At 41.1% G+C, this 68,196-nt stretch overlaps 1 protein-coding gene across 1 annotated transcript; it reads left to right on the top strand.

The window, feature by feature from the left end:
- Window positions 1-22,435: 22,435 nt before the first annotated feature.
- LOC121441887 (desmoglein-4) lies at window positions 22,436-44,691 on the top strand. Its single transcript, XM_041643228.1, has 15 exons — window positions 22,436-22,498; window positions 23,882-24,013; window positions 27,298-27,453; window positions 27,776-27,920; window positions 29,577-29,743; window positions 30,001-30,135; window positions 30,327-30,512; window positions 32,396-32,667; window positions 33,904-34,043; window positions 36,366-36,584; window positions 37,312-37,617; window positions 39,517-39,656; window positions 39,797-39,860; window positions 41,146-41,354; window positions 43,921-44,691. The coding sequence occupies exons 1-15, from the start codon at window positions 22,436-22,438 to the stop codon at window positions 44,689-44,691; spliced, it is 3,105 nt and encodes a 1,034-aa protein (XP_041499162.1).
- The last annotated feature ends 23,505 nt before the right edge of the window (window positions 44,692-68,196 follow it).

Raw genomic sequence — 68,196 nt, 5'->3', positions numbered from 1 at the left:
CAAGAACTACAACTCCCAACATTTCAGGAAGTTACCTGGTCCTTGGCAGGTGGGCTTACAGGTTAGCTTAGGGGTATCACAACATCACCCTGAAATCCATCCTTGCTCTGACGTATGTGTGAGAACTGAGCCATGGACCACATCACACTATCCCTCAAATGCCCATTCAAAGACGTCCCTTCAGAGACGGCTGCTTACTCTGAACTGCTTCTTGGTGTGATTAGGTCTCTGTGAGTTGAGTAACAAAACGTCTTAACTTTGTCAGAATGCAGATGAGTTTTGGTCAGGTGTTTTAAATATTTCAGGGAAAAGATGGTATTCAGAAATATTCAACCTAACTAGTGTCTTTTCAAACCATAAGGCAACTGAAAAAATAATAATAAAATTTTTTTTAAAAAAGCATTTATTTTCTAAATATTTGAAAAAGACTTTCTTCTCTAAAACAAAACCCTCAAAAATGGAGTAAAGGATGTGATTTTGTTCAAACCAAAGTCACAGTAAAATAGAAGTACGTCCCAAGTTCAGTGAGTGCCATAGATAGATAAAGAACAAGGTTCTGGTCACTTCCCGTTGTAAGGACAAGGTGCCTGAGAGAGTAAGCTTAGGAGAGAAAGGGTGCTTAGCCTCAGAGGCTTCAGCCACGGTCGCTCGGCCGGGCTGTTTCTGAACTGTGGCATGACCAAACATCATGGCAGACAGAGTAGCAGAACCTGCTCACCTCACGGCACTGTGGTCTGAAAACACAGAGAGAGGCAGAAGACACAGGTACCCAGCACGCCCTCCCAAGCCCCTCCTTACAGTAGCTACACCTAACTCCTACAGGCTGTATCACCTGCCAATCATACTACTATCTGGGAGCTAATACTTTAACATACAAACTTTGGAGAACATTTAGATACAATGTAACAAACAATCTATTAAAAACTGCCTGATTGGTGACATGAAATCCATAAAAACTTCTAAAGTTTTCCACGTGCTGACCATTGCAAAAAAAAAAAAAAAAAGAGAGAGAAGTATTTCCTCTGTAAGGGAAAAATGATACAATTGCTCAGTCCCTTTGCAATGACGTATGTCAAAATATCCCTTCATCTGTGCTCTGCTCTTGACCACCAAGCAACATTCAGACTATTCACTTGATCACTAGGGCAGGCAGAGGTCATTCTTTGCAGAGAAGACAGGAGCGGCATGGTTCTCATCCACAGGCAGCCTTATTCCACACTAATTAACAGAGTAACCCCTTCTTTGTGCAGCATCTTCTGTCAGCAGGAGCTGAGACTTCATTGCCAACTTCGGAGATGAATAAAAGGACAAACGTGAGCCTGCAGGAACCTTTCACAGGGAGAGCGCAAGCCTTGCTCTCTGAAGCAAGGGAGAAGGATCAGAATATATGTTAGATATATTCAGGATATATGATAGATATATGATGTGCTTGAAAAGTCAGTACAGACAAGAACACATTAAAACAGAATAAAATTTCCAATAACAGGAGAAAATTATCAGGAAGGAAATGCTAATGAATGGGAATAATGAATAAAAAATAAAACCTATATTTAGTTATTAACATTAAAAAGATATTAATATGTAAAAAACAGCTTATATCTATGCCTAGTGCCGTAAATCTTAACAGATATCAAATATGTTAAAGATTAGATATGTTAGAAAGTTTAAAAGAATTACTGCTTAAAAAGAAACTAATATAAACTAATTTGTTGCATAATTATACCTACTTTAACTACCAAAGGAAATAGAAGGAGAAATTTATAATTAAGAGAAATTAATTAAGGCACAGGGGAAGCAGGGGAAACAGCAAGTGAATAGCACTGGCGGAAACAGATCTAAATGCCCCGTGTTTCCTGCTTTCACACGGGCATGACATATTTAACCTCGGATAAGGATCTAAGTTGACCACCATCCGAAAACTGGAATCCACAGTTTGGGATAGACTTTAAATATGGAAGCCATTGTAACTCCTGTGCAATGAGGCCAGATAATAATGATAAATGAAGGAATAGGGCTTTTCAGTAAAAAATGGCAGTCCATACCAGGCTTCAGGAAGCCAGATATAAATAAGAATGGGAAATCATCCCTCTCCTAGATGAATTTGAAAGTGGTAACTAATCCCTGAATCCAATGCACATATAACACAAATAACATCAGATAAATCTGGTAAGATCTACATCCAAACTAGGAAGGTCTCCCAGGTTTGTTCACCCTTTTTGTTTGATTGTTTTAAGTCAAATTCTTGGTTTTTAAATTTCTATTTTTATATATGTGAGTCTGTGTGGGTATATATGCACAGATTACCTAGGTAGGGCAAGTTAGCTGAGGTGGGAAAAGCCACCTCGACTATGGGCTCCACCATTCCATGGACTGCAGTCCAGGACCGAAGAAAAAGGAGAAAGGGAACTGAGCACCAGAGTTCGTCTCTCTCTGCTTCTTGATTGTGGACGAGATGTAATGAGCCACATCAAGCACCTCTGGAGTGATAATGGACGGTATCCCCCACTGCAAGCTGAACTAAATTTTTCTTTCACCCCTAACTGAAGCTGCTTCTTGCCAGGTGTTTTGTAATGGCAACAAGAAAAGTGATTCAGATAATCCTAGACCTGAGGCGATAATATTAGGAGTGGGACCTTCAAGAAATGATTAAGGCATAGTACAGAGCCTTAATGGATGGGATTATCACTCTGATAAAAACAGACGCAAAGAAGCTCATCACTTCTTCTACCAAGAAAGCGAACAGCAAGGTGTCACTGATGAGGCAGAATCAAGTCCTTGACATGCACGGGACCTGCTGGTGCTTTGGTCTTGGCCTTCTAAGCCTTTGGAGCTATAAGAAGCAAATGTGCATAAGCTCCCCAGTCTCTGACTTTTTGTTTTAGCAACATTAATGAGCTAAGACAGGAGTATAGTGTTCTCCAATGGTGACATAATCTGTCATAATGTAGGGACATCCAGCAACTATAAAATTACCTGATAATAGAAACCTGGGTCCACATCATTGATTGACAGGGTAGGGAACATGGAAGGTCAGACTTCCTAAAGATGTCACTTGCACTTTTTTTCTAAATAAGTTGACATATTTATAAATTAGCAGTAATTATATCATTAACAAGATAGAATGAAGGGGAAAGGAAGCAACATTGCTATATAAAATAAATAATAGATAATCTTCCCTACCTCCATGTAAAGATAATAAAATAGACTAAATTACATTACAAAAACTGTCCTCAGACTAGCAAGATGGCTCAGTGGGTAAAGACACTAATCCGCCAGGCCTAATGACATACGTTCAATTCAGTAGAATCCACACAGTAGAAAGAAAGCCAGAATCAACTCTGACAAGTTATCCTGTGTTCTACATGTACACTGTGGCACATAAAGATGCTACCACACATAGGCATGCACGTACAAACACACACACACACACACACAAACACACTGTGCACACACATACACACACTAAATAAACAAGTAATAGTTTTAAGCAGAAGACAATAAGGTTCTTATTTCCACGCTGCCCTTCCTCCGAGCCATCCAAAGAATAAGAGAATGACTCTGAATCAAGAGTTCTTTAAAATGCTCTGATCGCAGGCTGTTTACTTTGTGTGTAGGTATGTAGGAATGGGCACACATACGCATGGTGTATTTGAGGGGGTCAAAGACAACGTCGAGAATGAGTTCTCTCCTTCCACCATGTGGATTCTGAAGATGTATTCCAGCTGCTATCCCACGATCAAGCATCTTATGAAGGAAAAGTTTACCTGGGCTTACACTTACAAAGGTAGTCGACAGTGGCGAGAGAAGCATGGCAGGAAGCAGTCAGAGCAAGAATCTGAGCGAATACATTCTTAACACCAAACGTGACGCAGACGGAGCAAAGTGGAAATGGGATAAAGCTATAAACTCTCAAAGCCCACCCAGTGACATTCTTCCTCCAGCAAACTACACCATCTCCCCAAAGAGTTCCAACAGCTGAGGACCAAGTTTTCAAACACCTGGTCTTATGGGGGACATTCTCATTCAACCCACCACAGCAAGAAACTCGAGTTGTCAAGCTTGGGGGCAGGCACATTTACCCACTTAAACTATCTCACTGACCCATGAGTCAACAGTTCTTAACTCCAGCCAGCAAACCCCAAATTACCTTGGGAGTATGTAACAACTAAGTAACTCTTTGACTCGCCCCATATTCTAATCCAGTAGACCAGAGGCCAAGAAATCTTCAATTTTCCCCACATCATCTAAGAAATACATTTCAAAAGCCACACCTACTTCTAAATCTTCTTCCTGAATTTCTTTCTCAAACTGAGTTGCCCAGATCCTATATTTAAGTTGGCGAGATACAGAGCTAACATATCAAAGGTGAACAATATACCCAGTATAGCTTTGCCACAGGAAGGGCACAGTCAGTGGCCTGGAGCAAGTCAGAGTAACATCTAAGTGATAATAACACAGCTACGGGTGCCTATGTCAAAACCGGAATTCGGAAGCCAATGAAGAGGCCATTGTCAGTCTAGTATGTAGTGAGTGTGTAAGCGACACACTTTAATTAATACAGAAGAAGCCAAGCTAGTCTGTGTCTATGTGTTTGGAATACACCCTGACACAGAGAAAATCAGCGGTGCACCTCAGTTAGGGAGCATGTATGATTTAAGGGTGCAAACTAGCATCACCCTTATGGTATTAACATGACTCCTCAGGAAACTAACATTTAACCTGCATGATCTCTAACACTTACTAAATAACCTGGTGGCTGATCCTTCATCACCATACCAATATTAGCTGTAATGAGGGCACAGAATGTTTATCTTCGGTGCTGTAGGTGACCCATCAGACACATCGTCACAGCAACCACTCTAGGTCAACACAAAAATAAAGCTGCTTATGATTGTCCATCTCCCCAGCACAGGCTAATAAAAACTTCCCTACCTGCAATCAGTTCTAAAACTATTGTATTATGATTGACAAACTATTTCACGACCATAAACATTTCTGAATGGTTTTTTCTCTAACATCAGCTTTCAGGAGAAAAGTAGTCTGTAGATGGCTAAATAGCACTTTCTGGGAGCCCTATACTGTCATGATGTGAGGAAAAATATTCACTCTAGGTTCTTTCCATAGTCTCTGGCCTGTGTATGTTATTGGTACTTTTTATATCTCAAAGAGAAGTTGTCCTGGGGAAAATCACATTTAAAAATTTCTGTATCATTATTTTAAAAATCACAAGTGTTAGATGTTCTCACTGTGTTTCCCATGGATGTGTGACAGAGGGTGCTCAGCTGTTTTGGAAACATGACGATAAAACATGAACGATGATGAACTAGCTAGAGCATCCTCAAAATTCAAGGATCACGTTTCTGGAAAATACACTAGTGGGATGTCAGATATGCATATAGTAAAGGGCTATCATTCTGCTCTTAAGAACAACTACCAAACTCAAGAGTTTAGTAAAGTATGGGAAAGTCATTTTTTGGCTGTAGCACTTAGCTATCAACTACTGTTACCTTCACATAAGCCACTAACACTGAAAAGTTGCTGGTGTCTAGAAAATCTGCGTTGGCTCTGAAGCAGGAAATGGGATCGTTGCCTATCTTTGACCTGTCTGAGCTGCCAATGAAATGAAGTTCTCAGAGGAAGAAAAGAGAGACTGGATTCTAAGGTCTGCATTGGACCTCAGCCACTAATATTTCTTGCTCTGCGTCTACTGTGCCTGGAAGTCCCCAGGAGAAAGAGAATAGTTGCTCTTTGTCTGTCTGTGCTGAGACCCATGGCCAAACTTCATCTTTCAAGACTGTCACTGGGGATCTGAGCTCAGAAACTGTTACGGCAGTTCTTAAGGGTTCTGGTCAGTTCCCAAGTGAGTGTGTTGTTATAAAATGAGCGAGACTGAACTCTGACTCTTATTTGTTTTGTAACTTTCTATATGACGCATGCCCCCTTCCCAATGATGCCATTGGCCATGTTGTGATATCACCAGAGACCCTCATCAGAAACCACATCAATGAATTCATCCAATCTTGTGCTTTTCAATTTCCAAAAAAAGTAATATAAATAAATAAATAAATAAATAAATAAATAAATAGATAATCTCTTCAGTTTTTACAGTGTTTAGCCCTTGGCATTTTGTCATAGCAACAACAACAAAAGAGTGATACATGGTCATAAGTAAAAACCTCTAGGCTTGGGTTTTAGGAGACACTAAACTCAAGAGTTACAAATACAGGAACACAATCAACCAATCTGGCACTTCTGTTGCTTGATTAAAAAAAAAATACTTGTTCTATTAATTGTGTGTGTGAAGATAGTAAGCTTTATGTTTCTATCTTTCAGAAAAAGAAAACACATAAAATGCATCTGTCCATTAGACATGTAGATAGTAATAACAAAACAATTATTAAAAACCAATGTGGCACAAAGATATAAACTGGTAACATTACTCTTTCAGAAAAATGAAATTATCTTAATTCCATACTGCATTGGTGAAAAAAACAAAACTACCACATTAGCTGGCTGAACAATGGAAATTTGGATGATGCAGGTTAGTGAGACACGGCTCAGACTACCTCAGGGTCTTCTTGAGACCATCACAAAGAGAAAACCATCACTGAAGCCCTGGGTGCTGCCTTCTCCCCGTTTTCTTAGTTCCCTTCTGTTCTGGCTGGCCCATGGGCTCTAGCCATGAGTTCACTACAGAATTCTTCTTGGTGCCTTGCATTCTGTAGTGGCATGGGCCTTCTGCAGAACCACAGCAGTTTCTATGGCAATCAAATCTTTCACAGCCTGGCAAGCAGGTAAAAGCGCTTACAGCCACACATCGTGACCTAAGTTTCAATCCTGGGACCTACAAGGCAGACCTGACTCCCTCAGGTTGACCTCTGATATCCATATGGGTGCCGTGGCACACACATATGTACACACACACACACACACACACACACACATTAATTAATTAACTTAAAATCTTAAGTCTCTTATATTTATTTTCGGTTGCTATTCCCAGAGAACAGCAATTGAATACTGAAATTTCTAAATATACCCCAACAACCTCTAATATTCCCTTTCTGTTGGAGATCAAAAAAGGCTTTATATTAGGAGCTACAACGGACTAGCTAGAAAATAAGAGAAAGGTGGCTGCCGTATTGTATCTAGATGTTCATTAACTTGAGACACTTCACATTCTGCCGTGCTTCTATGATACAAATTTTAATCAGCTTCGCATGTAAGATTTCTGAGACACAAATCATCTGCTTATGTGTTAACAATGTGTCTCTAAGACTCGAAACATATCAGACTGTTAGCCAAGGGTTATCCCACACACGCTACATAAATCCTCACTGTCTTTCTTATTTCAAACTAAACCAACTGCTTTGTGAACTAATAATTTTCAAAAATGCCACAATGAAGCTACAGCCAATGTAAAGGTTGACAGAGTGGAAAGAATCGTTTCTTCTGTTGCTTGCAATGGTCTCCTAGCAGCATCGTGTGGACTTCTTACACACTGGGACTCAAGGGACACTTCCTTCCTCTATGTCCCAAGCGTCCACAGTTCACTGTCATCAGTAACAACCACACATACTGTTAGTGGAAAGTGGGCACTGCTCTACCCTAGATATAACAATGAAAGCCCATTTCCACATAAAACTATTATAAAAGAATATCTTGGGGAAATTGCCTTGGACACCTGTGAACCACTCTAGAGCCAAGACTCTAGCCAACCCTAAAACAACTCCCTTGGTTAGGATACCTTCTTCCCTGCTCCCATATCCACCCTTCCTCCATCTAAATTATCCCATTCCCCCAAGCTCTCCCCAATCCTCCCCTTCTCCCTTTTCTCTCCCCATCTCTCCTTCCCCCCAATCCACCCCCACCTCCTTGCTCCAAACTTTTGCCTGACAATCTTGTCAACTTCCAATATCCAGGAGGATAAATATATGTTTTTCTTTGGGTTCACCTTCCTATTTAGCTTCTCTAGCATCCCAAACTAGTTCCGTGAGCAGCAGAAAAGAGGGTACCTGTACTAACCTTATCCTATAGCCACAGTGATGAATATCTTGCGTATCACCATAGAACTTTCATCCGGCAATGAATGGAGATAGAGACAGAGACCCACAATGGAGCACTGGACTGAGCTTCCAAGGTCCAAATGAGGAGCAGAAGGACAGAGAACATGAGCAGGAAAGTCAGGAACGTGAGGGATGCGTCCACCCACTGAGACAATGGGACTGATGTAATGGGAGCTCACCAAGGCCAGCTGGACTGGGACTGATGGAGCATGTGATCAAACCGGACTCTCTGAATGTGGCTGACAATGAGGGCTGATAGAGAAGCCAAGGACAATGGCACTGAGTTTTGATTCTACTGCATGGATTGGCCTTGTGGGAGACTAGTCTGTTTGGATGTTCACCTTCCTAGACCTGGATGGAGCGGGGAGGACCTTGGAATTCCCACAGGGCAGGAAACCCTGACTGCTCTTAGAACTGGAGAGGGAGGGGTAGAGGGAGTAGGTGGAGTGGAAGGGAAATGGGAGGAGGTGGAAATTTTTAATAAATAAATAAATAGAATATCTTTAAATGGTTACTTGAGTACAGCTTATTCCTCAGTGTTTTGGTTTAAGAACCTATAAAAATACATAACCGTGAGTTAATAAATTTTTGGTAAATGTTTATTGCGTTGCTATTCTAAACACTATACCCCAAACACCATGCCAATCCAAATGCATGCTCTGCTATCAAAACACACTGAAATAAGTTATAAATTAATGCTGATTTCAAACCAAATTCTTTTGTCCTTTCAACTATTTGTTGAGGCAAAGCAATTTGTGCTCTAATTAGAAATTTATTTTTAAAGGTTTTATTCTCCATAGCACCTACCATCAAATAACTTTGAGGCTACCAGGTATTTTAAAACTGATATCTGATTTACTTGTACATATTACATAACTTTGAACTAGGTAGATACTCTAAAAATTAAAGCTTCACTTTGATAGACATCTTCCAGTATTGACTCTTTGTAGCTACTTACTTTTTCCCACTATGTGAACAAAACTAAAATTCCCTTCTATCTTTCTCATAATCATTTCAAACTTATAATTCATTTCTCTTCTTTTGGACACAACACACCAGCCTTCTTATTGCCTGTACTCTGTCCTATGCCTCCAAAAATGTTAAACTAAGTTTCTCAAGAGGTCAAGCACTTTTCGAAATACTCCATTAATGTGGTCTGCCTAACAATCTATGAGTTACAGTGAAGGGGAATCTGAGTGCAATTTGCCTGTGAAACTCTCCAATCAGTGTGGATTAGCAGTCAGAGAACATTTAACTGCATTTTCTTTTTATGTTGGTGTGGTTAGTAAACTGTACCTTTTCCTATTCATTAGATACTCTCACTCCATTCAAGATGTATCCTCACAAAGAGGAAGAGAGGAATTGAAATAGGGAAATGACAATAAGATATTAGGATACTACTTTGGGATTTGTTTTCTCCTAAGTAATCTAATTTCTAAGTTCAGCTTCTTAACAAATCTGTGTGATGATTTAAAACACGTTTCTCATCTGTGTTATTTTACTTAATTAGTTGTCTTGAAATTGGCACCAGTTTATCATGCAAACTCCACGAGCAGTAAGAAAGCTAAATTTCACGAACGTTGTATCCCAGAGGCTCATGTTTGGAAAGGAGCATGCTGGTGCCAGAGTTTCTTCAACTTAACTGCCTATTCCATGAAATCTTTAAAATTGAGACTGTCTTTCAATCACAGAACTTCTTAAGCAGAAAAGAGAACCCCCCAGAATGCCAAGAATTTTATTACTCTTTCTCCCTGTCAGAGTCTCCAGCTAAAGGTTTCTCACAGTGCCCTCTGCTAAGCTGCTAAGCCCTCTGTTGCTTGAAGCTGATTGTGTAGTGGACATGACGTGTGTGCGCGCGCATGTGTGTCTGTGTGTACCTGTGTGTGTGTTGTTGGTCTATGTAATTTTGCTTTTACAATGTTGGCAGTCAGAAGGAACCTTCTAATTTTATTCACCATGATGATAGGCCCTAGCGTTTTAATTATTTTTCATGTTGTGAGTAATTTATTATTCATTGGGTATCTTCCCCGTAAATCTTGCCCTTGCTCTGTAAGATTTTTCTTTGGTGTCCAACAAAGGGTTTCATTGCAATAAGAATCAAGGTGTGTCTAAGTTCTTACCCAGAACCCAAACAATGCCAGCCTCCCAGACCAGCCCAGGAGTTTGGGGTGGAGAAACAGGGTCATTATAGAATATCTTCATCCCTCTGCCCAGAGAGCATCACAGTTATCACCGATGTCCTCCTGACAGAGCAGCTCCAAGCACGCCCTGCTGCAAGACCAGGACTAAACTGACTCTCACTGGGGTTCAAGGGCAAGAGAGACTCAAGGAAATGGACTGGCTTCTCTTCAGAAACATTTGTCTTCTGATGCTACTCATGGTAAGTGAAAACTGAGGTCTGGAAGAAAGGTTCAGCTCCTGTCTCATCTGTTCACCTCCAGCTTTCTACATGGACTTTCTCATTTTTAACCTGCTTTCTGCAAAGACAGAGCAAGGAGCTCAGTCTCTGTAGGTCCCCAAGACCTCTCTGTGACGGGGGGACTGGATGGGATGAGAAACAGGGTGAAGACTGGGTTGAATTAGACTAACCTCAAACACCATTTCTAAAGTCCATGAGTGGACATAAAACATTTCCACTCTCTTTTATTTCTACTGAAATTAGACAGAGGGCTATAAAAATTCCAAGGGCTTGAAATGAAGGAGCTAAAGTTCATCAAGCCCAATTATTTCCCTGTGAATTCCTTTTTGTTCTGAAACAGGATATTATATATATATATATATAATTTTTCTATTTATACATGTTTATTTATATTTATATTTTTATTTATTTATATAATTAATTATTTATATATAATTTGTTCTTATTTTATGTGCATTGGTGCTTTGCCTGTATGTAAGTCTTTGTGAGGGTGTCAGATACCCTGGAACTGGAATTACAGACAGTAGTGAGCTGCCATGTGGGTGCTGGAAATTAAACCTAGGTCCTCTGAAAGAGTGGTTTGTGCTCTTAACTGCTGAGCCCTCTCTCCAGCCCCTTCCCTGTGAGTTTATTACAAAGTAGAGGATTACCAATTATGTCAAAATTATGTTGCAACTTCTTATGAAATATTTTAAGTTAAACTATAAAAGCATTCCCACAGGGAATGCTAACAAAACATTTAATAGGTCTGTTTATTTAAAGTAGACTGTGCTTTGAGTATAGACTGACCTCCATCCCACTCTGCGGGGGCTCAGGTGTGGAACACTTCCCACCATGTAAACAGAACCAGCATTTGAACCTTGACAGAGGATGACAGCTACTTCTAATCCCATTCCTGTAAGAAAGCCAAGATTGGGATGGACAAGGTATCAAGCTATTGCCAATTAGAAAGTTTTGTTTGAAGAATCAATTAAGACAATTTAGACTGGATCAGATTTCAGATTTAAGTCAACTGGTGATCAAGTGACAGATAACGATGGGGCAGAAAGCTCTTTCTTCAAAGGCCACCAAATGCCTGGCTGTCTATCAGTCTCTCAAAAACGTCCACATGTGCGCGCTACAGAAGCTTGCAGAGTGGTACCCATGCTGTTCTCAGGCGAGCGGCGTTATCCAGTTCAAGAGAGCATGTTTTCAGCAGTCAGGGCATCCGGGCAGGGCCGGGAGTGAAGCAAACACATCACTGGCCAGGCGGCACTGTAAGTCGTTCTAGAGTTTGCCTTGCAGTGGTCTGCCAAGGCAGCACAGGTGCCAACACTGCCCAAGGGCACAGCCCAAACTTGAATGAGGATGGTAACAGTGGTAGAACATCCCAGCCTCCATTTAGGGGACAGATTATTAAGACATTTCTTTAAAAAAATTATTCTAGAAAATGCCAGGTATTAGTGCAATGCCTTGTTGGAATGGCCAGTAAGAAGAGATTACTAAAAAGATAAAAGGGGGACTGAAAGAAGATTCCAGAGGCTGCTTCGTGCTTCCTAGCTAGTCAGAGTGTCGGAACGTCGCTCTGGCTGCAGTTCTGTGGGCTGATTTCCTGCTTTCACTGGAGAACACTTTTTTTTGGCATGAGAAACTGCACCTGTCAAGATTTTAAAAGTAACGAATAAGCATTCAATCCAGCTTATTGCTTTCTGCACAGGCATGTTTAATGGTAAAATTGTTTAATTGAAGAGTTCATTCATTTCTTTGATCTGAAATGAACATCATAACTCAGGTTCTCAGGATCTCACCTAGACAGTGCTAACTCATTTTTCCCTGGTAATCTTCGTGGTCACTGATGCTCCATTCTTCTTCAGTTGTCACTAAGACTGAAGCTTTTGTTTGACTTTCATGGTAACTGTGGATGACATAAGCTCTTAAGTATTTGCTACAGCTCCTTAAGATACCAGTTGCTAGTTTCTGCAACTGGGGAGTAGATCTCTACATGTGTCAAGACAGACAAGTGTGAACAACTGACTAGAATCTGTATGGGATTATATGAAAGCAGGCGTTCTTCCTACGTGTCCTTAGTTTCTTCCCTTAAGCTCTGTCCCTTTTCTCATTAAGTAAATCAAAGACTGTCCAGAGCATCACTGTAGCTTACACTTAGGAGGGCGTGACAACCTCTCAGAGTTACTGGCACTTTGTGCCAGCTACTTCTCAACCACAAGAGGTCCTTATGACGAGGTTTTGATGGACAGCCAATTAAAGGTACTCAGGAGGTTCCAGTGGGATGTTTCACTTCAGTACCAGGGTGCGTTGCTGTTTTCCTCCTAAGGATATTCATCATGTCCTTCTGCCCTAAACCGGATGGGGAGGTGAGGAACAATTGACACTGATGGAGACCTGACTGCCTGAGTCATGGTTCCCTTCAAGGAGACTGGGGAGCTTTGGCAAAGGATTCTGCTCTTCCAGGGCCTCATTGTGCCCCATGGAGACTGTGCACTTAGACATGATGTCACTAAGTTGCTTCCACAATAGAAACTCTGAAACTCACTAATTGCTGCTACTGGTGACTTATACAGTAGAAGTTCATGCCCTGCTATGGAATTTGGTTTTTCCAGATATCCTGGAGAATCGAAAGAAGTGGGCAATGTTATCGGTTGTATACATTTTACTAGGAAGGAATCACCAGAAGATGTACAGTTATTAGCCAAATGAGGTCTATACTTTATAGAGTTAATAAGAAAATAAAAACATAGCCATTGATCAGATAAGAATTTTACCCCCACAGGATGACCAATCATGCTGCAAATGAGATGTAAACATTCCAATCAAACACCCTGGTTCTTGGAAAGTCAAACATGCAGGTGATGACACAGATGATGCTATCTTACCTGAAGCTGAAAACAGCCATTAAAATGCAAAGGCATCGTTAGAACTAACTCAGCCTCGTTAATTTAGTCCTCACAGGGAACAACTTTATTTTGATACACAGAACCCAATTTGTCTTTTAAAAAAAAATGGCAAGCAAACTTTCAGAAATACAATAATAGGTGGAAAAACTCATTGTCTGAATCTTCCTTTGTACTAAATAGCCAACCCTAGAAAGTATTAAATGATTGGCTTCATCCTGGCTATTACAGTGGCTATTAATCTCCTCATCAAGCCATCTGGAATGAAATCTGATCTCCTACTTCGGCGATGATGGCAACAATGATGGTGTAAAGGTCTAAAGACTTGTATATAGTACATATGTTTTATAAACCATCTGAACAATTTCATGTTTTCACCTTCAAATTGCTGCATTGTTCATGGCAGGAATTTTACATAAGAATATTTTTTTATATCCTAAAAGATACCCAGTGTTACTATCATACTGTAATCTCTAACTCGAGCACAGCTTTTTCAATAATATCTATCTAGAGATGGAGCTGCAGGATAAAAATCTTCCCCTATCCCCTTGGGCACACTGGCCGGCCAGTCAATCTGAATGAGTGAGGCCCAGGCTACCTGAAAGACTCAGAAAGCAAGGGACGGCACAAGCGAGGAACAAAACCCAAGGTTGACCTCTGGCCTCTGTGCACATGCACTCACAGCCCCATCAATATTCTGTGTGCACACACACATAAAGACACGGTACACACAGAGAGAGGTGCGCACTCTCACACACATAAACACAGGATACACACAGAGAGAGATACACACACACATAAACACAGGATACACACAGATACACACACACACAGGATACACACAGATGCACACACACATAAACACAGGATACACACAGATACACACACACAGATGCACACACACATAAACACAGGATATACACAGATACACACACACACACACACACACACACACACACACCACACACCACACACCACATAATCCAGCTCCAAAAATATTTCATGACTTTTTAGACTAAGATGCTTTTTATTTTTAAAAGATACTCACTCCTCTTTCTTTAAGAACATCCTGCATACTAAATACCTAGTTTTATGGATCCTTCCTAAAGCCTAGTATCCAGGGAAAAGTACTTCATAACCGTTGACTGGGGTGTGTCATGTTTCCTTCCTGTTCCCAGGTGCTATTGCATCTGGAATTCCCCCACTGACACAGACCAGTTCTGATGAGAGGCTTTGCGACGGGAGTGACCAGCATAAAGCCTTGGAACATTACTTGCATGAGAAATGTTTGCCCTTCCTTCCTTTCTACATAGAAAATTACATGGCTTACAAACGAAAAGGCCAGTACTTGATAATACCTTCAATTACAAACAAAAGTCGTATAATTAGGCTTGAACTTGGCATCTGGAACATACGCCTAGGAAGAGGGTAACTGCTTTACTCAATAATTTTTATGAGCATTATTTGAGGAAGAAGTACTCATTAATAGGTTGGTTCTGGATGTACCAATGACTCCAAAACTGACTTCAAAAAGACAAGTCATAGAGAAGGGGGAAAATCCTTACTCTGTAGCTATTACTTTCAATAAAATATTAAATACAGAATATAAGGGAATAGCATATTTGAATATTGCAGTGAGCCCAGGTAATAATGCTGATGTAAAATCACCAGGTAGTCTGGGAACAAGCATTAAAAGAAAACATAACACCAAGAAAAGTTTATGGTATTTGCTAAAACTAGGTAAGAATGACATATTTTATATTGTACTATTCTTTTGGAGTTTACATTAGAACTTATGATGCCTACAAAAGACATTGCCTGTCATTTATTTTTGTCAACAAAATGACTGGATTCAGTGAATGACTAGATTCAATTTCTAGCATGCATTTTAGCACATAACATTAGCACATTTCCCACCCACTCGCTGAGAGGTGGCTTTTACACAGACAATGGGCTTTGTAAGGGAGTTTGGATGCCTTAAACTGAGACAAAGAGGAGCTGGTTTCTGGGGCAATGTCTGCCATGGTGTTGCCATTCTGTCACGTCACAGCAACACAGCAGTGTGCAATTAATAAAGTGAATCTAATGTAATCTGAAAAGAAAATGCACGTTTCCCCATATTGGGAATAAAGTAAGACTTGGGAAAAAAAATAAGCCAGAACTTATAATTCAGACTGTCTAAGGTTGAATCCGATACTACAAGACTAAAACTCTTTCAGTTGCACTAAAGTCCACTCCTGTGGGTACATTTCTGACCACGACCACGCTTATTATGGTATCTAATACAGTCCAGGAGCTGCTCTTTCCCCATTGCTCCCTTGGCCTGACTCTTCACTGGAACCACCATCACATTGTGTGAAATCTTTCCTTTCATAAATACGATTTAGTATAAAATAAGGACACCCAGGAAAGAGGAGCAAATGAAAACCTGTCTCCTGGCTGGGGCCCACAGAAACTAACTCAGTTAGAAAATCCACATTTCTCTGGGTTATTTTGCTCCCTCAACAGCAGGTGCCTCTAATCCCATTTTCCAGTGTTCTACTGTCGTCCTGACAACTGGTTCAGCCAGTTCCCTTGTTAAGTGGGAGTCTCTGAGGCGAGCCGCCAGCCAAGCCACATCAGAAGAGAATGCCTGGCCCACATATGCTCTGAAAAGGTGACTTTCCCAGGCAAGGGATTTCTCCAGCTCTCTGGGAGCCAGAGCTGTTCTTGCCAGCTTTGACCATGCAGCCATGCTACTTGATAGAACTTGACAAGCTGTGTCATTTAGCACTTCTTCCAAAGCACCCATTCACAGGCGTTTCCCTGGACAGCGAGGTGACAAGGCTTAGGCTCACAGTCACACATGCTGAGATCTTTCAGGGAGACCTAAACCTCAGTGATGGGATCCAGACCGAGGGTTTGGCTACTGTGGCTATCGTCAATAATGCTACCTGGACAGAGAGCCAGAGGGTACCACAGAGGCATCCATCAGGCATTGCGTGAGTATTGCTAGATAACACATCTACCCAGAGATCTGACTCTAAAACGCAAAGGTCAGTGGGAGAACAGGGATGTGAAGGTTATGGGCAAAGATTTCTGGGACATTTATTAGTTGAGCTGAGATCTGTGAAGAGGACAAGAAACACTTTGAAATCTCTTTGAAATAAATTCCATGTCTGACTAATGCGGGAAATTTCAGCTCTTTGGAAATGATTAACCAACACTTCTGCATATCAGGAACACCACAGCCACACTCTCCAAGAAGAAGGCTTCTTTAGCTCTCCCTTCCTCTTCACAGATGTGCCTAACATCCACTGTATCTGTGCTTTCCACATCTTGACTCTATTTAGATGAGAGGCTAAAGACACCTTGAAACAGAACAAAACTAAGACTCAGATTCTGTTGTTCTGTCTCCAAGTTTCAGGAATTTGACTCTAGCTATAGCGCTTTGTATCAGGCTGAACTACAATTTAAGGTGCATCACCCATGTGGGATACCAATTCTTTAAATCTATACTGATCTAAGAGACTGGATAGTCACTTGTTTGCAGTCATAATAACAGTTGTCAGCTCAAGAAGGTGTTTTGATGAAGTGCAGAATCATGTTGGATGTTCTAAAGGCAGAATTATTTTTAAAGAAATTGTTTTTAGAACCTCAGCTTTCCTGCATGTGTAGATATACACATGCATTAGGAGAACATATATGCACACACATCCTTTCCGCAAGTCAACATGCCTGAGCATGCCTTTGAACTTGAGCTACCGAGATAGTTCTTCTACCCAAAATTCCTTCTTAAAAACCATTTCTACCATTCAAGCACACAGTTCACATCAATCTTTCACCCTTAGCAGAAAGAACTAAGATGCATTACAATACTTTGTAAAATGAGAAAAGAGACTGGGAGATAATCCCAGATATGGTGGTGGCATTGACCCGCTAGCTCGTGCAGAACCCTTTAGAAATGAAGTGGTTTTGAACAGGTCAACTAAACTAGGCAGTCTATAAGACTCATCAGCTAATTAACCACTGTGAGATGATTTCAAGGATAGATTACTTTGAAGATTTAGTTCATATAAAACAGATATGTTTAAAGAATTATCTAGGCATGGTGGCACAAGCCTGTACTCCTAGCTACTCAGGAAACCGAGGCTTGAGCATAAATAGAAGGACCATCTAAGCAACTTAGTGGGACGCTGTCTCAAAAGAAAAAGTAAACAGATCTGGAGATACTGCTCTGGGCTGAACACTTGTCTAGCGGGCACAAGGCCCAGGTGTCCATCTTCAGTGATGAGAAGAGAATCTAATGACCCTTCCAAGAGAAAGTTCCAGGGATGCTGTCCACACCCTAATGCAAATTAGTTCTTAGAACACATACAGGAAAGGGATGAAGCCAAATAAAGCACAGTGCAAACCTTGTTCATTCTAGTAGGCTGATCCAAAATGAGTTTCGGAAAACTCCAGCCATCTTTAGCAACACATTTCTGGTCAACTTTTGCTTTCTACACTTGCTTCTTTCACGTTCACATCTCTATATTTGGATATTGTCTGCTAATTGTGCTGCTCTTTATAATTATGAAGCTAATCCAATCAGCTGGTTCATCAGTAGAAACAGGATACTAGAGTTCAGGGAAAGACAGAATGCGAACAAATTCCAACTCGTAAAGCATTTAGTCCGCTGGTGTTTTTCTAATGAAGGACGGTGAGCATCAAGTGACAGAGACATTCAGATTCCAGTTGCCCACCCTTAAAATGATATACTTTCATTTGAAGTTTTCAGCATTTATAATATGTGAGAGTTTGCCCTTTGCAACCGTGTGATCGCACATGGAGATTTTAGCTGTTAGTCACTTTAGAAAGAACGGAGGAAGCACATCTTTCATTTCAAATACTGTTAGGATTCCATGACTAAAAACTGTGATGGACAGCTGCAAGGGAACGCAGGCAATCAGCACATGCACTGAGAGACGGCTGGGGTGCAGATAGATGTTACCAAACTCAGGAGAATTAAAGTAACTTCCTAAAATGATACTAGATGTTTAGGTGTTGAAGAAAAGCCAGCAGCGGCAGAACAGGACCGCGTTCACTTGCTGTCCTAACACTGCCTAGATATTGCAATGTTAGCCTTGCAGGCTTGGAGGCAGGCAGAAACCAGGATGAGGGTGTCTTCACTGCGGAGTGAAAATTACCTGGCAAATCTCTACTTGATTTATAAGCAGGACCCAGCTAAGACTCACTCTCACTGCTTTCAAGTTCAATTAGACGACTGGTTGATTATAGCTCTGAAGCGCCCAACTCTGCTTGTCTTCACCAAAGGTGGGTGGGGACGCGGGGCAATGATGCTACTGTGGCTGTCAGGCCTGAGCCCGTGTCAGGAAGGGAAGAGGGTAACGTCCAAGGGAAGAGCAAAGGGAGAAGGGAGAAGACAAGAGACGAGTGTGCGGCTCAAGATGAGAACAGAAGCTTTCAAGTGTTGGGAGTGATTACATGTGTGGTGATGTGTTTATGTGTTCATGTGTGTGTGTGAGGACTACATGTGTGTGTGTTTGCAGGGATACATGTGTACATGTGTGTGTTCACATGTATGTGTTTGTGTGAGAGGTTACAGTGTGCATGTGTGTGTGCAGAGATAGTACATGTGAGAGTTTATGGGGGTTACATGTGTACATGTGTGTGATCACATGTATGTGTTTGTGTGCAGGGATAGCACATGTGTGGGTTTGTGAGGGTTACATTGTATACATGTGTGTTCACATGTATGTGTTTGTATGAAAGGTTACAGTGTGTGTGTGTGTGTGTGTGTGTGTGTGTGTGAACACGGAAGTTAGAGGACAACTCCAGGTGCTGTTTCTTTGATGCCTGCCACTTTTTAAGAGACAAAATCTTTCCCTGGCCTGGAATCCACACGTAGCTAGACTAGCTGACCAATAAGCTTCTAGGGCTCCATCTGTCTCTAGTACCCATGCCACCACCCACAGGATCACAAACCTACATCACCACACCTGACTTGTAACACTGACTTTGACATGGAATTGAGCACAGATTCTCATACTTGGGAGGCAAGAGACTTAGACACAGCCATCTCCCCCAAAATTTCTAGGTAATAATCTCACATACTGAGGTCACTAATCTAATATTACCAAGGTGGGAATTGGGTGAGATATGGTGTACAGTCCTCACAGTGGGGAGTGGTTCATAGATATCCTAATTCCCCAGCCACCAAAATGAACAAATAGCTACTGTGAGCTCTAAGGCAGCCACCAGACAGATGCCTACAGTATTCACTGACACAGGCCCTTACCCATGGGCCCTTACCACAGTAGTCACTGAGTACAAAAAGCAAATTGTGTGTATACTTTCTTCTGATGGAAACAACTATGATTGTATAATTATGTGTTTGGAAAAAAACCAAAGGGAAATTGTTGCTCTCTGAATAGTAAGATTCTGCTTGATTTTCCTTATACCTTCCAGAATGATCTGCCTTGCTAACAAAAAGCTCTAACCTTGAGTCAAGATCATGTGACAAAATAGAGGATTCTCTGCAGCTAAACCATGGCATCTTCCACTAAATCCTGTCTTCCGCCACAGGCCTGGACTCTCCCTAGTGTCTAACGAGCCCCGTGAGCAGGAGAACGGGCGTGAAGAGGACACCCAGTGCCCCCACTGGCAGATTTCCAACCTCTGCTGCTGCCGTTCTGGACTCTGCCATCCCAAGTCCCACTGTGCTCTCTTCCGCCTGCACGCTCTCCTGCCTGTCAGAATCTGCTCTGTGTCCATGTCAGCTTCCCCCTCTCCCAGTTCCTGAGTTCCTCTTCTAGCTGGAGTTGACAGCAGCTTACCACACCCCAAAGCCTCCATAGCCCCTCATAGATTGCCGAGTTCTGGACAAAACACCAAAGAACTCCTCATTCTGTTCATTCTGTTCTTCCTTGTGCCCGCGTGTCCATGGACTCTTCATCAGCTATGGATAGTGGTTGTCTTACTCTTTCCCCTGCGTGTGTGTGTGTGTGTGTGTGTGTGTGTGTGTGTGTTTACTAGAAACCCAAACCTGTGGTCCTGAAGATATTAGACAAATACTCTAACACTAGGATATAGCCCCATTCTTAATTCTAAGTTGTTGAACTCAAATGTTTTCCAATTCAAGAATGCCAAAAAAAAGCCTACCTCTTTCTTTTAGTTTCATGTCTCCTTATATAGCACAGACCTCTAGAGACTGCTGCAGTCTGCTTAGAACTTCTATGCCCTGCTCACCACAAAAGCTGGGGCATAGTGAGGTGTGAAACTAAGCCAATTATTCTCCATAATGTTTTCCTATTTTTACTGTATTCTTTCATTGTTTTATAAATGTATTTGTTGATACAGTCCTCATTTACTTGTATCATAAGAAGTTGGCCTCCAACTCACTATGTAGGCTGGGTGAACTTGAACTTCCAATTCTCCTGTATCCATCGCCTGAGCATTTGGATTACAAGTGTGACCAGCACACTCAGTTTCCTATGGTGCTAGGCTAGCACTCAAATGACTGAGTTATATCCCCAAAACAATAGCATATTTTCTATGAAATGTATGTATGCATCATTGTAACATAGTATGCCATATATACACCGTGTATATTGATTTTTCCAGTCAGAAAGATGTTGGCTCTCATAATTGAGTATCTCTTTTATCTGCACATTTCACACTGGTGTTGGTTTTCTTTATGATGTCACAGACAGAAACCAGGGCATCAAAAGCACACAGAGTAGGCACTGTTCCCTTGAGCTGCCTCCCCAGACTGCCTGCCCTTCCAATTCGTCCATCTCCACTTTCTTTCTTGTATCTCTAGCTACTCTTCTGTTTATTTCCCTCCACCCCTCCTCCTCTTCCTACCATTCTCTCTCCACAATACCCTTCTCCTGTCCTTATTGACTGTATATTTGGTCTTGGTTTTACAACAACAACAACAACAACAAAATCTCCCATCTAATTAACCTGTGAACTGCCCAAGTCTTGTTTACCTGACAACTTGTTGAAACTCTAATCCACCATTGCAACTTCCCCTCCTCAGTAACATTTTGCTGACTCTTGCAAACTGACACACACCGTGTACAGAAGTCAACAAGGACCTCCTGCCTCAAGAGCCCAAGATCTTCCCAGTTCCCATTCTTCTTGACTTCCATCCAACCCAAGGTCATTAAACATCTCTGCTTTGTCTAGCTTCTCCTCACCCTGCTTCCTTTCTGTTCCTGCATCAGCCCCTCCTCTCCTCCCTCTGCTCTCATCACTGCCTTTGTATTCCTTGCACCAAAATAAAAAAAGATGCATTCATCACAGGTTCTGATCTCTGCCTTCCTTCCTTTATCTTCTTTTCTGACACAGGACTTCACGTAGCCCTGCTAGCCTCCCACCATCTGGAACAATCGCTCACAGTTACAACTGTGCCCTTCTGTTTTCTTAAACCATGTCATTTTACATTTCATATTTCCTTCAACTCTGAATAATAATACTCTTTGTACAAATCGCAGTTTCCTAATTTTTATTTGTCTTTGTTAGGGTTTCTGATGAAGCTGGTTTCTTAACTCATCATGTTGGAGACATAAGTGTGTGTGAGTGTGTGTTTGACTGAGTGTGTGTGTGTGTGTGTGTGTGCGTATACATTCACCCATGCAAGCATATATAGAAATCAGGTGTCAACATACTTATTTTTCAAGATAGCGTCTCTCACGGTAGCTGTAGTTCTCCCTTTTGGCTAGACTAGATAGATGGTCTACAAACCCAGGAATCTACTCCCACCTCCCTAGGACTGGTGTTACAAGTCTCTGTTACTGTATCTAGCTTTTACAGAAAGTACGGGGACTATGAACTTAGGGCCTCCTCCTTGCACAGAAAGCATTTTACCTACTGAGTCACCTCCTCAGCTCAGGAGCTTTCTTTTTGTGCTCTTGTAAAGCTCAGAAGACTTTTAAAAATAAGAAAGCAGCTCTGCATTGCTTATCTTCTACTGTTAATTATATTTTACATTATTGATTGCATATACATTTTTAAATGATGAAAGAATATCATAATCTTATAATTCTGTTTCTTATAAATTATTCAAATGTATGCTAATGCCTTGCCCTCTATTACAGGTGGTACTGGGAGTGAACAGTGAATTTATCGTTGAGGTAATGTATGCATGTACTTAAGTGAAAAGAAAATTGGATGTTAAGATGCACCATGTATTAAAATATTAGCAACTATAGTTATCTTGACAAAAGGTAGAAGATAGAACCTGAGTTGACCTGAAATAACAGTAGGAAGGCCCTAGATCCTGACGTCTATGCGCATCAGACATGGTTTCCAGAGCTTGAGGTCATTGCACCTCCACTCATCCAACTATATTAGCAGCTTATTTGTAGACTTCTCAACCTACATCAAACAAGTGAAGCCCTTGAAGAAGGAAGAGGGATGTCAGTGAGAAGGTACCACTAATGCCCTGTAAATGAAAGAAAGTTGCAAAGTTAAAAATTCCTAAATTGCAACTCAACAGACTGGCAGAGAATCTAGTTCCATTCAGAGTGGGGCTGAAGTCAGCCTAAGGGCCTGTACCTCCTGAACCAATCACCATCGGGAAATCTTCACCGGGATTATCTCAAGTCACTGGAGAAAGTAAAGTCATGTCTAAGGGACATTGACAAAAAATAGATACATGGGACATTCCAGACAATGGAATTAAAATGAGAAAGGTACAAACTCATTTGTTCTTGAAATGATAAACTACACTCCATTCTTGTGGGCATCTGCTTTCTCCAAGAGCAGCATTCAAAGTCTTAAAGAAACACAATCATCTATGATCCAATAAGGACATTAAGACTTATAGAAATAAATACACATTTCATGCTTTTACACATGGTTATATGTGTGTTCATGATTGATGTAGAATTGTTGGACTCTTTGGCACTGTCAAATTCTTGGTGAATCTATAGACAACAGCAACATAAATTCATGAAAGGCCAAACATCCAGCAAGATACAGCCAACATATTCAGGAAATGACAGAGCTGCACATAGGATGGTTACCAGAGCTGTGCATGCTGCTTAGAAGCTTTCTAATGTGCAATAGCACCCACGGATCTCAACTACAGCAAACTGCTTATCAGCAGAAGAGAAGAATCCCTTCCTTTGTTTTATATGAAACACATTCACGTGGAGCAGTGACAGGGATGAAAAAACCCAGTCAGAGATCAAGGAAGGGTGGAGCGGGCAAGGTCTTTACCTAGGGAGGGAGATGCACTGAAGAAGAGAGGCGCCGCATGGCACAGCACAGCTGCAGAGCACCAAGCACAGCTAAGGAGACCTGTTCCCATAGGATCTTCTAGAAACATGAGACCGTTCTATGTCTAACACCGGCAGGGGTGGGAAGGTTTATGTCCAGAATTATCCATGAGAAAATCGGTTCCTTTGATCCTCAATTTAGCATTTCCTCTGGACACATCTTACAATGTCAATAAGTTGTCTAAGCGCAAGGTACCCAAACACTATGAGAAACATCCATTGTTTTTGTTTTAGGTAAAAGAATTAGACGTTGAAAACGGCACGACAACCTGGCAGACCGTCAGAAGACAAAAGCGGGAGTGGATCAAGTTTGCCGCTGCCTGTCGGGAGGGAGAGGACAACTCCAAGAGGAACCCAATTGCCAGAGTGAGTGATGGAGCAAGGAGGGGTAGCCAGAGCTCCTAGAGGAAGCGTGGCTCTGCTTCTTCCTTGGGATTGTTGGCTGCACTGGTCGGCAAGGGTGGAGGGAGCAGAAGCTGGAAACAGGGCTCAGACAGCTTTGGGTAGGAGACAGCTCTCGAGAAGACAGCTTCAGGGAATCTGCTCAGCTTTATTCCAGAGTATAAGGAATATAGGTTAGGGAGTCCTTGGGATAAACACTAATTTGCATCAAGTGGCAAGCTCCTAAGGGAAGACTTTCTATGTGACAGCAGGGTCCTAAAGCAAAGCTCAGAGCACAAGTCTTAGTTACAGGAATACAGCGGGGGAGGCTTCTAGCAGGGAACTGTGCCAAGGGTCACTCTAGAGATAATTCAGGCATCCAGGCTTAGAAACAGCTTTCAGATAAGGTCAGTCCTCCCTGCCCTGGGACATTTTCCAGATAAGAGCAGGTAGAGAGCCGGAAGTTTCACCGAGGGTCAAGAGGGGGGAGTCCCCAAGTCCCCAAGCTTTGAAAAAAGCTGCCAGGCCATCCACTGCAATCGGTGACCAGCCAGAGGGGCCTCCTAACACGGAAGCATTTGTATTTAGTTCAAAAGCTCTGGAAAGTTTCAAGGATTTGCAGCTTCGGCCACCCAAAGAGATTTAAAGGAATGGTATACTGTCGTTGACTTATGTTGCTCAGATGTTATTTTTTAATGTGTGTGGAATGCGGAATGCTTGCAGATGCACTCATGTGTATGGGTACACATGCATAGGTATGAATGTGTTTATGGAGGCCATTAGATGACCTCAGCTGTATCCTCAGTGATCTTCAGCTTGTTGTCAATGACCTGGAGCTCACCAATTAGGCTAGGCGGGGTGGCCAGTGAACCTCGGAAATCTACCTGTCTCCAGTTGCTGTGCTCCAGAATTACAAGTACATGTCACTATGCCCAAACTTCTTCAATGTGGGTTCTGGGGATCAAACGCTAGTCCTCATGCTTAACAGGAAAGCACTTACTGACTGGGACATATTCCCAAACCAGAACACTCTTAACTATCCCAAGATGGGGACTGACACACAACAGAAGGTCCGTGGTAAGCCAGTCTGAAAGATAGACGTGGCTCTCCACCATGAGTGGATAGAGTCCATCTATTGGGTTCTGTGTTCCCTCTATATGTCACAGGTTTATCACAGTGGGAGACCTACTCCCAATGTCAAGGGTTTTTCATACTGGTTAGTTTTAGAAATAAAAAAGGCAAATTTGATGCAACTCAAATCTCTAAGCCCTAATCTCTTTTTACAGAGAAATTTTAATTACATTTGTGTATATGAGAGAGAGAGAGAGAGAGAGAGAGAGAGAAATTGAGTATGTGTGTGTGTGAGAGAGAGTGTGTGTTAGAAAAGGGTATTCATTCCTGAGGATGCCTATGTGTTTGTCTTTGGATTCACCTTATTTAGCTTCTCTAGGAACATGAATTATAGGCTCAATGTCCTTTATTTATGGCTAGAAACCAAATATGAGTGAGTACATCCCATGTTCCTCTTTTTGGGTCTGGCTTACCTCACTCAGGATAGTGTTTTCTATTTCCATCCATTTGTATGCAAAATTCAAGAAGTCCTTGTTTTTTACTGCTGAGTAATACTCTAATATGTATATATTCCATTCGAGCAGATGAGGGGGGGGACTTGATCGGGGGAGGGGGAGGGAAATGGGAAGCGGTTGTGGGGACGAGGCAGAAATCCTTAATAAATAAATAAATTAAAAAAAAAGGGTATTCATGAGAGAAAGTGTAGATGAGTATGTGTGAAAGTAGGTGTGTATTTGGGAAAGTGTGTGAGGGAGAGAGAGAGAGAGAGAGAGAGAGCGCTGTAGGAAGATGTGTGCCTTCTCAGTCCATGAAAGCTGGAGACCTCTTACTTCTGGGTGTCTTGACCCTGGACCTTCACCGAATTCAAGGAGGAGGGTCCGCCAAATCCCTTCGTTATAGCATTAGAACACAGAGCAAGTGTTAGCAAGGGTATTTTGCACTGTGTTCAAAAGAGAGGCATTTTCTCCCTGACGTCCAGAACTGAGGAAAACTTTCCTGATATTGCTCCCATTTGATTCATTGCTAGTTACAGAGTTGTTATGTAACTCATATTTAAAAATTCAGCTTTCTTTGCTTTGGGGGAATTCCTAGGTCTCCTCCTATTAAACAAGATCTTTAGAGTTAAACTAACCAAAGATATATTCCCAGTAGACTTGAGTCATAGTGTTTTGGCAACAAATCTTAGTATTCTCATCTGCGGTATACAGGTAAGATTCCAAAACATAAAGAGTCTAAATTTATAATCAATAGAAATTAAACTAGCAAAGCAAAATCCATATGGCATATTATTAGCTATGCTATCTATTGGCATAAAAGTGACAAAGTAGATTTATGGATATGATATTTTTGTTGCCTCCAAACACCACATTTTTTTCTCCCAGTGTTCCTCATTTACGTATCATTTTAAGTCTCAAACTCAAATATAACCAAAGTAATATTAATATAAACCAATTTTTAAAAATTATCAAAGATATGCTGGGGATGTTGGTCACTTGGTAGAGTACCTGCCTAGCATACATAAAATTCCCAGAACCACATAACACAGCCTCATGCCTGTGATTCCAGCTCTGGAAGGTGTGGAGGCAGAAGCATCAGAATTCAAGATTATCCTCAACAAGACTGAGGCTCACCTAGGCTATATCAGACCCTGTTTCAAATATAAAAGCAGGAGAAGCAGGCTGGAGGGATGATTCAGGGATTACTTGTGTGTATTTCTCTTGCAGTACAGAGGACCTGGTTTCAATTCTCAACACCCATTTCCAGTGGCTTGCACTTACCTCTAATTCCAGCTCCAAGAAGTTCTGATGCATATCGCTTCCATGGGCATCTGCACTTGTACACACACACACACACACACACACACACACACGCACATGCACACTTGCTCACATGCGCACACACTTATTTAAAAAATAAAACAAACCCACTAGAGATTCGCTTACTTTTGTCAGACTCTCTAATGCAAACAAATTTAGATCATTGACAGTAAACGTCAACTATGTATGTACTTCATGCACATCATCACCAGACAGGAATTGTACACAAACACACACACACTGTATAATTCTGTAATGAGCCTATGAGCTAATGTCATCATGCTCCCATAGTATAGAGCCTGGAGAAGATTAGTTACAATGGCCCATCCCAAACTACACTGCACCCAAATTAGATCCCAATCATTGCCATTTCTCTTCCAGATTAGATCAGACTGTGAAGTGAACCAGAGGATAACATACCGAATCTCTGGAGCAGGGATTGATCGGCCGCCTTATGGAGTGTTCACCATCAACCCTCGGACTGGGGAAATTAACATTACCTCAGTGGTGGACAGAGAGATAACCCCACTGTTCCTGGTGAGTCCCGGAAGCTTTTATTTGTTTGTGCTGTTTTTTCTCCTTTAAAAAAAGAAAGAAAGTAAATCAAGTCAGTGGATAAAAAGAAAATAGAATGAAACAAGTGAAGAACTTAAAGGAATGAGAAATCTGAGAGCCGGCTTGGTATGCCATGTATTTATTGTACCTGTTTATGAACAAGTGATATTTCAATTGCTAGGATCAACTATACTCTGAATTGGGGGAGAAATGTTATTTCTTGGCACATTTCTTAATGTGTTTGCAAGCATGTTGCTAAATTTGTCTTGGTAGAAAAGGACAATTTTTCTTTGACCTTGCACAGATCCATTGTCGCGCTCTGAACTCACGAGGGGAAGACTTAGAGAGGCCCCTGGAGCTGAGAGTCAAAGTCATGGATGTGAACGATAACCCGCCAGTCTTCACTCAGAACGTGTACACAGCCACCATTGAGGAAAACAGCGACGCCAGTGAGTGGAGCGCCACCTCTCTACCTCACTGCAGCTGCTCACTTCCTCTATGCAAGGGCTTTGAGAGATGGAAATGCCAGCTTACTCACAAATCAAAAAGCCAACCCCAGACTCCATTCTGATCTATGCTTGGAGCGGGCATAGCTGAACCACACTAGAGAGCTAGGATGCAGGTGCTGTCTCCATCAGAGCCACAATGGAGAGTATTTATGTCTTCAGGCAGCAAGTGACATTCTGCTCTCTCTCTCTCTCTCTCTCTCTCTCTCTCTCTCTCTCTCCCTCCCTCTCTTTCTCTCCCTCTCCCTCTTCCTCCCTTTCTACCTTTTCTCCCATGTCTTTTCATACTGTGTAATTCCAAGTCTAGCGCCTCCCCTAGCTTTCTTTGTCTTTCCTTCTTACTTTTATGTTTTTCTGATGTTGCTACTTCCTCTCCTCCCACGCTACCTACTTCCACCTCTTCCCAACCCTCTAATATTCCTTGACCTTTCAATTCTGCACCTGACTTATACCTCAGAACACTTTCCAGAGGATGTATTAGCAAAGCTGGGGAGAAAGGCAGATAAACACAAGAGTTTTGAACATACAGAATAAGAAGGCATGGAAAGGCAGAAAGATTTCACTAAGGGGCACAAGAGGGAGCAGGAGGGACTCTGGCTTTAGCTTCCTTATTAACTTCCTCAGAGCAGCCTTGGTGAAGGAAGAGGAGAAAACCACAGCCAGTCCAGTGTTACTACCACCTCATCCTCCTGTGAGCCCAGCTTCTAAACAATAACATACAAGACCAGACACACCTTCATAAACTCTGAAGTCCTGGTGCCCTGCCTTTCCTGTTCAAGGGCACCAAGATTTTCTGCAGTGGGGTCTTCACTTTGAGGTCTGGGAGGCAAACTATCTGCCAATCCTGGAAAAATCAATCCTGTGGATGATAACAGTGGGAATTGGCCACAAGTCCCATTCTTTCTCTACACGAGTAATTAAGAACTTCTTATATTTTCTCTGATCAATTATTCACTTTCACAACTGTATAGCTTTTATTTTGATAAATTATCTTCAAGTGCAAACAGTCATAATTTTGTTACAAGTGACAATTAACACTATACATATTTGCTAGGTGTCGTGGTACATGTACCTTTGCTCCCAGCACTCAAGAGGCAAAGGTAGGCAGATCTGTAAGTAGGAGGTCAGGCTGGTCTATATAGTGAGTTCCAGGACAACCAGGATTCTGTAGAGAGACCATGTCTCAAAAAAAATTCATGCATATAAGTAATAAATGGTTAGTTACAATATTGAATTTAACTAAGTCATCAACTTCTTAATTAAACAATATAAAATAATTTCTTCATAAGGCCATGGTAAAAGCAAATCTTATAAAATCACTTTCTTTGGCTTTATGATAGTCTGCTGAACTTTTTCAAAAATTAAAGACCGCTAGTTTGCTACTCACTTACCATTAAGAGAGAAAGAATAAACAGTCAAGAGTTTCATATGTGAACTACTGTTATTTCTGTAACCACCAGTGTGGGTGATTGGATTCCCTGGTGTAAGCTACAATAACATACTTAGGGAAAGCCAAGGAAAGACCTACCCCTCTTTTCATACCTAATGACTTGATGGATTAGAATCCCAACCATTCTCCACCTCCACCCTTACTCGCAGATGCGCTGGTGGTAAAATTAAGCGCCACAGATGCAGACGAAGACAATCACTTGAATTCTAAAATCGCCTACAAGATCATCTCCCAGGAGCCTGCTGGCGCACCCATGTTCATGGTGAACAGGTACACCGGAGAAGTCCGCACGATGTCCAATTTCCTTGACAGAGAGGTAAAGCCCTCTTTGAAGGACTGATAACAGAGGGTTTGGTTTCGAATAAACAAAGTTAAAATGATTTGTGCATGACCTTAGTCCAGTGCACAGGAGGGAAGGAAAAAAATGTTTGAGTCAATTTTAATAAAAATTAAATGATTAGTGATAAATATTTCATTTTATGCATCTACTAAAAAACAAATAATTGCATTGGATTGTGTTGTGGTCACAGTCCCAGTAACTAAGCCTTATAGCTGTCTTTCATTCTGATTAAGCAACACAGTATGTACAATCTGCTCGTGAGGGGCTCAGATCGGGATGGAGCCACAGATGGGCTGTCCTCCGAGTGTGACTGCAGAATCAAGATTTTGGATGTCAATGATAATTTCCCCATCTTGGAGAAAACTTCAGTAAGTCATTATTTTAATGATCTTTTTTTCTTGACAGTAGTTTGCCTTCATGTTTATTCAGAAGTCTGGCTGCTACAATATAGAGAGACGCAGCACTATTACACAAGCCTTAGTATTTCTTTATGATAGCATAAAGAAATATCTTTATTCTTTTAAAAATTCATGTCATAGACTTGACCCCTTTATTCCAGTACTCAGCAAGTATTGAAGAAAATTGTTTGAGCTCAGAACTGATACGATTACAAGCAATTGATCTTGATGAAGAAGGCACTGATAACTGGTTGGCAGAATACTCAATCCTCTCTGGCAACGATGGGAACTGGTTTGAAATCCAAACAGATCCACGAACCAATGAAGGCATTTTGAAAGTGGTCAAGGTAAGCATGGGATTCCTACGGTTTCCTTCCAAAGAAGCTCAAAGTGATTCTTAGACCGATTATGCTTTCAAAAAGCTCAGAATCTGAATGCTGTCCATATCCATGAATTTCCTGACTGTGATGGAGGAGGCTTCCAGGCTAGCAACACAATATCTGTTAGTAAGAAGAACAAGGCTACCTTGTTCTCATAGCACTCAGTGACAGTGAGGAAATAAGAAAGTGCTCTCTAAGTAAACAGCATGTCCATTCGTAGAACGAAAGGGACACTTGAGTGGGATATAAGGCCCAGTCGGGGTGGGATAAACACGAGGTGCTGGTGAGAGATGAAAAGGTGAGGTTCTTCTCAACCAGTTTAGTCTGAAAAGGTTTCATGCAGCCAGCAGGGCCACTGAGGTTCTCTCAGTGGGATTTCTGTGCTATAATGGAAATAGCAAACCCTAGTCTTTATTAAGCATTACAATATTCTACTCCAGATATAATGATATAATCTAACCCACACCACTCTGGGCAGAAAATCTGTAACTTATTTTTATAAAAGAATTGAAAGAAAGTCAAAGATCAAATTGTCTCATTTCTCCTGGGTGGCACTTGATAAGGGCAGAATCCAAACAGATCTGTAGGATCGCAGCCTGGAGACAGTAAACCAGGATTCAAGAAAGAGCCCAAGCTGCTTATTTTAGCTTCTAGAACAGTCTTCACAAATACTGCCCAGCACACCCTGCTTCTACAACAGCTTCTTCTCTTGTAAACTTTTATGTTCCCACATCAGTCAGTCTGGATCAAAAGACTACATTCACCTTTCATGCAGAAAACTCGCTCAAAGGTGGCTTTTCTCAGGGTGTGGCATTTACTGATTTCAGTGTGCCTAATAAAGGAGCCATCTGGTCTACCAGACCCAGTGCAACTAAGTTATAGCATCAGGCTGATTGTAATAGCATGATATTTTTGGAATTATTTACATCATCTAAACTCATAACCATATGTTTGCTTAGATCATACATACTGTCTCCTCTATTCTTCCATTGCTACTTTAAAGAGAGTCTCAGATGTGAATTCTACAAAGGAGGTCTGGGACCTAATTGCTCAGTCAGTAATTGTGGATGAATTTTGATCCACTCCAGATTTACTTTTTAATTTTTATAAAAAGAGGTATAATTTTTCGTTTTAGATTTTTTTATGTAAAAAGTTGAAAGCTTCAAACTATAATCTCAATTTCAAACCACAGACATAAGGGTGGAGATTCAGCTCAGTGGTAGCACACCCATCTAGCATGTTTGAGGCCCTGGGTTCTATTCCCAGCATCATAGAGAACAAAGAGAAACAAATAACAAATGACCCTATAAACTTAGCTGACCTACACATATGCAAAAGTCTTAAGTGATCACATGCAAAAACACACTATGTAACTAAGATTATTTCAACGTAAGGGTCAGAATTGCATGGTTACAGGACTTTGTTCTAGTCTATAGCCTCTTCATCATATTTCTTATTCTAGCTTAAGGGAGCACTGGGCTAAGGATATGGAACAGCTGGTAAAGCACTTGCCATTAAAACATGAGGACCAGAGTTTAAATCCCCAGCACTCATAAAAGAGTCATTTGGGCATGGATGACCACCTGTATCCAAAACCACAGATCACAGAGACTGGGGGTTCTCAAGGCAAGCTAAAGTTTCAAGCTCAGAGAGAAACCCTGCCTCAGTATATAAGGTGGATAGCCACAGAGGAAGACATCCAATATCACCTCAGGCACGCATGCATACCTAAGCCACCCACGAAAATAGCACTTAAAAGCACTTAAAGCATCTATGTCCACTATAATACATCCTCCTCCAATAGAGAGAGCCCTTTGCTAGTTCAAAACTGTTTCTGTCCATCATTTCAGATGCTGGATTATGAAGAAGTACCGAATATTTACCTCAGCATTGGAGTAAGAAACAAAGCTGAATTTCACCACTCAGTGGTGTCTCAATTCCAAATGCACTCCACCCCCGTGAGAATCCAGGTTCTCAATGTGCGCGAAGGACCCACCTTTCGCCCGAGTTCCATGACGTTTAGTCTCCGAGAAGGAACCCGGGGAGACTCCTTAATGAACTATGTACTTGGCACATACACAGCCATAGATACGGACACAGGGAACACTGCAACAAACGTCAGGTATGACAAGTACTTTCCTCCCGCTTGTGTGGCCATTGTTCGTTCATGTGGAGTGTGGTAGAGAATTGGTGTAGCACCCGGGGGATGGAGGTTTTTCTCTTGTTGCTTGTTTTAGGGGACTATGACCGCATTCGGCGCTTTTCTGGAAATGAAGAACATGTTAGTGGCAATGGGAGCTCTAGCTGGTTATAGCATAAGTGCGTCTGGGGAGTGGCTGCAACATTAAAAGCTTCCAGTGTTGCCAGGAGAGTCTCTTTGATCCTTTGAGGTCGGCTGTACTACCCTGTACTAAGCCGGTTTAGGTCATATTGTAGGCAGTAACACACCATAAAGAGTGAGTCACCACCAGCTCCCAGAGAACCTGGGGCTATCTTTGAGATGAGTTTCAACTCTCTGCTTGATCTAAAAGAAAAAAAGAAAGAAAACAGTGGAAGAAACCGGAACACACGTGTTTCAGAAATGTGAGCATCACGAGGCAAAGCAGGAAAAGAGAACACATTAGGGGCACTGGGCACAGACTACACACAAGAGCAAGAGATCCTAGAAATCACTAGAAATGGTCTTTCCCTCCCCCTCTCGTCTCTTGAGGCTCCTCTCCTTCCCCAGCACTTTCAGAGTGAACAGATACCAATTTAGTAATCGAATTGACTCTGCGGCAAACTTCTAAAGTTTGCTCGCATGGGGAAGCATTAGGGGATCAGCTGAAGGAAGTGAAGGTGTGTGATCTCAGCTGCTAGAGACCCAAACGTTCTTCATCTCAGCTCAAGTCCTTCAGATCTGTCTCCAAATAGAGAAGTGGATAAAGGCTACCACAAGCCCCTGAGGAGACAATCTGAAACCAGCCTATCCCAAGCCTACAGTCAGCAAGTAGTCTGCCATGCCTGAAAAGAAATAATATTTGTTCTTCAAACTAGAGAAAGTGTATTTGCTATAACAGTATCATTAATTAATAAATGGGCATGAGATGTACCCATACATTTTACTGTATAACCAAAAATCTAGAAGAAGTAAATTTTATTGTCAACCTAATAACAATATATTTAATACTGTATTCTCAGTGGAATAGATACATACACACATACACACACACACACACACAAGAGCTCACATTTTGTGAGCTAAGACAGTGATTAATCAAACATACACAATGTGGGCCCATTGCACTGAAGTTCTCATGCGATTTAGAAATGCTAACTTTACGGAAGTGTGACAATTAACTTGTTTGTTTAAAAACAGGTATATCATAGGGCATGATGCAGGCAGCTGGTTAAAAGTTGATTCAAGGACTGGTGAGATACAGTTTTCTAGAGAATTTGACGCGAAGTCAAAATACATTACTGATGGAATATATGCAGCAGAAATCCTGGCTATAGATGGTAAGAATTTTTTCAATATTTTAATATGATTCATACTATTATATGAACTATTATGAATACAGCTATTCTAATGTTGAGCCAAAATCTGTTCTGTGAATCAAAAACTGTTGCTTTCTAGTATGTTAAAGCTTACAGAAAATTTTAGACAAGTTAGATTAAGAGTTAAACTTACCAAATCTAAAAAATAGACAGAATTCATTTACACTTGTACCCATAATTTATATTTAAGCCATAATTTATCTCACTTGGTCCCAAAACAGAATCATATGAGTTCTATAGTATAAAGCATAAAAGTTGGATATGTATAAAATAAAAGTTTGCTTCTTCTTATGACCACATAGCTTGAGTATGGCTATTGTCACTAAGTGGAGCATGCTAGGAATGTTTTCTTCATAGTCAGGATTACAAGCTGTGCCAAAGATCACTACAGGGTCACCTTGGTGGGAGGCAGTGTGCCTGAGAGTACACTTACTTCAGAGTCACCAGAATTGAGCCTTGATGAGAAACCAGCCTGTTACTTAAAAAATATAATACACTGTCCACTGTAAGATGCTCTTGGCAAAAAAAAATCGATTATATATTATATTATACCATCTTTATGCAAAGGCTGCATGGAATTAATTTGTGATTTGGCCACTTCTCTCATGGGAAAATCTATGACATGTTCCTTTTGGTGACTCACAACAGGGGTTTGTTATTTGTCAACAATCAATGATTTTCTAGAACAGTGCTTAGAAAGCCAGATGCCACAGAGAAAACAGAGTGAAGTCAGTAGGAAAGAAGCCAGGTAAACTTCCTGATGAAGACCTAGGTGAAGTCAGAGGTGGTAGGTTAGTGAACAGCTACATCTGGCCTTCACAGTGTCCAGAGAGAAAGGTGATTGAGCAAAGGCAAGCTCAAAACCCAAAAGCATGATAAGGTCTAAGAAATGAGCCACAAATGTTAGTCTCATCCTAAGAATGTCTCTTAACATTCAGGTCTGCTACATACCTAACATTGTCTTGCTTACTTAAGCCAATATTCTGGAAGGGTTTTGTTGTTGTTGCTGCTGTTGTTGTTGTTGTTTGGAAACAGAATCTAAGCATGTTGATCATACCTTGGTCATGAATGAAAATCAGCAATAAGTAGAATAAAAAGATAATTACAGCACAAGAATGAAGAGAAAACATGCTAGCAAAATGTGCCAGAAGATTGGCGTTTCTCACCTAAGCACAGGGTCCATGTTGGCACAGAGCCTCCTCTTCCTGTGGTTGGCTTTGATTCGGGACATGGAGACAGCAAGGGAGGAGACAGACGCACTGGAGGGCAAGCTTTCAAAACAGCAGCTTCAGCTCTGGCGACAAATCACAAGGCTACAGGTCGGCTCCAGAGAGTGGCAAATAGAGCCAACTGTGGGAGACTATAATGTGCCTCTAATAAAAGACACTTTAGAAAGTCCTGTGGTGATCATACTCACATGGGATAAAGACAGGCTCTTGACCTACCATCACTTAAGTACACAAAAACATCTTTGGGGAAGGCAAGATGGCTCAGTGAGTAAAGGTGCTTGCCACCAAGTCTGATGACCTGATTTCTATCACAGGCAAATAAATAAATGTAGCAGAATATTATCTTTCAAATAAGTGTACTAACATAAAATGATTTATCTGGTTAACCTAGAGAGGGTAATATCTAGATTTTCAAATGAGAAAATGGCAGCTCCTTGCAGTGTAAAAACAGCAATACTTTGTTCACTAGAACACAGCTTACAGTAGGACGTGGCCTGCACTCGGGCCCCAATTTTGGTCTGCTACTTTTTCTAATACATTATACTGACCAATGCTTTGTTTCAAGTAGAATAGAGAGGAAATTGATATTTGTCCCTAGAAATGTCGTTACAGAGAGAAATAAACTAAAATTCTCACCAACAAAGAAAACTGAATAAAAATATACAAGCAATTATTCAACCCCTCCCCCACCACAGTTTTGAATACACACGCACAGAATCAGTCGGACCCTAAGGAGGGAGACTGACAGCAGCTGTAGAGTTCTCCTCGTTAGGGCAGGATGAGAGGAGCAAAGGATGAACGTTCTTTGAAGGACATGCCAGTTCCCATCTCCATCTTCGGGAGAGAGAGCAGAGCGTAAAAAGACGAGAAAGGCTGAAAGGATGCTGGAGGGGCCACAGTGACCAGAGAGACCCAAGCAGGCACAAACCGTCCCGCCTCGCACATCACTCGCACTGTCCATACTTCCTGTGGCATCGTTGTGGGATGGGAAATTGAATCTTCTCCCCGCCCACAACACGGCTTACCTTAACTCCCATGATGCTCTCCTTTTCAGATGGCTCGGGGAGAACAGCTACGGGAACCATATGCATTGAGGTTCCCGACGCCAATGACTACTGTCCAGTCATTCATACCGAAAGAAGAAGTGTCTGCGTGGATGCTTCGTCTGTCAGGATCTATGTCAGTGATCATTCCTTCGGGTCTCCCTTCACCTTTTGTGTGGTTGATGAACCATCAGACACAGCTAGCATATGGCATATCCGATCAATCAATGGTAAGTGGAGGGAAAGTTACTCCCCTTAAAGCCCCAGAGCGAAGCAGTGAACAAATAACTAGTCAGGTAGTCAAACACAGATTTCTGGCTCTTTCTATGGCATACTCACATTAAAAGAAAAATCAATTTATACTAGATATTTGGGGGAAAATATGCCTGGAAAAAAAGTCAAAAGATTTCAGTAGTGCAGTGATAATCCATAATGTGTAAACACCATCTAATTAACCATCATCAAATAGGCAGTAAATCAACGTTTGATCACTTGAGATAAACAGATTACTTGACTAATCAGCAACGGTCACAATTCCCTGCATTTTATAAATCCAGACAAAAACACAAACGTCTCTGAAATCCTCGTGTCCTGTAGAAAATCACCCGCTTTCTCTTCACCAATGAAATTGTTTCTATCATGAGCTGTGAGTTCATTTTTATTTGAAAGGATAAAAGTTGAAATCCAAACTGCCAAATATTGCAGAAATGGTTGAGCAGACCGTAAGACATGTTACTAAGGTGAGATGCTCTTGTGACAGTGCATGCTACAGTTGGGGACAAGGGTAACCGACACAAAGGGAGACAGCTATGGGATCTGGCCCTGGCCCATATGCACAGCCTTCAGCTCTGGATTAGATACATAATGTGGAGAGAGGAGCTGAATCTGCTGTAGGTGTCAGAGAGGGTTGCTCCCAAGGAGTTCTAACGTGTTTGCTGTGTCTTCCTTGTTCTTCAGAAACCTCTGCCATCCTTATGACTGAACAGACTCTATCTCCAGGAACGCACCAAATCCCCATTCTTGTGACAGACAGTCACAACAGAGCCTGTGAGCTGCCGCAGATTGTCCTGCTAGATGCCTGCTTTTGCGATGACCTCCATGTGTGTTTGCACTCCAGCACCACAGGCATCTACAATGGGGACGGCACCTGGGTGACGGATGACACCTATGGGACTGTCACTGATGATGGGGTTGGACAGTCGAATGTCAGACTTGGACCCGCGGGGATTGGCATGATTGTTATGGGCCTCTTGCTGCTTCTCTGTAAGTACTATAAACAGTCTCTGTGGACACACAGGAACTAAGTTCATTTGGCCATTGCTTACTGGTATCTGCAGCCATCTTGGGGCTGACAAAGGCTTGCACCTATTTGATAATGATAACCACAAAGACCAAGGGTTAGTGGCCTTCCTACAGACTGGAAACATATGCAAATCATCAGGTATAATCTACACGCATATAAAATAATTCCTACAACAGAAACCTCACCAAAATGCTTCAAAGCAGAAAAGCAAGAACGAGAAACTCAAAAGAGGGGAGTTGAGGAAAATTTTACAGAAGTGGACTTGAGCTGGGCCCTGAAAGTTGAAGATTTTCTCAGAACAGTGTAGCATGGGATTAAATCTAAAAGGCAATTGAGGACAAAGAAGCAGCCCAAGTTAAAACAGACGGGATGGAGGTGGAGCCCAGTGGGATATGGCAAGTCATTAATAAGTAAGACCTTGGGTTCAGTCTTCAGCACGAAGAAAACAACAAACAATAGGTTGGGTGGCAACACTGAAGGCTTAGCACATGGAGGACGGAGAAGTAGAGAAGCCAAGCAGTAGACTGAGGGCCGGTGTGGAGGCACTTGTGTAGCATGCCTGTAGCAGTAAGTGTTCCTCCGGTCACAGGCGATGAAGGAATCGATGCTTACTGAGCCCTCGGGTGAGCTGCTCCCCTGGTAGAGTAGGATCCAGGGAGAAGCAGTTCAAGAAGCCACAGAATCTACCCAAAGACCCTGATCCTAGGGATGGCAAAGCCGCTGAGCCAAACTCTCAAAAGGAGGCTTGTCTTTCCCTGTGCTTTATTTCTTCAAAAGTTCTTCAAAAGAGAAGTCAATATTGTATTTTGTTTTGCCCCTAAAGTATTTATACTTCACTGGGAATCCAACACTGGATTCTTAAATCAACATGATTAAGTTCATTCATTCATTAAGTTGGGCTGTTGACATGTATCTGTGAATGAGCACAAACTAAAACATTTTCATTTGGAAATATAAGAAAATTGCATCTGGTGTTTGGACAGACTTTCTTAAAATGGTCTATGAATTTGCAAGGTTACACAAAAATCTTGACTGATTCTCAAAATGCCTTTGGGGGTGTCCCAGAACATGGCCTTTGGTGTCTTAAGTGACTTATGGTATCTTACCTGACCTATGGTATATTACCTGACCTAAAGCATCTTACCCGGCATATGGAATCTTAGCAGTTGTAATAAACTACTTCAAATCAGTAGTTCTCAACCACACACACACACACACACACATAAGAATTACCGAGAGGTCTTTACAGGGTTTCGTGTCTGAGTTATAACCCAAGATGGGACCTAAGAATTGGCACCTTAGGCCCTCACTATCTGGGTGTTAAAATCCACTACCAACATTTGCATCAGGCTACATACCCTGGGGAAAGGTTCAAACTCAAATTTTAAAATGCATTTTCTATTGGCTCTATAATATTTCTGAAAGCTCCTAGTGTTGAGATGTCACATGGGAAATTGTCATAAGTTGGGGGCCATCCATGTGTATACTCAGTCAGGAGTTACGTAGTACCCATAGACTTGCAGACTTTCATGAATGCATATGGGAGACTAGGAGTCAGAGAACTGAGTCAGAATATGTCATCAGTTGGTACAGAAAACCTGGACTCCAGGGAGAATTGGTTCTTCCTTCAAATCATTGCTGAGCCCCACACCCTCCCCACTTCCAGCTCTCAGGTTCCCTGTGGTTTGATGTTTGTATCTATAAACATGGACAGTTGCGTTTGACACAGTTTCTCTGATGAGGGGGCATCTGATACACTGTTGCCTTTATATTTACCCCGCTCCAATTATAGTACCATAAAAAAAATGTGACTTCCTAAGGGGGCAGCTGAAGTTGATTCTCATCCCTTTCTTGGCCAGTGTCTCCTCTTTTACTGCTTATGTGTTGCTGCAAGCGACGACAGCCAGAAGGCCTGGGGACCAGGTTTGCCCCTGTGCCCGAGGGAGGCGAAGGAGTGATGCAGCCCTGGCGAATAGAAGGAGCCCATCCGGAAGACAGGGTGAGTGCTTCCCACGGACGTGCGGGGTTTCAGCGGGAATTCACTCAGCCCTAACAGTTCCATAATACAAGGCAAAAGCAAAGTCTCAGCTTTTAAATGAAGAACATGCAACATTTATCTTAAAATCTCTTTTCTTTCAGGATGTGTCCAATATATGTGTACCCATGACAGCCTCTAATACCCAAGACCGCATTGATTCCTCTGGTCAGTTGACACCAATTCTGTTTTCCTTTCTATGATTTACAAAATCATTCTATCAAACACAATTTCAAGTGAAAATACCTTACACGTTAGCATGCGTGTGAATCTCATTGCATGAGATTACATTCAGAGGGTAAATGACATGTCTGGGGGACCACTCAACTTTTCTATCTGAAGTTACAGATGAGCAACTCAAAATGCTGCAACTTAACAGTCGGAGTCTGAAACCATAATTGCGATTTTCTTCCTAGTTCTGCCACTTACTAGTAAGAAGTCCCTAATAGACCCAGCCTCTCTGGGCATAGGTCCTTCTCCTTAAGATGAAGGTTACATAACAACTGATACTATAATTGTAATTCTGTATAATAAGATTTCTTTAAAAATTCTTTATGCAGCATTGATTTAAAGATCTTTTTAAAACCACACACATGTTATATAGAATATATATATATATATATATATATATATATATATATATACATACATGCAGGTGATAGGTATGATTTGTGTGCGTATATATGTATTTTTCTGTGTGCTACTGTGTATATGATTTGAATAGTGCCTGGAAAGGGGTGCAGGTTACTGCAATGATTATCTATAATAAAAGTTATTTGGAGAAAAGGGAAGAGAAGAACAGCAACAAATGTGTTCTTTGAACAACAAGCTGAGGAACGCTTTTTTAGTTCATATGAGCTTTCCCACGCCAGTGTCTTACACAATGCCTACATTGGCAGTCCCACGCAGCTCAGGGTACTTGGAAGTACTTCACAGTTGGTAATGAGTGAACCAAGAAGGGGTTGTCCAGCTGTAGAGCAGACATGAGATTTTTCAGAGATGAAAAATCTTAGTCTTAGTACCTAAAGCCTGGTGCTTCCATGCAAAGAATATGCGCTGTCCCCAGGTGAGTCAGCTCTCCGGTGCATGTGCAAATGAGGATCGGAGATTTGGCTGCTGGGAGCAGCCTAGTTCTTGCTTCAGAACATGGGTTGTGCCCTCTTAAGTGGGCTAGGACATAGGGATTGCTGCACCTGCACAGACAAACCCAGCAGCTGGCTCTGCATTCTGTGTCTTTAAATACCCAAGGTTGTGTCCATGAGAATGAGCCGTGTACCACAGCTGTCTCCTCCACTATCACTTACTCTTGTCAAGTCTGGGAATTCTGCAAGGGGCCACTTTTTGCCTGTCCTTCTAGAACCACTTCTATGCTGTGTTAGTGGTGGGGAAGAGGTTGTAAGATAAGCCATCCAGGTAATTTGGGCATTGTCATGGAAACACCCTGTCTTTTCAGAAATCTACACCAATACTTATGCTGGTGGAGGAACAGTGGAAGGGGGTGTGTCAGGAGTGGAGCTCAATACAGGCATTGGAACAGCTGCAGGCCTGGTGGCTGGAGCAGCAGCAGGGACCCTGAGGAAGAGAAGCTCAACCATAGGGACGCTTCGGGAATACCAAGACACTGGCATGAACATGGCCTTTTTGGACAGCTACTTCTCCGAGGTAAGCCCTACACACAGACAGTATACACACAGACTTGGAAGGCATCACTTTAGGACTAAAAATACATTTGGCTGCTTTTTAACCCTATCCCAATCTTGAATTTTAAAATTCTTAAAAGACATAAAGTCAATTTGCAATAGTGTTTCACATTTAACTATTGTGAAAAGACCATCATCTCTTGCTTCCTTTTCCTTAATATCCTCCCTTCTGTTTTCGTCTGAGTTCGCCATTTTGTTGCCATAACGACACAGAGCAAAAGAATGCTGAGAAAGAAAATCAAAATTGCATTAATGTCCTCTAGGATGCCCTTCTTGTTCTCCAAGTGGATCCAATGAAATGAGAAGACAGACAAGACAGGGCAGTGATACAGCTAAGTGGGTAGAGTATCTGCCTAACACACACAGGCCCTGGGTTCAATTCCCATCACAAACCAGACTTTGGGGTACACACCTGTAATCCTAACATTTAGGAGGTGGAGGCAGGAGGATCAGAAGTTTGAGGTCACCCTCAGCTTCTTAGTTCTAACTCAGCCTGGGATAGAATCTATCTCAGAATAATGATAATAATAAGAATATAAAAAATAATAGCAGTTGTTGTTATTACCATTATTAGTATTATTATTATGACAGGACTGGGAGCAAAGGGATTTAAAGCTCGATAATGCATTATCTCAACTTGGTGATAGATAAAAGCTAACAGATAGGAACCCAGGGTTCCTCTTCTCAGTCTAGGGCCCATATATTTGTACCAGAATGCCAAAGAAATGCTCCAGGAAACTGTGCTGGTCTAGCAGGGCACTATACATAGGAAATAAGTTTGGGCTAGAGAGCTAGATCAGCAGTTAAGAGAATTGACTGCTCTGCCAGAGGACCTGAGTTCAATTCCCAGAACCCACATGGAAGCTCACAAGCATTCCAGGGTTTCTGACACCCTATTCTGGCACCAGGCATACACACAGTACATACACACATGCAGGCAAAATGCCCATAGACATAAAAGACTAAGAAAAATTTTAAAAGAGTAAATAATTTTTCATATTGAGAAACTTTATTTTGTTTGATTAGCAATACATTTTTATTATTAGACTAAAATATTCCTCAAATGCTAATACATAAATTTCTCCATTGCTCTTTGAAAGAAAAAGTCTGAAGATGCTGTGGTTTAAACTACACACAGCACCTATGCATCTGTGCACAAGACCAGGCTCTTCAACATTCCATCATGGACAGGGAGGTACCCCCAAGGCCCCACCGGCACTTGAAGAGCTGTCGACAGTTAATGGCTGCCAGCAGAGGGGAAAATGGACATTTTCCTCAGTTATGTTCTCACCAATGAGTAGTCTGTGCTTCCTTAAATTAGCACCGTCGTTCCCTGTGCTTGATGCAAGCAACCCCAACTCACTAAATGAAAAGAAAAGTCATGAAAGCAGCACGGAGACTAGTTAGGAAGACAAGGGGGTTCAGAGGTAGTCGGACGGGATAAGAAAGTAATGAGGGCAAACAATCATAATACTTGATACACATGTATGAAATTAGCAAAAATAAGCAAAAATCTAGTAGCTAAATACTATTGTAAAATTCATATAAATATATTGGTTATTAATAATGGATCCATACTGCTAATCAATTTAGTCAATAAGTAAGCTCAATTTATATGTATCCAGAAATATTTTTAGGTAATTCAGAAAGTCATAACTATATATTAAAGACCTTCTATAACTATATTCATAACTATATATTAAAGACCATCTACTGCAGTTGCTACCTAGTCATCCAGGCAAGTCCGGATCATCTGAGGGGTGATGACATACACTCACTCATTTAGTGGGAGAAGGGAGCTCCACAGTGAGACTGTCTCAATAATAGTAATTTGAAAAATGCCACAGGGGCCATCACTCAAACCTGACATCATCTTTGAGTGACTAAGTCACACAGAACTTCAAAAGAACATCTGAGAAAGTCTGGCATTTAGAGAGATTTCTATCTTTGTATGTGTGTTTGCTCCAAATTCATCTAATGTCTCTCTTTACATAAATATCTGGAGACCAGCAAACTGAGCCAGCATGTAAGAGTGTTTGATGACAAGCTTGACAACCTGAGTTCCTTCCCAGGATCTGCATGTCAATAGGAAAGTCGTCCTCTGACCTCCATATGAGTTCTCTGCCCACACACATGCATGCAAACAAATAAATAAATCTATAAGTGTAAAAACATTTAAAAATAAATACTTTGAACATAATTAAACCCATTTTATTTCTATGTCACCTCAGAAGCAAAGAACTATAAATCCAAAAGATCTGTATATTATCTAATTCAAAACACACCATTTATTAATTTTCCAGTTAGAGAGATTCACACATATTCCTCAAATTCTATGCCCAATTAACACAAACAATGATCTCTATTCAAAAACAAAATAATGTAGTAATGCATCCAAGTATTGTTTTATTTCTCAATTTAGTCCACAGAACGCTTAGTTCAGAAGTCTCTGGAACATTGCCGTTGTTCTTCGTCGGTTGTTGTAAAGGAAAGAAATCTCTAATTCCCTGTCTCCCCTCCCCTCTCAGAAAGCATATGCTTACGCGGATGAAGACGAAGGCCGGCCAGCCAACGACTGCCTGCTCATCTACGACCACGAGGGAGTGGGGTCTCCTGTGGGCTCCATTGGCTGCTGCAGCTGGATTGTGGATGACCTGGATGAAAGCTACATGGAGACTTTAGATCCAAAATTCAGGACTCTAGCCGAAATCTGCCTGGACACAGAAATCGAGCCGTTCCCTTCACACCAGGCCTGTATTCCCATCAGTACTGACCTCCCCTTGCTCGGGCCTAACTACTTCGTCAACGAATCTTCAGGAATGACTCTCTCGGAGGCTGAATTCCAAGCAGAAATGGAAGCAGCCTCTGAACCCATGATCCATGGAGACATCATAGTGACTGAGACCTATACCACTGCTGACCCCTGTGTGCAGCCGACAACGATTGTTTTTGATTCTCAGCTTCCACCCAATGTAGTCGTGACCGAAACCGTAATGGCGCCTGTCTATGATGTTCAAGGGAACCTTTGTGTGCCTGCTGAGCTAGCCAACACACACAATGTATACTATGCTGAGAGAGTGGTGGCTAGCCCTGGGATGCCTGACATGGGCAACAGTAACATGACGGAAGCCTGTATGGGACAGATGATGAGCGGAGGGATTTTGGTAGGGCCAGAAATTCAAGTGACGCAAATGGTGAGCCCAGACATTCACATAAGCCAAACCATAGGCTCCAGCTCCCCGGTAACATCTCAACATCGAGTAACGAGATACAGCAACATACATTACTCCCAACAGTGAGTCCTTCATGGGGATTTTGTACTCCATGCACATCAAAGATATTTAATGTGCTGTATTCAGTATTTTAACATTCAGCAAACATTCACATATTCTAGGTTCAACAGGGCTCTTTGATGACAGCTTTTGGAGGATAAATATGACTACACACTTTAGACAAGCCTCTTTAGTTCTTTCAGGTTCTCAGTAATGGGCCAAAAATACCCCTAGAATTAAAGGTGCTATATCCTGTAGGTGTTGTCTAACAAGTAGCACACAGCTCATGGGGCCAATCCTGTAAGTTCCATGACAGAATCAAAAACTTTGGAAAGATGTTGTGAACTTTTATCTGCATCTTATTCCTATAATTTTCTTTAAAGAAACATTTTGATTATTTCTTAAAACTCAGATCAGGGCTATATAGTGAGACCCTGTCTCAAAAAATTACTTTAGGACCGCAGGTGTAGTTCAGTGGTAGAGTACTTGCCAAGCCTAGCATACATAAATCCTTAGGTTCAATCCCCAGCATCAGAAATAAAACTTAAGTGACCCAAAAGACACGTGAACTTCTGAAAGGAAATGAAAAGGAATGTGGAGCATGTGTGAAAAGATAGGAACTAATTGTGTTTTCAAAGAGTTTTGCAAGAAACAACGTTAAGCATTATCATAACATTAAGTATTCCTTATATGAGATCAGAGTTTGAGATTAAGAGTATTGCTGCTTTTGCAGAGAATCTAGGCTTGTTTCCCAGCACTCATATGGTGACTCACAACCATCTGTAACTCAGTTCAGTAAGATTGCTTCTGATCTCCTTGGGCTCCAAGAATGCATATGGGACACATACATAAATTCGGGTAAAACACTCAGACACATAAAATAAAACTATGAGGGAGAGAGAGAGAGAGAGAGAGAGAGAGAGAGAGAGAGAGAAAGAGAGAGAGAGAAAGGAAGGAGGGAGGAAGATAGAAAAAAGAAAAAGAAGGAAGGGAGGGAGGAAGGAAGGAAAGAAAGAAAGAAAGAAAGAAAGAAAGAAAGAAAGAAGGAAGAAAGGGAGAGAAAGTAGTGTGTTAATGAAATCACCCCTCAAAAGGATATATATATCCAATATATTTATATATAAATTTTATTGTAGTTTATTGATTTATATTAATTGTAAATTAATTTAGAATCCCACAAAAATGACAGCTCTTAATAGAAACTGATTTTTGAGGATGTATTAGTATTTTCCTCCTTACAAGGAATTTTTCCTTACTTTTGCTAATAATGTCAACAAAAATATGACATATTATTTTAAGCAGTTTCTTAGGCCTGAGTCATGGAGCCATGTGGCCATCAGAAGTTCTCCAGATACACATATATAACTATTATGTTTTTAGCAATATTTATTTTGGAATTGCTAGATTTGGAGCGTTTGTTTTGGCTCTCTTGGTTCTGTGGATGTGGGAGTAAAGAGGACAGACATACCCGCCTCAAGCTTTGCGTCTCTTTCTACACTTAACAGGAAAACTTAAAGGTATTATTTTGAATGCCTCCAAGAATAATTAGAGAACAGCCCATCCATTAAACTGTGTTTCTCTTGCTAATATTGCTCACGATGCTGAACGGATGAAATGGAAACACTAACGCAGACTTCTTGTAGTCAGTATGCATACGTCTGACTTGAGAAGAAATTATCATGGTAGTTTTATTTAATTCTGTAAAATATGTAAACTATACAGTAGAAACTATAACATGACTGGAAAGACAATGTAAATGAAATAAACTTCTTTTCAGGGCTTACTCCTTTCAGAAAGTAATAGTGGGAGACTTTCTTGCTTTTCTGTGTTTCATTTATTTAAAAATTGTTATATTTGAAGTATCTGCCATGAGCTTTTACTTAATTTTGTATAGAAAAGAGATGGAGAGGTAAAGTAGCCAAAGCCTGTTAGTTTTGGTGTAAAACATTGATCCCATCGCTCAGATCCCCCGGCTGGTGCTCTGATACTCTAACTACAACAGAGTGGAAGACTGTCTGGGGCTGGTGAGATGGCGCCGTTGGTGAAAGCACTTGCCACCAAAACTGATGAGCTAAGTCCAAGCTCCAGAGCCCACACGGTAGAAGGAGAGAACAAACTCCCAAAAGTTATCCTCTGACCTTCATATGCACAAAGCAAATGTTTAATAAAATTGAAAGAATGGAGAAAATCCAATTTTGTCTATTCTATGAACTTTGCTGTTTATTAATGAGAGCATAAAAAAACTCTTTTTAAAAGGCAAGATTCAAGCTGGGCGGTGGTGGCGCACGCCTTTAATCCCAGCACTCGGGAGGCAGAGGCAAGCAGATCTCTGTGAGTTCAAGGCCAGCCTGGTCTACAAGAGCTAGTTCCAGGACAGGCTCCAGGAGTCATACAGCTGAAGTGCAGAGTAGTTAAGACATCATGGTAGGGGAAGACTTCCCCCATTACTAGGTAATTATGTCCCTCCACTATTTTATAATTGTTTTCAAACATCACATACTGAGATAGCCACCTTGAGTTATTTCCATCAAAGATTTGGCTACATTTCTCTATTCTATATTTTCGTGAGCTCTGTGGAGCAGTCCAGAAGCTTTGATTCCACAGCCCTCTTATGGGTAATGCCCAGATGCTAGCTGACCACAGAGTGGCTCCCATGCGTTCAGCTTTGAGGCATATCCCAACATGGGTATTTTTCTCTTGATGCTTGCATCCTACTGAGTCAAAGATTCTAGAAATTAAAAAACAGCTAGTGAGTCACTAACTATAAAGTTAAAATTCAAAATACTATCTACAAATGGGGACAAATGGCTAACTGAGGTACCTAAAGAACATATCAAAGTGTACCTGGTTGCCAGATTCTCCCACTGTTCCTCGGCCCCTACCTGTTACAGGGTATAACTGGAATACCCTACCCTCTACCCCAAACTCTCTAGCCCAGGGGCTAGGATGCCCTTCATCAAGCTGTTTTTCTTTATATAATGTAGACATTTTGGCCATGCCAGTTCTTTTTCCTCTTTATGCCTTTGTGGTCTCTTGGTCTCTTGGTGTCCTGGTTGCGCTCACCCCCCAACCACTCCACATGCGCGCGCGCGCACACACACACACACACACACACACACACACACACCGCCCAGCTCTTTCTGGTCATGTCCACTCTGTGCTCTCCCAGATGTCCCTGTTATGCTCTCCCTTTTATCTACAATAATCTTACTCCTCCACCACACTAGGAGCAGTCGTATCCTCTGTTTTTATTTCCTTTTTTTTCCATTCAACTATGAAATTTGAGGAATAAAAACAAAATAGACCCCATCATGAAGAGAAAAGGAAAATGTCTCTGTGCCTGTTTCCTTCTTTCGCTTTATCAGTGAGCTTCCAAAAGAGGAGATGCAGCCCGTGCTGGTCCTTCCTCCATGCCACACTGTCTGCGGATTCAAGATCCACAGCATCTCACTTGCTCTCTCTGCACTATCAGCCAGCAGAAGGCCTTTCACCACACTGAGGTGGTCCAAACCTATCACACACAACTCAAATTTCAGAAATAGGGCTCTTTTTGAAGATCTTCTCAGGCAAATGAAAGGATAACGCAAGATAAGAGTTGGAGCATTTGCTTAGGAAGTAAACTTGCTATCATATTCATATTAAGGCTTGACAAAGAAACATGAAAGCCTAGGCAATACATTTTGATAAATAAGCATAATAACATTTATTTGACAGACCTTGAGGAGATAAAATTATTAATGAGTAAATGGGCTCTTTTGGAAAGGTCTTGGGAAAAAGGAAATCAGTTAGAATATAACAATATTTATAAATTTATTCAATAACTTATTTCAAAAGATTCCCTCTTTGGCAGTAGATATTTCTGAATGCAACATAGTACTAAATATGCTGATTTTTGGTATTTTCTTCAATAAAAGCATATGAACTGAGAGAATGAAAGTGCTTTATTTGACTGTTGGTGTGGGTAGGATTTTACACATGAATGCAGACATACAAATCCTGAAACTCTTTACTATTGTGTAATGACAGTAAACAGGCAATGCTTCTCTTACCATCAAGTGTTGTGTTCAGGACATGGGGAACTTAAATTGTGAATAATTAACATCAATAGAGTCGTCGTTTGATGAATGGCCAGTACAAAGTAACAACTCAATTGAGTAAAGATAAACCGCTGTGACACTGAAGAGACAGTTAAGGACCATTTCTTCACGTCCCTTTAAAACAAAATTACCACTATTACTTCTGCAGCAGACTAGTAAAGAATAAATAATTTCATTGGCAATGGAGGAAGGATTCAGAAACATAATAAAATATGATGAGGACAAGTAGAATTTAGCCTAACAAGAACCAAGAAAGTACACGAGCCCGAACTACAAAATATTCCCAACGACAAATACAAGGTGAAGTGTGAATCAGTGCAGGGATTATAAATTATCACACTGGCATCCATTTTTAATTATAATTAGTATACCAATTACTCAAAATACATTATCTTATTTGAGTAAAAAAACAACACTGTGAGGCACAATTTCTATCGGTGTCATGGATGAATACCTTAAAACTAGGAGAAATTGCTCTTTTCATGAATGAGTTGAAGTTACAGCAAACCTAGGTCACCTTTTCTCCTGATATTTTATTCTCATCACATTGTGACACTAATTCTGGAAAGATATTTGAAAGGTAGATCGAAGAGGTCCTGGTATCTCAATGTGGGGCTGGGTTTAACTCAGTGGAAACACAGACAGACAATGGCATTCATATGCCATGCAGTGACCTAGACTTGTTTGATGAGATGATCCTGGACACTCTTCTAAATTCATTGTGATAGTTGGTGTGCCCTTGATACCTTGACACAGAGACAATTGCCTGATTGGATTACTCAGGCAGACAGGCTGGTGATTATTTCTGAGGTGGTTGGGACCTGATAAGGCAACATCCCAAGCTTAGGAGATTCTCTAGATGAGCATATCCGTGTTGGACGATCACAGCAGCTGGTGATATCAGCTAGGCATAGTGGTACATGCCCATAATCCTAACCCTTGGGAGGTGGAGGCAGAAAGATCAGGAGTCATCCTCAACTACAAATGGACTTTAAAGTCAGTTCAAGCTGAATCAGACCTTATCTCAAAATATAAAAGTTGAGAAAGAAAGAGAGGGGGAAGAAAAAAAGGAGGAGGAAAAGAAGGATAACTACAATAAAAAAGGAAAGGAAAGCACTGCCCCATCTCCTTGCTTACCCAGTTCTCCTTCTGTGTTCCCTTTAACACTAATCACATTGCCTTGCCTATATCTGTTAGCCTGTGTGCTGATAGAAAAGAAAGACAATGCTCTTCTGTTTTCTGTATCTCCAGTGTTGGATGTCTAGTACACCACCTGCAATCATTAATTTTATAACAGTCCAGCTCTCTCTAAAAGCAAGTGTCTGCAGTTCACCAGTGCTGCCTCTAGATGGCACCCTTTGGAATGATCTTCCTGAAGGAAATGCATCAAGGTCACTCTTACCAAGAAGGTGTATATCCTCAGCTTGCAACATCAATTATATCTCAGGAGAAGCTGACCCTCAGCCAAAAAAAAAAAAAAGATAACGCTACGAAAAGGTAGGAAAAGATGGCCCAGAGGTCTGAGTTCTACTTCCAGAACAGATTCAAGACTGCTGCCTGAGATGAGCAAGCCTCACAGGATACTTCAGTCAGGACTTGGTCATAATTCTAAATTTTCTTTAGGTCCCCATAAGATTATCAGCAACCCCAACCAGCAGGAAGTAGCCTGGAATGCTACGCCCACATTCCTAAAAAAATGGATTATGGTTATTTTCCTTTGTTTAGAATGTTGATTACAAGTTGTTATGGATAATGGTCAGGAGAAAAGCTAAACAAAGAATATTAGATTCAGAGTTCTTGGGTTTTTTTTTTTTAAGAAAAGGGAAGAAGTGCTGTGGACAATGGTTTGTACCCTGTCAATTGTATTTTAATAAAATGCTGATTGGCCAGTAGCCAGGCAGGAAGTATAGGCGGGACAATCAGGCAGGAAGTAGAGGCAGGGTGACAAGAACAGGAGAATTCTGGAAAGAGGAAAGCTTGGTCTGCAGTCATGACCCAGCCACAGAAAAAGCAAGATGTGACTGCCTTGCTGAATAAGGTACCGAACCACGTAGCTAACATAGACAAGAATAATGGGCTAATATAAGTTATAAGAGTTAATAAGAAGCCTGAGCTACTAGGCCAATCAGTTTATCACTAAAAAAAATTAAATGATCTGCATAAGATAAAGCCAGTCAATACTCCAGCTTGAATAGGGTAGACCCTGTCCTGACTGATAAGCATCTGGCCAGTGATAGCTGTTGGGGAAGGAAAAACCAGTTTTCTCTTATGCTGTGGTGCCTGGTAGGTTGCCCATCCTCCAGGGGCTGACCCTATGCCATGTGCATATGGGGACCAGTAATGGTACTCCATGGATTGTGAAAGAAAGAGAAGGAAAAAGAGACATGAAGTTGAGAGGAGAATGCCAGGAGGAAACTGGAAGGAATCAGAGGAATAAGGGGAAAGTGGACATGATCTCTATTGATTGTATTTGGATAAGAATTTACCAAACAACATAGTTCTAAAAAGTATGCCAAGCTCTGTATCTCAGTCCCCTCAGTCCCACATCCCAGAAATCCACTTACAGCTAGACCTAGAGGTTGCACAACCTCCCCAAACAGTACTATTAGCTGGGGACTAGATATCCAAACACATGAGGCCCTGGGGAATATTCTATACACAAATTGTAAGAAGCAGCAAAGAAAGGCCAACAAATTATGAGAATAAAGCTAGTTTCATGGAAATAGAACATTAAAATTGTAGTCTATCTGTATGTGCTGCTGTTGCCATTAGACATCAACCCAAAGCATTAAAAAAAGGTTGTGGATGGTTCAGTGGGTAAGAGCATGATGTGCTGCTTCTATACAGAGGGCAATTTCAGTTTCCAGGACCCACCTCAGGTAGCTCACAACCACCTATACCTCCAGCTTCAGGGGATCTGATGTTCTCTTCTAGTCTTCATAGACACTGAACTCATGTGCCTATAAAGACCCACACACAGGCAACCGTGCATTCACATCATTTTAAAACAATAGAAATATTTTTAAAATGAAACATTTTTAAGTAAGATCATACTTAGGTTAGAAATCCATGGGCTGTCCTACCATGTGAGCACCAGATGACTGGTTTCTTGGTGAGAGAGATGCTGAGTGTGTTTGAGAGAGGCAGTCTGTATCTCTGGTGAGTCACAGTGAGTGTTAGGGCAAAGGTCACAGTGCAAGCATGTGATCAGCAAATACATATTGACTAGGACAACTTCATTATGAGTTTAAGAGGGAGTCACTGACTGGGTGGGGACTTTGGTATCAATGAGGTGAGTGCCACCAGGTGTGAGGAACATGAGACATGGTGGGATTAAGTTATAAAAAGGAGAGTAGCAAAACTAAGAATTTGTTGTTATGTGTCTCATGGTATGTTAGTCGCTTCTCCAACTTTCCTCTTTAAATCTCTTATAATTTTCCTTTTATGGATAAAGGAGGTTAAGAAAGATAAAATTGTTATGAGAATCACTGTGACCATGAGAAGTCCTAATAATCATGTGGTTTCACATTACCGTTGGTTGGGTTTTTTTTTTAATTTGTTTAGTATTGCCATCATTTGTCTATGAACCAATTGCCAGAGACAGAAAAATAAATTGAATTAGACATCGAGGCCTTCACAGTCAGATGCAGGGGGAAATAAAGAAGTAGAATTCAGTCATATTCAGCCATGTGCACTTGAGAAAAACAACTTGAAGAATGACCTTTGACTCCGGCTGTAACTGTGCTAGTTTCTGTATCATCATCATAACACCTGTCATAGCTGCTTAAAAGAAGGAGAATTTACTTTGGCGGCAGTCATGGGGCTCCATGCTTCTGGGTCAGTGGCAGAACAGAGGATTGCCATAAAGACCATGTTGTTGAGCAGAGCTGCCCAGCTAGTGCAGTCAGGAAACAGACAGTTGGTAGAGTGTTTGCCAGGCATTCTCAAATAAAGCCCTAGGTTCAATATTCATCACTACATAAAACTAATTGTTTTAGTACACATCTGTAACCCCATTATTCAGAAGATGGAAGAAGAGGATTTGAAATAGCATAGTGTGGCTATATAGTAAATTTGAGACTACCCTGGACTATATGAAACATTGTTTTAAAACATAAAACAGGGCCATCTCTGACCACTGGAGCTTTGGCCCAGGCTGCCCCTGGAGAGGTAAATGTCTGAGTTTGTAGCTGAAGGGCCCAGTGCTCTGACCCTAACCCACAGAGGTACATCCCAAGCCCCATATCCACACAGTGAGGACCCAGAGCCATGGGACCAGTCTCCCTATACCTGCAGCCATCCCCCACTGCATCCTTGACCACTGGAGCCTTGGCTCCTGGAGAGGTGAGTGTCTGGGTTACAGGTTGGATAGCCCTGCTCTCCAGGCCCTAACCCACAGAGAAACATCCCATGCCCCACCCTCAACCACCAAACCCTGTGGCAAGGATGCCAATTTGTTGCATGGAGGCCACTTGTTCATCCCTGCTACCCAGAACCAAAATAACCACACAGAAACTGTATTAATTAATTCACAGCTTGGCCCATTAGCTCTAGCTTCTTATTGGCTAACTCTTACACATTAATTTAACCCATCTTCATTAATCTGTGTATCACCATGTGGCAGTGGCTTACCAGCAAAGATGTGGCATGTCTGACTCTGGCCACAGCTCCATAGCATCTCTCTCTCCACCTTCCTTCTCCCAGCATTCAGTCCAGCTTTCTCTGCCTACCTAAGTTCTGCCCTATCAAGAGGCCAAGGCAGTTTCTTTATTCATTATTCAATAAAATAAACACATAGACAAAAGGACCTCCTACACCAAAACCCCAGAGACCAAGGAGAAGCTTCACCACACCTGCAACAATCTCCCCACTGCACCTACAACCACTGGAGCTTTGACCCTTGACTGCATCTGGAGAGGATCCCCCAGAGCCACATCAGTGACTACCAGAGGTACAGCCCCACCTTCATCAGGAGGAGGAGTGATAACCTAAGCCACAGGCCCCACCTGCACCAATTGGAGGAAGAGAGACCCCCCTGAAGCACAAACCCCAACTGCACCCCTTGGAGAAAGAGATGGGCAGGCACTAATGTAAAAATATATTCAACAACCTAAAGAGCAATATGGCAACACTTGAACCTAGTGGTCCTACAAAAGGAAAACCTGATCATCATAACCTAGAAGAAGCAGGTAAAAAAAAAAAACCTTAAATACAACTTTCTGAAGATGATAGAGACCATTAAAGAAAAAATGAAAAATTCTCTTAAAGAAATAGAGAAAAAGACAAACAAAAAATGGAAGAAATCAGTAAATCTCTCAAAGAAAGGCAATAAAACCAAGAAAGAAAAAAAAAACAACCTAACAGGTGAAGCAAACAGTTCAAATAGTTTAAGACTTGAAATAGAAGCAATAAAGAAAACACAAACTGAGGGAATTCTGAAAATAGAAAATCTGGGTAAACAAACAAGAACAACAGATGCCAACATAACCAGCATTACAAGGGATGGAAGAGAGAATATCAGGAGTTGAAGATATGGTAGAGGAAATAGATTTATCTGTCAAAGGAAACATTAAATCCAATGAATCTTTAACATAAAACATCCAGGAAATATGAGACACCATGAAAAGATCAAACCTAAGAAAAATAGGGACAAAAGAGGAGAACTCCAGATCAAAGGCATAGAAAATGTATCCAACAAAATCATAGAAGAAAACGTTCCCAATCTATAAAAAAAAAATATGCCTATGAAGGTACAAGAAGTTTACAGAACAGAAAATACACTGGACCAAAAAAACAGTCTCTTCATCATATAATAATTAAAACACTAAACTTGCAGAATAAAGAAAGAATAGTAAGAGCTGCAAAGGAAAAAGGTCAAGTAACATATAAAGGCAGATCTATCAGAATCACATCTGACTTATTAATGGAAACCCTGAAAGCCAAAAGATCCTGGACATATTGCTGCAGACACTAAGAGACTATGGGTGCAAGCCCAGACTGCTATACCAGCAAAGATTTTAATCAACATTGATGGAGAAAATAAGATATTCCATGATAAAACCAGATTTAAATAATACCTATCCACAAATCCAGTCCTACAGAAAATACTAGAAGGACAACTCCAACCCAAGGAATCCAACTGCACCCACAAAAACATAGGCAACAGATAATCTCATATGCACAAACTTCAAAGAAGAGGAAACACAAACACTACCACCAAAAAAAAAAACAGGAATTAACAATCACTGGTCATTAGTATATCTTAATATCAATGGACTTAATTCATCTATTAAAAGACACAGGCTAACAGAATGGATATGAAAACAGGATCCATCCTTCTGCATACAAGAAACACACCTCAACCTTAAAGATAGACACTACCTCAAAGTAAAGTTTGGGAAAAGATTTTCCAATTAAATAAGCCTAAGAAACAAGTGGGTGTAGTTATCCTAATATTTAACAAAATAGACTTCAAACTAAAATCAATCAGAAGAGATGGAGAAGGCCACTTCATACCCCATACCCATCACAGGAAAAATCCATGAAAATGAAGTCTCAATCCTGAGCATCTCTGCCCCAAATACAAGAGCACCCATATATGTAAAAGAAACATTATTAAAACTTAATCGCACATCAAAGCCTACACACTACTAATAAAAGACATCAACACCTTACTCTCACCAATGGACAGGTCTTCCAGACAGAAACCTAACAGAAAAATAAGACAACTAACATGGCATGCCAAGATGGGGCTGACTACATCCACATAAAACCTGAGAAAGCTTGGAAAGGAATTCTAGACACAAAAGAACAGAGTTAAGCATAGCTTCTTGGTAGCCAGCATTTTTTTTCAAATGGGCTCTGTTTGCTGGTAGCAATCAGGAGTACCACAGCTCCTTTAAGAGAGGTCTCTGTGACTCAGCATCAGCAGCAAAAGGCTGTGCATCTTCTTTAGGGAAGGGCTTCCTGGTTTGTGCTAGTTACATGTACAGCTCTGGCTCTTTCAGGAGACTGAGCATTTGAATGGGGGTATGTGAGCAGAGTGCTACAACTTGCTTAATGGCAATGTAGACCCACTGTGAGCCTGAAAATAGAGCTGTGAGCATGACTCGCAGAGCTGAACAGACATCCACCATGTTGGACTGGGTGAAGCCAATAGGCAAAGCAGCCTTAGTCCTAACCATACTGCTTAGCATTTTAAGAAGTGATCCTGGTCAGAAAAGGATTACAGATACATAATAGAGATTCAGATGGAAAAAGATCTCTAAATGGGTCACAGTGTTGTATAAATGTGAATAAGCTTGAGAGAGAGAAGTAATAGAATATAGAAAAAATAAAACAAAGTCTTTAAAAAGACAGAGTACAGACAGTTGTAGATTAAAAGAGTAAAAGAATAAGCCATGTAATGATTAAATATACACAGAGAGTCTGGATTATGTATATTATTGTGTTTTCTTTGAATTTTTTGGCTGTGAATGAGCTAAGTATAGAGAGATAGTTCATTGTATACATTGCTAAGCTAAACCAACACATATATTTTAAAGGTATTTTGACTTCAAAATTTCGGTCTAAGGATATGTTGCTTTGGAAAAGAGGTTTTGTTTTTGTTTACACAAAGGATAAAAACTTGTGGATTCCTTCCAGACTGATAGTGGTTTGATGGATCAAACCCCTAAAATTACTTTACCCAACAAAAAGTAGGAAGCAGTTTGGAGAGAACTATGCCCAATTCCCAAATATTGTTTATAAATGTTTGTTTACATTTAAGGGGGGTTATGATACAGAAATGAATACTTGGCATTGATATGGATTTTGGTCTATTGATATTTAAGGTCAATTTTGTTATATGTATATTTCTGCTCTTGGTTAAGGTATTGTGTTTGTGTAGCTCATTTAAAAATATAATGTATCACTAAAAATATGGAATAATAGTCATCTATAATATTCAAGCTTGTACTCATGTTAGTTAGGTTTTATAGATGTACAGAGTTATATTTCAGAGAGATAGTTATTCTTCAAACCTTTCAAAGACTAACAGAGTATGGCATTTAAAATGTTTAAGAACTTAGGAATTTTCATGACAATGAGACACATCTGCTCCTGGCAGCACCAATCTACTTCAAGAGAATGATGGGCCTTGAAGAGGCTCTTATGGATTTTGCTAGCCATTTGGGCAAGAAACTGTTCTTTCTTGGACTGCTTGATGAATGCAGCATCTGTAACACATCTTCCATACAACATGAGCATAGCAAGACAGTCCCAGATGTTGCTGATAGCAGCTTATACCCACAGACATAATGACAAGAATGACATAATTTTTAACTCTGAAATCCCAGTTTTCTTTAAGTTCTAGACCGAGTCTGTGAGTTCAGTATACACATATTATTCTTGAACCTTCTTATAGACTTTCTCACTATGGTGAACTAATTGAACAGACAGCCCTGCATCAACGCTAAAGCTGGCCCAGGCTGTTTTGGTGGCTGCAAAACTTACTGTTTTTTGGATGAAGTTGATGCAGACTCTGCTGTCTACAGATGTGTCTACCTGCTTCCTGTGTATTGTATAACCCTAGGACTAATATTGTAGGATATAGTTTTCTATGAAAATGCTAAGCTATCTTTGACAATTATAGATTCTGTAAAAAAAAGTTGTCCAAATATGTCATGAGAAAAATTGTCACCCCAACATCTCCCAGGAGCTAGCCATGAGCTGATTGATAAAATGAAACTCTAGCTAGACATTAATGGCCCAGATTTATTTATTTATTTATTTATTTATTTTTAAAATATTTATTTATTATGTATACAATATTCTGTCTTGTGTATGTCTGCAGGCCAGAAGAGGGCACCAGACCTCATTACAGACGGTTGTGAGCCACCATGTGGTTGCCAGGAATTGAACTCAGGACCTCTGGAAGAACAGGCAATGCTCTTAACCACTGAGCCTTCTCTCCAGCCCAATGGTCCAGATTTATAATCATAACACCTGGAGCAGAAACAGTAAAATCAATGAGGTACAGGCTAACCTGGGCTAACTAACTTCAGACCCTCTACTTGGGTAAAATGTCTTAGATTCAGGTGTAAGCTTCATAGGGTAAAATACATCCTTGGCAATGACGGACATGATCTGACATGATCATGTGACTCCCTTCCTTTATTAACCCTTACTGCCTGACCTCATCCTAAATCTAAACCACCTGGAGATTTCTGCATAGTCTATAGTGCACTGCACTGAGACTGGACTTTCACAGCTTGTAGGTGTCCTGCTCTAACTTAGCTCTGTCATTTCCATTCCCCACCTTAGGAAACCTAAATTCTCTGTCTCATCTGCCCTGAGTTGTCAGCAAGAGAAAAGCAGCTGTGGCAGGGACTGAAAACCCACGGTAGCAGTGACTGAAAGCCCATGCCAGCACACTGCATTTTACCCCTCATTAAAGAAGATCGACAGGTGGTACTGGCTCACACCTTTAATCCCAGGACTCACAAAACAGAGGCAGGTGGCTCTCAGGAACTTCAAGGTCAGCCTGGTCTACAAGGCAAGTTTTAGGACTGCCTGGGCTATTACTCAGAGAAACCCTATTTCAAAAAAACCCAAAGAAGAAGAAGGAAGAGAATGAGGGGACCAAAGGGGTCTCAACCCATGTGTTGAGAACCACTTCTCTAGACCTCCATAGTTTCTGATTTGATTCAGGAGACTGTGTTCTGTAGGGCCGCAGCAAGTTGGTTCTGTAGACAAGGAGCCCTGGCCAGTGGATCAAGAGGGAAGCAAAACCCTATGCTCTATTGATCCTTCTTCTCCTTGTCTCTCCAAGATGATGGCTCCAGCAGGCGATCTACAGAAATAAGGCCCAAAAGTGAAGAAGGAACCAGCTTCCTTCTGCCTTCCTGTGGAAGGGCAAAAAGAGAGAGTGGGAAGAGGGGGAAAAAATCAATCAGAAAATCCTGCTGGTTTAGGAACTATGGTTTCTGTGGACAAAAGAGAAGTCCTTTTCCTGAAGGCCAGGGCATGTCCAACTCACTGCAGGTCTTGGCAAATTGCTTGCAAAGAACTCATCTACAACAAAAGAACACGTGACTGAACAGGGAAGAGGCTGGTGAAGGAGACCTGGAGGTGGAGACCGAGAGGTGACGCTTCTGAGCTTCACTACAGACACACAGATCACGGATCCTCAGACAAAGCTGAAAGAGAAAACACTCTGTCAACTAGAAAATACCTAGTGAAAATAAGGAAATGCTCTGTAGTAAGCCTGAAACTTGCCAGAGCTGGTGATGTTGAGGTGGAGTGCATAATTAGTTCCCCTCTGTCCTTGTCACCCAACACACCCAGATACAGGATTATAACACTGTCTCTGTCTTTGCATCTTGAGGTACAGGCTGTGTCCACACTTGCAAGATATTTGAAAAGTGTTGTGGCGTAAATGTTTGACAGTTTAATTGCATTTCTGCAATCAATTTTTAGTTTCATTACAAAACCTTATTTATGAAAATACATTGTCACCCTATCGGGGAAGGGAAGCAGACTCCAAGATTCAAGTTCTATATACACACTGAAGCTCTGAGAAATGGGACGGAGAAGTCTATTCATATTTAAGGCCAAGTCTGCAGTACGTCACCAGTGTTCCCCTGCCTGTTTATGAAATTAAAGAATTGCACTCAACCACTCTTAACAGACAGGTAAGATCCTTACAAATATGCCTATTTCCAGGAAGAACTGGGAAAATAAAGTATTAAACCCTGAGATACAATGGAAGGATTCATAAAAATGAGCCCTCTGGGATCTGCATCCACCCACCAGGGGCCTATGGTAATTGTTCCCCAGGAGACCGTTCATCCACATGGAAGGGATGCCATGAGCTGGAGGTACATATTCCTTCACTCATTTGTATTAAATCGCACACGCACATACATGCACACACACGCACACACACACATACACACTATTTTAGGCAGGATTTCACTACACAGCTCTGGTTAGCCTAAAACTAGAGATCTTCCTGCCTTAGCTTCCACAGTGCTGGGATTACAGGTATAAATGAACACAAATTCACTCTGATTCTTTTTCTTTCATCTCAGCTTCCTGGGTATGAAACACACTGCACTTTGTATGTAGGTTCTTGACCCCGTTATCCAGTGGCACTGAACTGTTATCCTAACCTCAAATGTAGGCATGGATTCTGGGCCCAGTACTACTCGTGATGAGCAATTCAGTGGTAGAGAAACCCATTATCGGGGTTTCATCTTCTGAAAAAATTGAGTTTCCCCAACTGGGTCTCTAGGTATAAAATTATTCAGTGCTCAGTTTTGTACGTGTATGCATGTGTGCGTGCATGTTTGTGGATAGGTGCACACTGGTGCATGGGCATGTACAAACTGGAGAACAACCTTGGCAATGTCAAGATACCATCCACTTGTTATCTTTAGAGACATGGTCTCCTGTTAGTCTGGAGCTTACCAGGCTGACTAGGCTACCAGGCCATCAAGCCCCACCTGTCTCTGCCTCCCCAAAACTAAGATGACAAGCACACATCGTCATGTGTTCTACCCCTCTCCGAAAGTGGCTTCTGGGGATCAAACTCAGGTCTTCATGTTAACGTGACAAGGATTTTATCAACTGAGCTAACTTCCCAGCCCCTATTCTGTTATGTGTGGGCAGATACTAGATATTTTTTGATGCAACAGTGACTTGAGGCATTCCAGGCATTTTGGTCAAAAAGAAATCAATTCTGCGGGATGTTCTTTGTGTGTAGCACACTCCACAGGATGCTCAGAGAAAGCAGGGAATGCCACTCTGAAAGACAAGCAGCCCGAAGACAAGAATTCCTTGTGGGTGGGTGCCCTATGGCCTTCCCTGTCTGCCACTCTGGATGGAGTGGAGGGTACCCTGGGCTTTACTGCTTCAGCTTATATTGAGGTCAGGCTCCACGCACCCAAACCCGCCAGAACCCTTACCCTCAGCAGCTTGCTTTTTATCAGGTTAACTTTTAATGATTTCTAATGCGTATAAAGGATTATAATTAACTGATTTCTCAAAAATGAAAAAAAAAGTTACGTAAGGGTAATTATCTTCTCAAGCGAAAGTATGGAAAGTAAATTCCCTCAGATCAGTAGATGCATACAGACTTCAGTCCCGCCATATTCCCAGTGGGAGCAAACACAAAGGAAAAGAAACTGGGGGAATAAGAACACATAGAAGGAGATGAGAGGATAGGCAGAGATGGGGAGATTGAGCAGCAAGAAGGAAGAGAAGACGGAGAATGGTTAAGGAGAGAACTGCCCAGAGAAGGAAGGGCGTGCCTCAAGGGTGTGGTGGGCTGTGCTCACCTGCCTGCCAGGGATCGAGCCGCACCCAAGTCTGCCCAAGCTTCTCCAACCTTACCAGGAAGCCACTCACTTCCAGTTCTCGGCATAGGTGAAGTCCCAGTTCTGAGAAACAAAGTGGCTTCCTGATTAGGATTTGGAAGGATGAAATTCTGTCCTGGTTCCTGATAACTTGTTCCTAATTTTTACTCCAAATTTTCTATTTCTGTTTTGTGAACTTATTTTTTCCTACCTAATCTTATCTTAGAAATACATTAGTCAAACACTGCTAACTGAACAGTTTTCAGGCTCTGAGACTGCCCCCTCCCCAGTCTGACCTGGTGTCTCTCATCCCGATCTTAGATTTGCTCTGGAGACTCCAGCCATATAAGCTTGTGTCTTCCACAGAGCCACGAGCCTTCAACTGGTGCTTCACTGTTGTTCAACTAGTATTGATTGACAGGCACTGGGGTACAAAGAGAACAAAGCTTGATCCCTACCACTGGGGAATAGCACAGACTAATTAGAGAAGTCATTTTTTTTTTTTTGAAGCACTGAATCTAACTTTTATTATAACTTTCATTAGTTATATAATCCTTTCAAGTCTTCTGTAATCTTTTTTTTCCGTTTATTTATTTATTAAAGATTTCTGTCTCGAAAGTAATAGAAGGAAAAAAGAGAAGTCTTTTTTTTTTTTAAGAGAGAGTCTCACTCTGTGGTCCTGCCTGCCTGGAACTGGGCTGACCTCACAGCCCTAGAGCTTGCCATGCCGCTGAATCCCAAGTGCTGGGCTTAAGGGATCAATGCTTAAGCAAACATTTCAGTGTAGCATTGGAGAAAGTTCTCCCAGCAGCTTTGGACATGCAAACACAGTGCCCCTCCTGCTAGGATGAGCCCAGATAGATACCTGAAGAAGACACAACCTGAGCTGAGTCTGAGTAGCAGCTGACAGCAGTGGGAAATGCTAGCTGCTGCTGTCTGCAGTCTGGCAATAAAGAGTTGGGAATGCTAGAAAAGAAGGTTGGAAATCTTCACTGGCCCAAAGCATAGAAGGCCTGTCATCTCTGCAGAGCCTAGAGTCTGCCACATGTCCTTCTAGTAGTGTTGCTCTAGTGGACAATAAAATTGGATGTGGACAAGAAACTGTGTTGCTGTGACTTCCAGCTCTGCACCTCTTAGGCAACTTGGCCCTGTGATCATCTGTGACAAGCTAGGTGTCTTTGGAGGCTGCTGTCTTTAGACCTGGAAGAAGCAATAAGATAGCTTAATATCTGATGTATTTCAGAAAGCTTACGCTGCAACAAGTGAAGTGTTTGGGAATGCAAACCAAGGGCTAACCAGACTACAGTCACTAGAAACTTCCTTAAAGTCTCAATTCTTCTTCTACGCTGGACTAATTTGAGTGTGGGTTCAAAAAAAATAGATGCAAGTGGATCAGTCAATTCTGACTCCACCTTCTGAAGAGATGCAAAGTGAAGCAGAGAGAATGTACTCTTCACCAAAGCATTTGGGTTGAATATAATGAAGCCCTAGAGATAAAAAGAAAAAGGCAAAGGCCTGAAAATAGTACAAGGTCAGGGCGGCAATTAAACCTGACTGCGAGGTCAATACAAAAATGGGGCATCTGTGGAACTAACTGCCTCAGACATGCAAAAGCTGAGGTCTCTAAAGATCCTCACAGAAGGCCACTACTGCAGGGTCTTGGTTTGATTTTCATTGCTCTGATAAAACACTGATCTAAAGCAACCTGGGGAGAAAAGTGTTTATCTGACTTATGAGAGTCCATCATTGAAGATGGGAAGCAGGAGTGGAAGGAACCTGGAGGCAGGAACTGAAGCAGAAGCTATGGAGGAGTGTTGCTTTTGCTCCCCCTGGCTTGCTTAGTCTGCTTTCTTATACAGCTCAGAACCACCTACCTCCCCAGGGATGTCATCACTTACCATGAATGGTCCTTACTATGTCAACTAGCAATCACAATGGATAGACTTTACTATGTCAATTAGCAATCACAGACAAGCTCACAGGCCAATCTGATGGGGGCAGTTTCTCAGTTGAAATGCCCCCTTCCCAGGTTCCTCACATTAGCAACCAGGACTAATGACCACAGAATGAAAAACATTTAAGGTGGCACCGTGGCTGAGTCAGATCCTTGGTTTGGATAAATCAGCCCTAAAAGCCTTTTTTGTTTGTTTGTTTGTTTGGTTGGTTGGTTGGTTGGTTGGTTGGTTGGTTGGTTTGGTTGTTTTTGTTCATATGATATTTAACTAAGAACTGGGTGTCATGGAAGATGTTCATTAACACAAAGGGTATGATCATTCACAGAAAAAAACAGCACACACAGTAGACTCTTGTTGTGTAGCAGGCTTTTTCTTTTGGACCACCAACCAACTCCTAAATAAGGACACAGAGACTTCTTATTAGTTTTGAGTGCTCGGCCTAGCTTAGGCTCGTTTCTTAGGTTACTTAAAGTAACCTGTTTCTCTTTATCTACCTTTGACTTGGGACTTTTTACATTCTTTCCTTCTTTATATCTTACTTTCACTGCTTCTTGTGTCTAGTGGACTAGTAGGTAGCTGCCTGGCTTCTTACCCTGGGTTTGTCCTTCTCTTTCTCCTCATTCTGTTCTCCTTCTTCTCTTCCTCTTGTTCTTTTATCTCCTCCTATTTATTCTCTCTGCCCACCAGCAAGCACCACCTATCCCTCTCCTGCCTTGCTACTGCCATTCAGTTTTTTATTAGACCAGTCAGGTGCCGTGGGCAGACTAGGTGAAAGAGTAGTGCATCTCTTTATAATTAAACAAACATAACACACCTTTACAGTTAAATATTCTATAACATTGTTTTTTAAAAGAAGTGATACAAAAGCAACAAGAAGAGATTGTGTGAGGAAAGGGAAGTAGAATACACCGTGTACTCTCTGCTCTATGCATGCTTATGTATGAGAATTTTCTTTTCCTTTTTCCTTCAGAAACAGCTACATATTCACAAACACACAGTTGTACACACACGCACACACACACACACACACATATATATATACATGTTAGCAAAATATAGAGCAACCTAAAAATTAGATCAGTCTTAATACATTTTATGTTATTTGACCAAATACTCCTAAAAATTATTAAATGTTGTAGGGGTTGGCTTATACAGGCCAATATTTCTAATTGTACGGCAATCAGAATTCTGAGCAACCTAGCAAAGCACAATCTGCACCTTCCACACAGAAGGTGGTCGCTTAGCCTTTGATAGTGGTAGCGAGACAACCTGACACCTTCCAAAGCAAGTGGCCTGGATATACTAATGTCATTCGGCTCCTTCTATTGTAATTTAGGAGGTCGCCTAGGTAAGAGGTGCTTTTGAGTCTACATGACAGAGCAGCCATAGTTGTGAATGTGACCTAAGTCATTCTCCCCCACTATCTAGGAAACAGAATGATAGTGAACTTTCCCCTCAGTTTACCTTTTGGTATAAAAGCTGTGTGGATAAGAGGTGAACACAGATGGTCTTCAGGATCTGGATGAACGCTGAGACCCCTTCCTGACATATGTGAACTGCGTCTCAATTATTCTCACGCTTCCATTCTGGTAAAAAAAATAATAATAATTTATGTAGGGGCTGGCCCCCAGCAAAATGTGAAGATTTTTATTTCAGATACTTATTTAGTTATCTTATTCTCTCTGCCAAACGCCCAGCAAAGAAGATGTTATGATTTTATAGACAAGGCATGAACTTTGAAGGGTGAAGAAAGGTAATATCAGAATTTGATGACTTTTTTATTTGTATTTTCTAGAAACATTTGTGTTTTTATTTCTTAAATTAAGAGTCAATAATGCATGACTCTAAGAAGAAATCTCAAGTTTAAATATTTTAAGCTAAATGGAAGCTCAACCTTTAAAACACTGTAGGGTACAGAGAAAGAAGTATTTAAAGAGAAAGTCATGGCACTGAATATGTCTGTTCAGTGAGGAGAAAAATATAAAATCAATAATCCTAGATTCTAACATAAATAGTAAAAATTAACTGGGCATGGTAGAATACACATATGATCCTAGCACTCTGAAGGCAGAAGCAGGAGGATTGTGAATTCAAAGTTAACTTGAGCTATGTAGCAAGGTTTTGTCACAAAAAAAAGAAAGAAGAAAGGTAAAGAGGGAGAAGTGGAAGAAAGAAAAAATGAAGAAGACAAGAACAGAGAAAAGGTGATTGCAAAATGAAGTGCAAGTTGAATCCAAAGAAAATAAATAATGAAAATTAGAGCGAAGACCAGAAAATAAAAAACAAGAAAGTAATAAAGATAACCAATAAAATCACAAGCTGGCTCTTTACAAATATTGATAAAATTGATGAGCCTCTAGGTAGGATAAGAAAAACAGAGAGATAATGTCAGTTACTAATAACAGAAACCTAATAAGGGACCGTAGCAATAGCTCTTTAGCTAAGAGCATGTGCTGTTCTTACAAAGGACAGACACAGGCTACATTCCCAGTATCCATATAGCATCTCAAAAATGTCTGTAATTCCAGTTCCAGATGATCTTACACCCTTTCCTGGCCTCCACAGATACCTGTACGCAGCTACATAATGTATGATTCCAACCATCTGACACTGTGGAAGAGCTAAGTGTGAAAATTGTAAGAATCAGTGGCCATTAAAGGCTGAGAGGAGGGAAGGGTAAAATAGAAGAGTATAGACATTTTTAGAGCAGTGAAAATACCCAGTATTACATCATAAATTTCAAACACAGAGAAAATTACAGCCCCTAGAGTGGATGTTACCTTGCCTGGGCCATACAGCAAGACTTTGTGTCCAAGAGGTGAGGAGTGAAGAAGAAATGGAAAAAGTAATGAAGTTCTCCCCAGTGGGACAAAACCCCCGGAACCTCTCCCTTGGCTTTTCTAGCCAACCAGCAGAGGGTTTTCTGTGGCTAGGTTCCCCCAAAACCCAAACTCATCCACTGGATCTTCCAAGTTTCTAGTGACACCCTGTCTAAGAGCTCACAGCTTACTACAACACTGAGGGGATTAAGAGAGAGCACCAAGAGAGCAAACCAGGAGAGAAGACCAAGAGAGCAGACTATATAGACCTCAGAGGCTTTCTGAGACAGATATTAACAGTAGAGAGCAGATCAAGTAAAACTACCAAACACTCAGACAGCCACTGCAAATATTGGACCAAGACACAAAGACACTGCAGGCCTCATTTGAAGGAAGAGATGGGTAGGCACCAATGTAAGAATTTCTCCAACAACCTAAAAAGCAACATGGTAACACCAGAACCCAGAGGTCACACAACAGAAAGACTTGGTCATCCTAACCCAGAAGAAGTAGAAGAAAACGACTTTAAATACACCTTTATAAAAATGATGGATACCTTTAAAGAAGAAATGAAAAAACCCTCAAAGAAATGGAGAAGACAAACAAAAATTGGAAGAAATTAATAAATCCCTCAAAAAAAAACAAGAAAAAACAATTAAACAGGTGAAGAAAACAGTTCAAGGCTTGAAGACTGAAATAGAGGTAATAAAGAAAACACATGAAGGAATTCTGGATATGGAAAAAGTGGGAAAATGAACAGGAACTACAGATACAAGAATAACCAACAGAATGCAAGAGATAGAAGAAAGAATCTCAGGTGCTAAAAATATGATAGAGGAAATAGACTCATTGGTCAAGGAAAACATTAAATCCAACAAATTTTTAACATAAAACATCCAGAAAATCTGGGACACTATGAAAAGACCAAACTTTAGAATAATAAGGGTAGAAAAGGGAGAAGAACTCCACCTCAAAAGCACAGAAAATATATTCAACAAAATTATAGAAGAAAACCTTCCCAACCTAAAAAATGTTATTCCTATGAAGGTACAAGAATTTTACAGAACATTAAACAGACTCAATAAAAAGAGAAAAAAAAATCCCCCACCATATAATAAAAACACAAAACATACAGAATAAAGAAAAAATATTAAGAGCTGCAAAGGAAAAAGGGCAAGTAACATATAAAGGTAAACCTATCAGAATTACACCTAACTTCTCAATGGAAACCATGAAAGCCAGAAGGTCCTGGATAGATGTGCTACAGACACTAAGAAACCATGGATGCAAGCCCAGACTACTATACCCAGCAAAGCTTTCATTCACCATCGATGGAGAAAACAAGATATTCTATGACAGAAACAGATTTAAACAATACATATCGACAAACCCAGCCTTACAGAAAGTATTAGAAGGAAAACCCAACCCAAGGAAGCTAACTGCACCCACAAAAACACAGGGATCTGATAACCCCCCACCGTATAACCCAAAGAAGGAAAAGAAACAAATGCTACTACCAAAAAATATCCAGAATTAGCAACCACTGGTCATTAATATTGCTTAATATCAATGGACTCAATTCACCTATAAAAAGACACAGGCTAAGAGAATGGATATAAAAACAGGATCCAGCCTTCTGCTGTATATAAGAAACACATCTCAACCTTTACTCAAGACCTCAGAGTAAAGGGTTGGGAAAGATTTTCCAATCAAATGGACCTAATAAACAAGCTGGTGTGGCTATACTAATAGCTAACAAAACTGATTTCAAACTAAAATCAATCAGAAGAGATGGAAAAGGACACTTTATACTCATAACAGGAACAGTTCATCAAGATGCAGTATCAATCCTGAATATCTATGCCCCTAATACAAGAGCACCCACATATGTAAAAGAAACATTACTAAAACTTAAATCACACATCAAACCCCACACACTAATAATTGGAGACTTCAACACTCCACTCTCGCCAATGGACAGATCAACCAGACAGAAATTTAACAGAGAAATAAGAGAACTAATAGATATAATTAATCAAATGGATTTAACAGACAACTATAAAACATTCCACCCAAACACAACACCTCATGAAACCTTCTCTAAAATTGATCACATACTCGGTAACAAAGCAAACCTCCACAGATACAAAAAAAGAAGAAAAAAAGAAAGTAACTTCCTGTGTCTTATCAGATCACCAGGGATTAAAGTTAGAATTTAACAACAGTACTACTCTCAGAAAGCCTACAAACTCATGGAAATTTAACAGTCAACTACCAAACCACATTGGGTCATGGAAGAAATAAAGAAAGAAATTAAAGTCTT

This window comes from Microtus oregoni, unplaced genomic scaffold, assembly GCF_018167655.1.
Source record: "Microtus oregoni isolate MIOR12 unplaced genomic scaffold, Mior012 000082F_ref0000272, whole genome shotgun sequence".
Taxonomy (NCBI): Eukaryota; Metazoa; Chordata; class Mammalia; order Rodentia; family Cricetidae; genus Microtus; species Microtus oregoni.
Note: the sequence above shows the minus strand (reverse complement) of the source record. Positions and strands in the feature narration are given on the sequence as shown.

Excerpts from the sequence above, each read along its gene's own strand:
- LOC121441887 (XM_041643228.1), top strand. The coding sequence starts at position 22,436 with ATGCTAATGCCTTGCCCTCTATTACAGGTGGTACTGGGAGTGAACAGT. Across the intron at positions 27,454-27,775 it reads AGATAACCCCACTGTTCCTG|ATCCATTGTCGCGCTCTGAA; the intron begins GTGAGTCCCGGA and ends GACCTTGCACAG. Across the intron at positions 37,618-39,516 it reads GGGCCTCTTGCTGCTTCTCT|TGTCTCCTCTTTTACTGCTT; the intron begins GTAAGTACTATA and ends TTTCTTGGCCAG.